Here is a 72,089-nt window from a genome sequence, read left to right on the forward strand (position 1 = left end):
TTACTTTTTTAGTTTTTCATGATTGTAAAGGAAATTATACCCTTTTTATTAACACATGAAGTTATTTATATAAATACATTGAAACTTTACGAAGATTTTTTAAAGCACGTGAACATTTCTAAAAATTACATGGGCATTTCTTCAAAACATATAAATGTCTGAACACTTTTTCACAACATGAACCTTTTTTTAAAATGTGTGAACACTTTTCAATTTCATTAACATTTTGTAAGATAAGAAAGCACTTTTTAAATAGTGTTTGCAATTTTTAAATTGCATGAACATTTGTTAAATTGTGTGAACTATTTTCTAAATATGTGAAACTTTTAAAAATGTCATGACTATTTTTTTAGATTCTTGAATACATTTTAAAATTACATGCATATTTTTTAAAATAAAACTGAAATAAAATAGTAATAGAAAATGAAAGAAAAACAATTGTCGTCCACCTGCATGCTTGGTTGGTCCGGAAAGTTGTGGCTGATCCTTGGTGCACCACACCCCCTTATCCAACCATCCATATGTTGCTTCGTGATCCATGCATGAATTATTTTTTGTTTCTCCCAAATGAAACAACTTATGAACTCCAAACTTTGTAAGTCAAGTAAATATTATAAGTACAGTGTGTCAAAAAATCAGATTTCTTTGAATGAATGAAATACTTCAAATAGTGTTTCTTAATAGAAAATTCAAATTTTGTATTTTATTTTGGGCCAAAAATCTGGAACTTTTTTCACATATTGTAGTTCTAAAGTTTTGTTGACCTACAAAGTTTGAAGTCCATATGTTTTTTTTTTACATTTTAGAGAGATAAAAAAGAGAAAAATATATGTTGAAAGTTAGTTGGTTAGCATGGATCTCAAAGCAGTATTGGACAACACAGATAATGGGTGCAGTGTTCCAGGTTTAGAAAAACGTGTATGTGGATACGGCTACGGCTATAGGAAAAGTCGTCTATAAACATGGTTATCAGTTTGCTAATCAAGCAGCTCATGTGCTAGTGAATCATACTTATTGTAATAAGATCTCTTCTTTTTGGTTGCTTGAGCCATCTGACATTTTGGTCAGCAAGCTCGTAGACGATATATCTTCATTATTTGATTGTAATAAAGCTAACCATGGTAGCCTTTCCACACACAAAAAAAAGGCTTAGAAAAATGAGTATCCTGGCTGGGATTCTACAAGCTAATATTTACTTGAAACTCCAAAGGCCCTGTCAATCGTCTATAGTTTCTTAATTGCAGATGGTTAGTTTGTTATGTAATGTTCGGTAATCATAATAAGTTGTGTGCATTTATTAAGCAAAGCTGTTATGATCAAGACCATTGACAACGGATGCTTGACATTTAGGCGAAAAAAGGGGAATTAAGAAAGAAACAAAATGCCATGTTTATATGCTTTTGCACATGGGCGGATGAATGCAGTAATCTTGGATGTGAAGCTATTTGTCAAAAGGTATTCAGTTTCATGTCAGTTACCTCGAGGCAGAAGTGGTGGAGACCTAACTTGACACTAGTAGAAAAAGGGGGCTTTGGTCCAGGCCGGGTAACCCCATTAGTCCTGGTTCAGTCCAGAACCGGGACCAATGGGTGCATTAGTCCCGGTTCGTGCGGCTAAGGCATTAGTCTCGGTTCACCTGGGCCCTTTAGTCCCGGTTCATGCCACGAACCGGGACTAAAGGATGCGATGCCCATTAGTCCCGGTTGGTGGCACCAACCGGGACTAAAGGTCTAACCTTTAGTACCGGTTGGTGCCACCAACCGGGACTAATGGCCTTTGAGGCATTAGTACCGGTTCATGGCACGATTTTCAAACTCCCCCCCCCCCTGGGGACCGCCTTTTCAGTTTTAGAAAAAACAAAAGAAAATGATGGAAATGTCAAAAAAATAAAATAAAATAAGTTTCCCATATGATATGTGGTCTAGTTGTTGGGAAAATTTACAAATATGAATTTTGACTTTATTTACAAAATCTCTCTGGAATTTGTAAAATGGGCATAACTTTTGCATACGAACTCGGATTAAAAAGTTTTTTATATGAAAAATCATCTACTCGAAAAGTTACATCCGACGGAGACCGCCTATGGCTTGTTTGCAAATTTTTAGAATCCTCAAATTCCAAAAGGAAAAAAAGTTATGCTCAAATTTCAGTTTTTTTAAAATTTTCATTAAATCTGGTCAAACTATGGTCAAACTACTTATTCAAGAAGTATTAGTGTTACTAAATAATTATTCAAGAATATTAGTGTTATTAAATAATTATTTTAGTTTTTTTGAATTTTGGTCAAATCTGGTCAAACTATGGTCAAACTGTGGTCAAACAATGGTCAAACTACTTATTCAATAAATATTAGTGTTACTAAATAATTATTATTTTTTAGAACAATAGTTTCAAACTCAAACAGTGAAATGTGTGACTTCATGCTCAAGCTAAAATCCTGAGGGTTAATAGGATTAACATCTTACTATTGTCAGGAAAACAACGAGTGCAGACTTGGAAACGAGGGAGAATAGACCTGGAAGTTAAGCGTGCTCAGGCTGGGGGAGTGGGAGGATGGGTGACCGTCCGGGAAGTTAGATGATTTGGAATGATATTAGTGTTACTAAATAATTATTATTTTTTAGAACAATAGTTTCAAACTCAAACAGTGAAATGTGTGACTTCATGCTCAAGCTAAAATCCTGAGGGTTAATAGGATTAACATCTTACTATTGTCAGGAAAACAACGAGTGCAGACTTGGAAACGAGGGAGAATAGAACCTGGAAGTTAAGCGTGCTCAGGCTGGGGGAGTGGGAGGATGGGTGACCGTCCGGGAAGTTAGATGATTTGGAATGATGAGGGGTGATTAAAGATTAAATTGAGCAGTGATGAGAGGGGTGATTAGAGATTAGAGGTTAAAATAAATCGGAAATTTGAAAATAAAAAAATTTCAAAAAAAAATCAGAAAATTACCTTTAGTACTGACCGGGACTGCAGGCCCTTTTTCTATTAGTGTGATGCGATCATGGATTGATCTCATCCTACATAAAGCTAGTCGATCAGGCACGTGGAAACTAATTTGAAAATAAAAAAATTTCAAAAAAAATCAGAAAATTACCTTTAGTACCGACCGGGACTGCAGGCCCTTTTTCTATTAGTGTGATGCGATCATGGATTGATCTCATCCTACATAAAGCTAGTCGATCAGGCACGTGGAAACTTATCAAGCTAAGGTAGAATTGGGTGAGCACTTTAACTTGTGTAAGGGAAACGAAAAGTAGACATGATGGGCATGTGCACATATAAATCTTGTGTGGTGCCATTCTCATGCATACGAAAAGAAGACCGTGTATTATTCTCCTTCCCTGGCTAGTGTATCAATGGGCCACAAGATTGATTTATGTCCACATCAAAACATCATATACGTCAGAGAGGAAAATGAGGCCTACCACCTGAATTAATTAACTCAACTGAAAAGAACCCTGCAGGTAAATGGTGATGCGGAGTAACGTCTGACTGCATCAGCACCAGTTGATCGAGGAGATGCATGATTAACGCATTGATTGCAGCGCACCTGAATCTCAAGGTTTTTCTGAAAAGATTATCTCGACGGAGAAACTGGTTAAGACTGACTTTGTTAGTATTTTATAGTGAAGCTCGTACGTGGAATAGTCGACTAATATAACCAAAACATCATTGCTTAGCTTGGAAATATTCTACTAATATTTGGTTGAAAGTCTAAACACAGTCAACGGAGTACAATTTCTTAATTGTCGTTGGTTAATCTGTGGTGCAATGTCACAGTAATCACAAACAAGCTGGTCGTATTGAATAATTAACCAAAGCTGCCATTGTCATGACCAATCCGTGGACAATGAGAGCTTGAAAGATAGACTAAGAAAGGGCTAAGTTGGCGTTTGCACTAATCTTGGAGGCAAACCAAGCTGTCAATTACTAGCAAGAGCTAGCCAAGCAGAAGTTAATTACCTAGAGGCTAAAAATGTGCCAGTGACCTAATTAACCTGACCATGCTTTTTTTAAATAAAAAAAACTTGCTGAACCTGACCATCATGGGCTCGTCACATCGTACAGGAAGCTAGTCGATGATCCACATGGAAGCCAGTTAGCCAGGCTTAGCTAGAATTAGGCCGGCACTTTCACTTTGGTAAAGCAAACTATAAGTGGCCAGCATGATGGGCACGCATGTTTGTGTGGCACCACACCATGCCCTGATCCAATCCTGATATACTAGTACGTATAAAATATACGCTTGGGATTTGTCTCTTGCTTGGTTTCATGTGGTGCTAATTAAGCTGGCCACAGATTGGCTAATCAAGCCTGCAACTAGCTGCATGCTTTGTTAAGTGTATTATCTTTGCTTAGTCCCCTGCAAATTATACCATTGGTCGGCTCAAAAAAGATTATACCACTGATGATTAGCCTGCCAAACTTGACCGTGCAGATCGATGCAGGCTAGGTCCAGGTGAAAAGAGGTGAAGCATCCCATCTGGATTCTGTCCAAGTGCAGCCCTGGAAGGTGCCGGCAGCTGCTGGTGGATGCACACACAGATCGATCGGCTAGCTCAGCTCGGCTCACCTAGGGGCGTGTTTGGTTGTCCGCATTGAGCCTAACCAGACCCGTACGGGATGCGTGTGGGCTGTTTGGTTGCCTAGTTTTACTATTGGGCCTGCATAGCACGATGTTTAAAGCAGCTCTGGGCCTGCCTCATTGGGAACGCACGAATCGGCAGTTTGTCCAGGGCCAGGCCCGAGCGGTGCACGTGGGCGGGCGCGGCTGCACGCGCGCGGCCAGCCTCGAGAAGCCTCGTTGCTTCCCGAAGCACCGGCAGTTATTAGCCTCACCGCCCCTCACCGCTCCCTCTCCCCATGCTTCCCCACTCTCCCAACTCTCACCGGCGGCGGCGGATCGGAGCAGAGGAAGAAGACCACCGGACTCCATCAATGGCGGTAAGCACTTCTTTCTCTTCGACATGCATGCTAGATTCGATCCACGGCGATAGGTTCGATCCACGGCGGAGGGGAATGGGGAATAGAGGTAGATAAGTATAGGGGTAGTTCATACTAGTTCATAGTAGTTCATACGAGTTCATACATGCAAGATCGGAATGCATAAGGTAGATTTCAGGATTGGGGGATAGGGGAATATGGGGAAAGGGGGTACACAATGGACACCGGCTGACCGCGGCGGCCGTCATCGGCGTGCGGAGCGGCTGGTCGAGCCGCTGGCCTTCGTCTTCTTCTTCATCGCCGTGCGGGCCCGCGGGTCGTCCTCGTCGTCCTCGGCGGAGTCGAGGTCGATCTGTCAGGTAGGACGGACTGGCTCCGGCGCCCTAGCTGGCATGTGCACCGCCTCTTCTTCCTCCTCCTTAGGCTCCCCGCCGATGACCGCCGGCAGGGCGATAGCCGTCTCCCAGTACACTATGCCACGGCGGTCATTAGGAGCCCAGTAGGTCTTGTACTTGCACCACTTCTTCCTCCGTTTAGGGTCGTCGGAGACGGCCTAATTCATGGCCCAACGAATGATGTCAACTGCCATTGCGCCCTTCGCTGGGTCAGGAATCAGCGTCTTCAGCTCTTCTTTAGTGGCCTTCATGACCACGGCATTAGATTCGTTCTGCATGTCCGCCATGGAGCCGAAATTCGAGCACACCTCCATGGTGTTCTCGAACTTAGTCCGGTCACCAGCCGTCCACCCGAGGAAGAAGGCCCTCCAGCCAATACCTCAAGGGAAGGGGTTGGCGTTGGAGCTGGAGCTAGAGCTCATGGCGATGGGGAGGAGGAAGGTTGACAGTGAGAGAAGAGAGGGGGTGGGTAAATAGTGGTGGGCAGGGTGAGTAAATATACAAGGGATGGAGAGGAGGAGAAGAGTGACAGTCATGCCGTTTGAACTACAAGCTCTTGAATTAGCCATGAACTCTGTGCAATGCCTGACTCCATGACTTGTGTGCAGATCGAGGATAACAATGAGATGGGCATGGAGGTGCTCCCGGCCGTTGACAGCAAGGGCAAGCAGCCCCTTCACCTAATGCCCGACGAGGTTGAGCTGCCGCCCACCGTCGAGGAAGACCCGAAGACGCCTGAGGATGGCGACGACGAGGGCATGGAGGAGCCCCCCAGCAACAAGCGCCGCAACTACGGCCACTACCATCAGGAGGATGGCCCAACTCACTTCTGCAAGGTCATCCTTGCACTGAAGCTTGAGTGCATCCCCATGCCCCTGGACTTCACCAAGCACTTCGTCGCGGTGCCGACGGAGTTCAAGCTCAAGAATAACACTGGCTGCTCCTGAAAGATGACGGCCAAGCTGATGAACGGCAGGGTGACCCTGGATCAGGGTTGGGCCACCTACGCAACCGTTCATCAGATCAAGATCGGATACATGGTAATGTTCAAGCTCCTCACTCCCGACACCCTCAAGGTCATCATCTTCGACGACGATGGCATTGAGGTAGTCAACAAGTGCGGGAAGCACGACGACGCCTTCGCTGCCAAGGTGTAGGGCCGGGCCACCTCTTTCGAGCGTACTATCGAATTATGCTAGTTGATGGTTTATGCGTTGAACTGTTATATCTGTGGTACTGCTTATATCTGAATTATGCTAGTTGATGCTCTGTTTATACTCTATTGTGCTTATGATGTGTGCTGCGGAAGTGTGGTGGTAACCTCACCAACTAGCCAAAGAGGTTACCACACATCAGGCCTTGCATACAACCAAACACCATGCCTTGGGTTTGTGAACTAACATGTAGGCAACCAAACACCAGGCAGTGTGGTTCAGCCCATGCAGGTAAGAGGGCATGTAGGCAACCAAACAACATGCATATGGTGCATTTGAGGCTACATTTGCATAACCAGGCTGAGTAGAGAAGTGTATGTGATGCAGAGCACACGGCAACCAAACACGTCCTAGGTGAATGGTGCTTCACTGGGAGGAGCTGTCCAAACCTGACGGTGCAGCCGACGGCGACCCCACCGTCCACTCTGCCGTGCCGTTGTCGGTATCTTGGTTCGTGCACCATGCACCTCGGTCGATTGTCTTCGATCGGTCTTTTATGCCGTGATGGCCAGGATTCATCATATGGCAAGTGAGAATCACATCACATTTAAGGTTCATTAAGGCATCTCGGTCCTTTTCACCCACTGACAGACAGATTGATGGTTTAATACTACAGTTGGCCTTGTTATGGTGCTACACGTAGCTTAGCTGGTGGATGCATACATCGGATCTGACGGGGCCAAAATATCCGGTCTGACGGGTTTAACAACGAGAGGTTATGTTAGGGGTGCCGTCCCTGTCAACACGGCACAAGTACTACAAGGAATAAATGTTTGTAATTACCTCCCTGACTTTGAATTGGTAAACAAGGCAACGGCTGATTTTTCAGGGCAACCGTCTCCACTTTAGTAGTAGATCTTTTTCTTCCGCCGTCTTTGAATTCGTATTCAATTAAACTGCATGCTGGCCTAGATATTTTCCTTGGCTGGGTTGGGAATTGGACATCGTCTTCGACCAGTCATGGTCATCTTCCTTCCTTCCTTGGCGGAGGCTTCTCTGCTTTGAGTGATGCATATTCCAATAATATCCAGGTGCGAAGATTCTATTCGCACATGTATCTTCTTTTGGAGCTTTTGAGCTTTCAGATAGCTGTTGGCATTGGGGCTCTGTCTGTCAACAGTTCAAGTGGAATGCAACACCACCATTAAAAATTGTACTATAGGCACATTAAATCAAAGAGGAAAAGGGGAGCTTTCGTCAACAAAAAGTTCAACTACTAATTATTTCTCTAGAGAAAGTTTCCTTTTCCTATTGTACATGTACATCAGACAATAAAGCGCAAAATTGCACCTAAATAACAGAACAGGGCACTTTACACAAAGTATGATGTCTAGCTAGACAGGATGGCATGATATAATTATATGATGCCTTACTAAATAGGTTGACATGACATAATTAACAAGCATGTTGTATAAGTAAATAAGATGACATGATATAATTCACATATATGATTTATAAACTAAGCAGATGGCATTCGCATATGATGTCTAAACTAAACAAATAGCGTTCACATTTATGATGTATAAACTAAGAAAATGAGTTGTACTTGTTGCAATAATTAACAAAACCCTACTAGTAAATGATGATCCGGGGGGAGGTTTGACTGCATCAGCATCAGTTGGTCGAGCCGATGCATGTTCAACGCATTGCATTAGGCCACCTAGTCCAAGAAACTGCCCTGTGCTTGCCTAGCTTCTGTATAGGCCCAATTAATTTAGCGGCTTAGAGAAGTGATGGTTGTTTATAATCCACCAAAAGAATTGAGTCATGATTAATTATATTATTATACTGTAGTGTTTGCTTGAATGTCCATGGCATCGTCAACCAAGTAAGGTACTCGTGAACCGCCCGGTGGTTTTTTGTGATGTAATATTACGGTAATCACAACAAGTTGCTGGCATTGACTAGTTAACCGAAGCCGCCATGGTCACCAATCCATGGACACGAAAGCTTAAAGCCAGACTATAAAAAGGGTTGGCTTTTGCGCTAGTCTTAGAGGCGAGGCTAGGTGTCAATCAGTGACGAGCTAACGTGAGGGATTAAAAGTATCGGTGACCTAAATAACCTAAATCGATCTGATCGTGCTGTCATCGATCACACTGTACAGAAAGCTAGTTGGCTAGTTGATCGATGAGCCAAATGGAAGCCAGTTAGCCAGGCTTAGCTAGAACTAGGCCAACACTTTCACTTGGGTAAAGGAAACTAAAAGTTGCCATGATGTATATGTGGCACCAAGTGATGATGCCCATGCTGGTCGATCCAGATCCAGTCCTGATAGAATAAAATATCCACTGGGATTTGTCTCTTCCTTCGCTTCATGTGGTGCCAGAGATTAGCTAATCAGGCCAGCAGCAAACTGTTGTGTTAAGTGGAGTTCCCTGTTTAAACTACGTAGTACAGTTGCCGGTGCCGCCAGGGCGCAACTTTCTCTAACCTGCCCCAGTTTTTTTCAGCAAAGGGTAAATTTTATTTATTCAATAGGAAGCATCAAGCGGATATAAACACAATAAGAACATACCTGACATTTGCATAACTATAATGCACACAGTGAACTCCAGCGCACATATAAAATCATATCGGCAAATAGCAAAGTCTTACAGACCAACGTATGTCTAAGCGAGAGAGGAAAAGTCGAAGCGATTAAAACGGCGCTCAACAAATTATAGCAACGATCATGTGCGCGCCAATCATCTCTTTACACCATAAGGACAACCTTTGCAAACTAAACCATTGGTGATTGGCCTGCCCAACTTGACCCTGCCCATTTGATTGGTCGCAGATCCCAAGTGCAGGTGCAGGCGCAGGCGTAGGTCCAGGTGTAAAAAAATGTGAAGGATGACATCTGGATTCTGTGTATCAAGTGCAGGCACAGGGAGCTCCTGGTGGATGGACAGATCGATTGGCTACCTAGCTAGCTGAGCTTGGCTGCGTGGTGCTCCACTGGGTAGATAGCCAGGAGCAGCTGTCTCCGAACCTGACGGTGCAGCCGACGGCGACCCCACCGTTCGTCCACTCCGGCGTGCCGCTGTCGGCATCTCGGTCGATTGTCTTGATCCGGTCTCGTATGCCGTGATGTCCAGGATTCATTGCAACTGAGAATCACATAACATGCAGGTTAATTAAGGTAGTAGCTCGGTCCCTTTCACCCGCTGATAGACAGATTGATGGTTTAATACTACAGTTGGCCTTGTTATGGAGATACACGTAGCTCGTGGTTAATCACCACTTTTGAACTAAAACCGCGACACTTCTTTGACGCGGAGGGAGTACATCGGAGCTGACGGGGCCAAAAATATCCGGTCTGACGGGTTTAACAATGAGAAGTTAGGGGCGCCGTGCTGTATCGATCATCTGCTGGTCGGCTTTGAAGTTTGAATTGGCAAACAAGGCAAGGGCTGATTTTTCAGAGCAACCGCCTCCACTACATCGTTTCTTTTTTCTAAAGCCGGCTCAGAATTCGTATACAATCCATCTTCCTGCCTAGATATTGTCCTTGGTTGGGTCATGATCATCTTTCTTCCTTCCTTTCTTCCTGGACGGACGCTCTCTCTTCTCTGCTTTTAGTTAGTGATGAAGATGCATGTTCCAATCCAGATGTAAGGATTTGATTCGCATCTATCTGCTTTTGGACCTTTTGCGCTTTCAGTTATCTGTTGGCATTGGTGCTCTGTCTTCACAAGTGCCCTTTAGCCTAAGCAAGAGTTCATCCGGAAAGCAACACCACCATTAACTGTACTATATGTACACATTCATTGAAGAGGAAAAGAGTGTTCTTCTTCAAAAAAATTCTACTTCTAATTATCTATCTTAAGAAAGCTTCCTTTTTCCTAGTGTACATGTAGAGGATGTACAAAGCAGAAGAGGGCACTTTACACTTGTGGTGTAGAGGCTGCTGGCGAGACAGACAGAGAGTGGTCAGATCAGATCGGGTCCTCTTCAGCTTGATTCAGCTTGAAACCTATTATGTAGTGTGACAAAATTATGACCTTTTGTCGTACTGACATCAGACTTGTCAATCCATTTGCTATTGTGTACACTATTTTAATTGAAGTTTAGAATTTTTAATGATATATTGTTCTCTATGATCTTATTATCTGGTCCAATAATTTTTTTAAACTAAAGTACCTTAACTAAGGAAATGTTCCTAGTGTAGGAAGGTGATGAAGATCTGATTCTAAAATGTTACACTGATGCAAGCTTCATGGCTAATATAGACAACATTAGATCTCAATTAGGATTTGTGTTTATGCTAAACGGAAGCATAGTTAGCTGGAAAATTCTAAGCAAATTATTGTGGTGGATTTTACAATGGAGGCAGAATATATGGCCACTTCAGAGACGATAAACGAGGGTTTTTGGATCAAGAATTTCAGCACCGAGCTTGGTGCAGTTCCAAGTGCACTGCACCCAATGGAGCTTTGTTGCGATGATTGCAACGTCATGGCTTAGGCTAAGGAACCAAGGTCTGACGAGAAGTCCAAACAAATTGAATGCCGATTCCACATAATTTGAGATTTAGTGGAACGTGGATCCGTGAAGATTTGTAAGATTCGTACGAATTGAATGTATCAATTCCGCTGACGAAGCCTTTACCACGAGCAAAGCAAGATCAACACAAGGAAGCCATTGGTGTTAGAAAACTTACGTAACTAGATTACTGACTCTAGTGCAAGTCGGAGATTATTGAAAATACAACCTACAGGCAATAATAAATGTATTATTGTATTTTCATGTTTGTAATTAAGTTTATATTTCTATGCTATAATTGCACTATTTCTTGAACATGAGATTTGGTGGAAAACTCAATTACATGTGTGGAAACATAAACACCAATATGATCCCTTGTCATACCTCTGAGACTAACTCATGTATTGACGATGATCTTGTTTTCCTGATCATGAGCATTGTTAGAATGCTATCAATAATGATAACACCTTGTTATCGGAATAATGGACTTGCAGAGCCAACTTATGAATTACTGCGAGATCACATTGTTATTATGTTATTGGTATTTTGATATAAAGTGTTAACGTTTACTTAGTTCCTTAGACCATAAGAATATCACATACGAGCAAACCGGATGGTTACTTTGTGTTTACTGAATGTCACTCCGTAACTAGATATGAATAAAAATAACCTATGGCTATACAGGAAACGTATATCTCAGTATCAATAGTTCAAGACTGGGAATTCCTCCTCAAAGGATAGAGAGATACTCTCGGGACCTACACATTGGACATCACTACTCAGACATTCGAGAATACTACACATAGATGAGCACACCCACGTATAATAAAAAAATCCTGCAAGTGGTGTTGTTCTTTATAGTTCTCACATTTAAGTTGTTCTGGGCCAAAAGATATTTTCAAGTCAAAATGTCTCAAAAAAACACATAATTTTCTTGTTACAAAATATTCTTTCATGTGGTTAATTATAATAACCAAATAATAAAAATAGCACACACTTTTTTTAAAACCCACCCATATATTGATCAAATAACAAGAGTCATACAATCGTTCATTACACGATTAGCCACGCAGGGCGGAAGAGTATTACAAAGCACACCATCGGACCTGCTACCAAAACTAAATTTAGCTATCTCATGCGCCGTCATATTAGCATGTCTGTCAATCTTAACAATCTTGAGATCCTTAAAAAACTTAGCAGCGCTGATTGCTTCCTTTTTTAGATCCACCAAAGGAGACATGTCAAAGGTTTCTTTTGCAAGAAAAGATGCAGCAAAAGAGCAGTCAGTTTCCAAAATAATTGTTTTGAGAAGAGTGATACCAATATATATCCCGGCTAGACACGCACGAAGTTCCACTTCGTCCACTCCGGAGCACACACGAATAAAGTCCCATGATAAAACTAGGACTTCTCCCAGATGATTCCGTGCGATAACCCCAACGCTAGCTGATCCTAAACTCTCCACGAAGCTAGCATCAACATTTATCTTAATATGCTTCGGATCCGGAGGCTCTCAAAGAGCACGATCATTTTTTTGCGGACTAATGAACTTCTCGGCACCAAACACCCCCTTACCCTTTTTGCTTAAATCCACTTGCACATAATTGTTGGCAGTCGTGAATGTTTTCCAATAATTTTCCACGAAGATTACAGAGGCGGTCACAGATTCTTTCCCTTTTCCAATATAACTACATACTAAAAAAATATAAAATTTAGTATAAATAATGATTGGATTGACCTTAATATTATATGTTTGGGCCATACCAATGGGTTAATGTAAGACCGATCGAAATAGATCTTGCACAATTTGAACAAAACATTAAATGGAGAAACAATGTTCGAATTTAGTATTACCAATTTTTTATTCTGAGAATAGTTCATAAAACGTTGATGACTACACGCAAATCGGTGGGCCTCACGAAGGAAAAAAGAAATATGATTAAACTCGGTTTATATTTCAATCGATGGTTGTGTCCACCTAATGATTTTCTTTGTCTATCACTTAATTAATTCTAAATTAAGTTTTGGTTGAAATATTTTGTCTTGTAAATGAGAGGCATATTATGGTAATGACAATAACATAAAATGTGACTTGTTATGTAGAATTTCCAATTGGTAACAGAATTATTGCTCTCAAATGGTTTTTGTCATTTCCCCCTTTTATGTTTTATTATTCTATTTTTTATTTTCCATTTTACCAAAAAAATTAATTAATATATACAGACTTGTAAGGAAATGAACTTGTTTTGATAAACACATTAACAATATTAAAATTATGTGAACATATTTTGTAAAATAAGTGACCATTTTTTAACACTGGTAGCAAAACCCTTATAAGTGTAGATAATTAGTGGAATTGTCCCAACTACGAATGCTGCTAGTAATTTGATAAAATACCAATGACGTGCAGACTTTCAAAGGTAGTACAGACAAGCACGTGTGTCACTAGTGTGCGAGTCCAAACAATCGGACCATCCATGTCTTATTAGTGGCGTCGGGACAACATCATAGCCACTAGTACTTCCTTTACTAACTGTGCGGGTTATTTTGCCAAGAACCACCAGTAATTTGAACCGGGATCACTGTCTTGCCGTACTTACTAGGGGCGTGGTAAAATTATCCTTCGCTGCTAGTATTTCTGACTTTAGTGGCCTGAGTCATAGACGGCACGTCACTAGAGACCGATCAGGACCATTTACAACTAAAGGGTACTTTGTTGTTGTTGCTCTGGTTTGTGATCTCGTTTTTCAGTTATATCTTGCGTGGGATCAGTTGTTGGTACCATATGGAGCACGGTTTTGTAGTGTAATTAGACTAGATTAAAATGACTCAGATTGGCCATCGAAACAGCATATAGGTCACACAGGAAAATGAATCCTACTATCTGCAAAACTGAACTGAACCCTGCCCATAAATGGTGACACGGAGTAAGATCTGATTGCATCATCCTCAGTTGATTCTGGAGATGCAACATTAACGTCCGTTAGGTTAAGGGCACATGAATAGTAGAGATCTAAGATTTTTCTATGAAAATACAATTCTGTAGAGAAACTTGTCAAGACCGATTTTGTTATTTTCCAGTCAAGCACGAATGTAGAACCACGGTCCAACTAATACAACTGCCACATGACATATTAGCCTGAAAATATTCTACTCTCTCCAATCCAAATTAATTGGCGCAGACTTAGTACTACTTTGTACCAAAGGGAGTAGTAGTATTTGCTTGAAACTCCAAACCTCTGTCGACAAAGTATGTTTTCTTAATTGCTGGTGGTTAATCTGTGATGCAATGTCACCGTAATCACAAACAAGTTGCCTGCATTGATTATTTAACCAAAGCTTCCATGGAAGTCCATGGACAGCGAAAGCTTGAAAGTTAAAATGAAAAAAGGTAAAGTTGACTTTTGCACCTACCTTGGAGGCGAAGCCAGCTGTCAAATACAGCAAGAGCTAGCCAAGCTGAAGTTAATTACGTCGAGGCAAAACAAAAGCATGGGTGGCCATCATGGTCTCCACGATCAAATCGTATGGACGGAAGGTTAGCCTAGCTAGAACTGAGGTAAAACTTTCATCACTTGGGTAAAGGGAACGAAAAGTGGCTATCATGATGGGCATGGCACATTGTCGCACACCATGCCCATGCTGGTCGAGAACGCGAGATCCAATCCTGGTAGTAAAATAAACACTCCGGATTTGTCTCTTCCTAGGTTTCTTGGGGTGTTACCGAAAAAAGCTTTCGCCTCGCTTTATATATAAAGCATCAAACCACAAGCATTCAGTACAAACACACGCTACGTCACCGCAACACAGGCACACACCCAAGACAGGATACATAGGCGCTGAGCACAGCAACACTACTCCTAGCACTACTGCCCCGAAGAGATGAAGCTACATATGACGAACCATGCGCTCCAAGGCGGCGCCTTCAGGAAGGGTACGACGTCGGAGCGCCGCCACCGCCCGATCCAAGTATCAGAGTTTCTCCCAGAACCGCATGACGGGCAATGAGAGCTGTGACGACGCCTTCAAGAAGGGAACGATCTTCGCTGCCACCGGTCCGTCCGAAGATAGAGCAGGTTTTCACCTCGGCCAACATTCACCGCCACCGAACGCCACACCCAGGCAACCATGCCGCCCACACGACCATGGTGACCGGGCAGCACCAAGGCACGGGCTCTGCCCAAGAGCACCGCGCAACCACCACCAGGGCCGCCGCCCCAGCATCCAAGACCTCGACACCACCTCAACCGAGACCCGCCGCACCCCAACGAAAGGAACGCGCGGAAAGGTCCCACCTTTCACGCCCCTGGGCAACCCCCAGCATCGAGACCCAATAGGTCGGCCAGAACTGGCATCCACCGACCCATCCTGCTGCCCCAAGCGCGAGATGAGGTCGGTCCTGCAGCATCGAGAGGGGGACAAGGTCAGTCCTGCTGCACCGTGCGCGAGACGAGCTCGGTCCTGCTGCATCGTGCGCGAGACGAGCTCGGTCTTGCGGCTCGGGCGCGAGACGAGCGGTGGACCGCGGCTGGGAGAGGACCAGACGATTGATGGGGGTAGCGCCCGGGCGACGAGGAGATGGGGTGAAGGTCGAGACGGCCCGAACGCAGACAAATCGACGCCAGATAAGCCGGCCGTTGCCGCGGGCAGATCCATCGAGTCACCGTGAAGCCGCCACGACACCGGTAGGCCACCACTGAGACCTACCCATGCCGCCGCCCACGGCCGGAGCAGCGGCCACGCCTGGCCGTTGCCCTACCCGCGTCGCCCGGCGAGCTCCAAGCGCCGGAGCCGCCAGGCACGCACCACCGGAGCCAGGCATCGCCGGCCGGCCCCCAAAGCCAGATCCGGCCGGATCCGGCAAGAGACCGGTCACGCGCCACATCCCGAGACGGGAGCACCGCAGCCGCCCCGCGCACAGAACAATGGTCGCCGGAGCGCCGCCACCAGCAGGCCACCCCGCCGCCCCGCAAAACCGCCACTGCGTCGCTGGATCCCGCGGACGTCCAGCGCCACCTCTCGAAGGAGCCGCCCCGTGCCGGTGCCCACAAGTGGATGGGGAAGGAGGGCCCCGCCGCCGCCGCGCCCCCCAGGCTTTGCCCGACGAAGCTCGGCGGCGACCGCGGGGGGAAGGGGAGGGAGGCGGGGCCGAGGGCCGCGGCCACAGGGAGCCCACCGGGTGCACGCAGGCGCGCCACGGGAGGGGAGGGGAGGAGAGGGGGGGGAGGGGGGAGCGGGGCGGGCCGGGAGGCGCGCGCCCGGCGGCCGGCGGCGGCGGGGAGGCTAGGTTATATTTAGGAACGGACATCACTGCGCACCTCGGTTTTCTCTTGGGGTGTTTAAGCTTGCACGAGATGGGCTAATCAAGCCTAAAATTAAGTATTAATCCCTCCGTCTCAAAATAAGTGCCTTAGTACGGTTTTGTACTAAAGTTAGTACAAACTTAAGATACTTATTTTGGGACAGAGAAAGTATTATCCTTGCTTAGTTCCCGGGTTATAATATGTACAGTTGTTGACATGCCCCCAGGTCCTGGCTTTCTCTAACCTTCGCAAATGATCTTCCCAAATTGACTTTGCCGTTGGGCGTACCCACAGACCAAAATTAAAAAGCGGACACGGGCGTCCGCGCGGCCAACCCAAACAGACAAAAGGCAGATAAAATACACGTCCATTTGGGTCGGCCGGTTGGAGTTGCTCTCAATGAAACCAATGATTGATCCAAAGTGCAGATGGATGCAGGCTGGGTTCAGGTGAAAAGAAGCCATAGATCACATCTGCATTCTGTCTGGAAGAACCAAGGGCGTGTTTGGTTGCAGTTTGCAATAGTAGTTGCATTGCATGTCCATCTCCGGGCAGCCTGGTTCTTTAAATGTAGCCTTATATGCAGTAGATGCAATCTGTTTGGTTACCTGTATCGCATGAAGGGGCACTTACCCCCCTATTGTTTGGTTGTCGTTTTTGTGCTTAGGGTGTGAGCAGATGCAAACTTTAGTTGTTTGGTTGCAAACAACGTTTGTGTTCTCCTCACCCCATTCAAATGTGGTGGCTTTACCACCACATGATCAGCACAACAGCAAAACAAAGCAAGCAAGCAAATGAAATCAAACAAAACAAGCAAGCAAATGACAGCAAACTACTTAACTACATAGTATAAGTCTAGATTAACAGCAGGGGCATTCTCCTTCCCTGTTCCACGCCAGGGTGCTCCTCCTGGCCAAAATATGAACAAGTTCCCAGCACAAGTACCAATAAGTCTCACCACACACCATAAAAGCTCAACACTAACACCTTACTTAACTAAACTACTCCCTCCGTTCCATAATACACGACTTCTATTTGTTAAAATATAAATGTATCTAGACATGTTTTAGTATATAGGTACATCCATTTTTGGACAAATGGGATACAAGTATTTTGAAATGGAGGGAGTACATAGCATGCTCGATGTCACCAACGTAGTTGTGCCTGCTGCAACGAAACCTGCACATGACTGAGGAGTCGTGGTTGTAGATCTGAACTTTCAGTCTGAGTCCTGAGATGCGCACAATGACGAGGTTGCCCGGACGATCCGGTGGCGGCGGCAGAAGTAGTTCCAGCCCCGGCCAAGCACCATGTGCCCCTCGAAGTTCTGGACCTGCACCCAGAACACGCCCCGCTTGTTCGCCGACAGTCTGACCACGCGCGGGAGCCGCTTGATGACTAGCCAAGTGTTCATCACCTCCACGAACTTGCGAGGAATGACGAACATGGCGAGGTCTCGTTGTCCTTGATCTGCTGGTAGAAGCGCAGCGGCTCCGGGCCCCCCTCCTCGTGGCCCTGCCTCGGAGAACATCCCCTTGAACGAGGCAGGCTCATGAAGGCGATCCTGCCAGGCAGGTCCACCGCCCCGAGCCACCTGTTCGTGGGGATGAAATCCTCAGTGCCCTCAGCTCCGGCCACCACGTGAGCTCCTCCACCCTTCACATCCCAGTCAGTCTTCAATATCTTGTCAGGTAAGATGACAAGTATTAGTGCACAAACTCTTTGCAAAATGGCACTGATCAGAGACATTTGCCCAAGAGCAAATGCTACTGATCAATGCACAAACTCTTTGAGCAAATGCCACTTATCAATGCCACTTGTTTTTAGGCAAGTGCCACTGATCAGTGGACTTGCCCAACAGCAAGTGCCAATGATCAGTGGCATCTGCTTTTCTTCAACTGTCACTCATCAGTTCACTATCCTAAGCATGAAAACATCTAGAAATAGCAACAACAAGTGCCAATAGCACCTATGTGCAGCCATGCACATTTGGCAGCATCCTAAAATGGTCCTACTACATGCACGTATAACAATCAACACAAACCCTAGCTTGAACATGCATGTTAGCAACATGAACAACAACATGAACATGATCCTAGCTTGAACATGAACATGGCATTTTGCATGAACACACATCCTAGCAAGACCCTACCATGACACAGATCCTAGCAAAGCACACTACCCTTGCGATTCTAGCCTGAACACAGCTACTAGCATGAACACAGATCCTAGGACACACTAGCAGTAGCAGTAGCAAATCCTAGGACACACACCGTATGAAACAAGAACAGATCGGTCCGATTGGATTTGATTGGGATCGCATCCAATTGGATCTACTCCAATCCTATCTAATCATATCGAATCCACTAACTACTAGCACATGCCTAAGAATTAAACCCCTACTCTAAATCTACGAGCAAGCATTGAGGGGGTTTGACTCACCGGAGCACGCGTAGTCGCAGCGAACCGCGGCTGGGGTGAAAACCCCGGCAGGAAGGAGAGAGGTGGCGGAGCAGATGAGGAGCCAGCCCTGGCGACGGCCTGCGGCATCGGCCCCGTGCTCATCGTTGTCGAAGGTCAAGGAGGACGGCCCGCCGACAGAAGAAAACCCTTGGACGGGGCTCAATAAAAATCCCCCTGCCCAATGGGGTCCCAACTAGCGGCGGCTCCGTCGACGGCGCCGGCGCCGAGCCCAGGACCACGAGGTCCGAAATCCGCGACGGAGCAGGAACGGCCGGAACGGCCGGCGCCGCATTGGCCGGCACTGGTGGTGGCCAGCAGCAGATGGGGGACGGCTCTCGCAGGACCGACGCCAGGTCCCACCCCGAGTTCTGGAGCCCGACCAGCCAGCGCTCCTGGATGCTGGTGATGTGCTGGTCGACGAGGGTCAGAGGGCGGTGCGGCGGTGGGCGAGGCGGAGCCATCGGAGGAGAGGGAGGGGCGTTGACGGAGAGAGGGAGCGATGGGAACAGTGAGACTGGACGGTGACAGAAGAGTGGGAGGCGAGTTATGAGACGTCCCTTCCGTCTCCCGTGCTGTCCGAGACGTGCAACTGTCTCACACGCGTGGCCGCGCCCAGCCAGGCTCGTGAGAAACGTTTTCGCCTGGCCAGGGTGCAAGCTGCTTTAAAATTCATGCGGGCCACAAACCGCATGCAGTCCAGACAACCAAACAGGCCGCACACATCCCGCACGGGCCTGGTTAGACTGTATGCGAGCAACCAAACACGTCCCAAGTGAAGTGCAGGCAGCTCCGGTGGATGGACAAATCGATTGGCTAGCTAGCTCAGCTAGGTGGTATAGCCAGAAGGAGCTGTCTCCGAAGGCAAAAATCATATATTTGACCTCAGGGCGAAATCAAATCACAAAATGATCTACTCTCGAAAAAATTTCACTCTGCTGACCCTTTCGTGTGGCGCCCGACAGCTAGGCGCCACACACCACTGTGCAGCGCCTCTGCCTTAGGCATCGCACCTCCTGCCAGCGTGGCAGCCCTGGTTGGGTTGCGGCCCCACAGACAGCAGTGCAGCGCCCATGGGATAGGCGCCACACTGTGTAATGTGCAGCGCCTATGGCTTGGGCGCTGCACATTGACTTAAGCCGCATCGGGCCAACCCCTCCCAGCAGTTCTTCCCCCTCTGAGCAGTTGCTCTGTTTACAGAGAGCGGCGGCAGCGGCGCTCCCTTCGGATCCCCCCCACACCCCTCTCAGATCTGAAGTTTTGAGGCCCGGATTCGATCTCCAATCCCTCCTACTAGGTAAACTCCTCTGTTCCCTTTCTTTTTCTCCGTAAATGCGTTGCAATTTTAGGGATTTGCCCAAGATTAGGTGGAACCTTTGATTTGCTTGGTTTGGATCTTTGTTTGCCCAAGATTAGGTGGAACCTTTGACCCCCCCCCCCCACACTATATGATTCTTGTTAGTGAAACCTATATTGTAATTTTTTTAGATATATATGAGATGCCTAGTTTTGTAGATAATTATGAGATGTTGAGTGTTGTAGCTATATGTGAGATGTTGAATTTTTTTAGATATATATTAAATGTTGAGTTTATTTGAAATATGAGATGTTGATTTACTTGAACACATATGACATACTAGATATATATGAGAATTTACAATCATTTATTCATTGTGTGAGAAGGAGATGTTGAGATTCTTGTAGATGAATACATATGAGATGTTTAGATGAACACATATGAAATGTTGAGTGTTTACCGATATTTGAGATGAACTCATATATGTTTATTGTTTGAACTTTGTAAGGATGGTTTGGCTTCTCGACGATGTCTACGACACGAAACACCGGGCCTACATGATGCGCGAGAAGGAGATGGTAATAACGAGTAATCTAAATATTTTGCCTTAAGTTGAAATTTACATGCCCTAAGATTTGTCATTACTTGTTTTTTGCAGAAGCTTGAACCTTTGAAGATTCGGTATCACGGGGTCTCTGGTCCTGCCATGCCTTACGATGAGCGGTACACACCGTACATCAAGCAGGCAGGACTACTCCCGTGGATTCAGTTGGTCAGCCGGTCCACGCCGAATCTGAACGCTCCACTGGTGTCCGCTCTTGCTGATCGGTGGAGGCCGGAGACGCATAGTTTCCATCTTCGGACTGGGGAGATGACCGTGACGCTCGAGGATGTCTCGTTGATCACCGGTCTTGCTATCGACGGGATGCCTCTCTGTATGAGCACCGATTCTGATGGGTGGCGCGAGCAGATGATTGCTCTTATCGGTATGGCTCCTACCGAGGCTGAGGCTGATGTAGAGGAGGGAGAAGAGAAGAAGAAGAAGGAAAGGAAAGCATCCGGAGCTGCTTTCACGTGGATTCAAACTCACTTTGCGACGTGCCCTCTGGATGCCACTGATGACGTGATCCAGACACATGCTCGTGTCTACATGTGGTATGTTGTGTCGAGGACTTTGTTTCCTGACTCCACTGGCAAGAACGCTCCATGGATGTGGCTGAAGGCATTGACCGTCTTCGATAGCAAATGGAGCAGGGGTTCAGCGACTCTTGCCTACTTATATCGACAGGTAGTTGGTCTGTTTTGTGATCAACTCATTTCTTCATTAGCAATGCAAGCTTGCTGTCAAGTTAACATTGTTTTTCTTTCATATGCAGCTGGACGATGCGTGTTGCAGGATCACAGATAGTGCAGGCATTGGTGGTAATATGCTTCTACTTTCTGTATGGAGCTGGGAGCGTCTGCCTGTTGGACGCCCGAAGAGCGTCAGGTTTAATCCTTGGTATGAAGATGAAGATGACGAATTACGGCGCCCCACTTGGTCTTACAAGTGGGATGTGGTTTCCGAGATGACGAACGATGTCAATCTCATGTACCAGAAGTACGTTGCCGAGTTGGACACGATTACGCCTGAGCAGGTAACGAGGTCATTACTTCAGTCATTTCTCATGTTTGCCTAAAAAAATTCACCAATTTTGCATTGTTGCCCTATTTCATTTGCCACATCGCGTGTCTCGTCAGTTTGGTCTGTTCCAGCCTCACCCGCCGGAATGGGTGGATACGGATAAGCACTTCATAGGTAAGACAGCATGAACTGTATTGACTAAGCATCGTCACTCCTTGATTTTGCTAATGTTTGGTTTTGTACCATGCAGGTTGGACAGGAGAAGGCAGCGGAAGATAAAGGACTGGGACAAACATCATGCTTCGTATGTTACCCGCTTCCAGCTTTGTGTGGAGGAAGCTCGTAGCAGTGCACGCGCCAAGCTTCGTGAGCATTGTCCACTTGCTTTTGATAACTACATACGATGGCTTCTTGAAAATACTCGAGTTGAGATATGCCCGCCGGCATATAATGAGGATATTCTTGAAGAACCCGTAAACTTTGAGGATCTATCAAAGGGGAAGTACAACAGAGATGTCAGGGTAGGGCACGGAGTCCCTGCTGTTCCGGTGATTAACTATGTGGTAAAGTGTTTCTTCTTTACTTTCCCGTTGGCCGTATTACACATGTTTGAATGGCTAACGTGTTCATTCTTTCTCATCCGCAGCGCACCGAGATCAAGAAAGCAGCTGATGAGAGCCAGTCTATTCTGGAGGAAACACCGGTTGGAAAAGGCAATGATGATGGTCCACTACGAGCATTCCTCAAGGTACAAATCGCATTCACTATGAGAGGTAGTCTATGTTGCGGAGTTTCATATCTTCCACACTTGTTCATGTTACAGCGTCAGGCCAGGAAGTTAAGGCGGTTATCGAATCTTCTCGATTGCCGTGATCCCGAAATTGATGAACCATCTGCCTCTAGGTCTGGTACACCATCAGACCCCTCATCTCACCATCAGAGGGACGATGTGAGTTCCTCATATGCTTATCAGGATGATGAGGGTGCGGTCACCCAAGAGGTATGACTAATCCTTTAGATGTGATTCTCACTTGATTACGACATCGGTCTTCACCATATTGTTTGATTGTGTGATAGGCGATGAGCTTGATGATGACATGACTTTGGCGGACGCTCAACTTCGGTCCCCATATGTGTTCAAGCCTAGGCAGCCCAGACGCCGGTACACGCCCAACGACTTTGACAACAGAGGCAACCCAAAGGTGGTCGTAGGGACCTCGCGGATGGCTAGCTTGGATCATGAGGCGGAGGCGGAGGCGGAGGAGGAAGTGCAGGAAGAGGAGGCTCGTCCATCCAGGAAGAAGAAGATTGCCTGCAGGCGTGGCACCAGGAACACACGCGGAAGGCATTAGTGTTTGTTACTATGGAAGTGCTCTCTTGTAGCCGTTTCGTTAGGTTGATGAACTTGTTTGGTTATGTTATATGTTGGTGAACTCTTACTATTGTGGTATTTGTGTTGTCCTAAAAGATGTGATGTTCAAATTATTATGGTATTATGGTATTTGTTCAGTTGAATTGTTCAGTATTTGTGGTATTGTGGTATTGTGGTATTTGTTCAGTTGAATTGTTCAATATTTGTATTTGCCAAAATGGAATCTGTTTCTGCAGTTTGGCAGTTAACAGCACTGCAGCGCCCAAAGCCTAGGCGCTGCACCTCACAGTGCAGTGCCCAAAGCCTAGGCGCTGCACCTTACTGCAAAAACAGAGTTGACAGCACATTCATTTCACCGGAACATCATAATACTTACAATGACTGCATCATCACAACAATTTGAACAAACAAAAATTTTATGCCGACGAGTTCATAACTTAAGACAATTCGAACTACGACATGGTTCACGACACATTCATTACAAATGACAAATGGTAGCTTGCCCTAGAAAATAGTTCACCAACATCTTACATGCCCTCACAAGTTCACGACTCGTGCACCGAACCGAAGTCCCTACTGAGTAGAGCGAGGCCATTTCCCCTTCTTGTCACGGGCCGAGTCCTCCTCTTGCGCCTCGCGAGCCTTTGCAAGCTTTCTTGCCCTCTCCTCCTCACGAGCAAGTTTCGCTTGGCGTGCCCTCTCCTCGTCTCGTTTCTTCCACTCCATCCTCTCCTTCTGATGACGCTCTTCCTCCAAGCCTCTTCGAAACGATTCATCAAACCACCGTTGCCGCCTAAGACAATCTTGGTATTGGTCCTTTTTGACATCTTCTGGCACTTCAAGATCTATCCACGTGAAGTACTTGCATAGAGGAGGCGGTGACTGCATACAAAAATTTTGTTAGTGTTGACACACATTTGATAGTAACATTTTACTTCTTGAGCTTACCGGTGATTGGTCATAGGCGTTAGTTGGAAGTGCACGATCATAAGCATAGTTCGGGCATACAAAATATCTCCGCCCTTCCGTCCATGATTTATTTCGGTTGGTGGATACCTTCACCTTGCAAACATCTCCACACCAACATGGCGGGATGTTGGCATCTTTCTCCTTCACCTTGTCCAAAGATGCGTCCTCCCACTTGTTCGGCATGTCTTCTTGGTTAGCACACGGTGGCCTCGTCATGGAACCGGATGAAGCCATGCCTACAAAACCGATAATTCTTGGTTAACCCTAACCCCCACTTAACAATAACACAATCCTAACCATAGCATAACCCTAACACCAACATCAAACACACATACCCCTAACCCTAGCATACCATGAAAGCCTAACCAACCCAAATTAGCAAAGAAACTTAACATCATTCGACAAATATTTGCAAATCCAATCCAATCCCCAAAGTAGCAAGATTTGAGCAAATGTGACAATTCCTATGGATGAAAACGAGGGGAACGGAGGAGATTACCTTAAGGGAGGGTTTGGCTTCGAAATCCACGGTCAAATACTCCGGATCTGAGGAGGATTTGAGAAGGGGAGAGAGGAGGGCAGAGGGGAGGCACTGAGCTTCGGGTTTGTGTGGGGGTGGGGATGTGTGGGGTGGGGATAGGTGGGAGGGGGGTGAGTGCAGCAAATAGATGTCCAGCCGTGCCGCGCCTAAGGGAGAGACGCCACACACCATAGTGCAGCGCCTACTCTTTAGGCGCTGCACTTCTGGACATCCCAGTCCAGAGAGCAACAGAAGCTTCCAGTACGTTTTCTGCCCAAAAAAATGCTAAGTGAGTGTGCAACGCCCAAGGGATAGGCGCTGCTCTGTAATGTGCAGCGCCCAGGCGTGAGGCGCTGCACATTACAGTGCAGCGCCCCTCCCTTAGGCGCTGCAGACTGACTTAGCAAATTTTCGGGTGCAAAAGCTCCTGGAACGCTTCTGTTGCTCTCTGGACTGGGATGTCCAGCAGTGCAACGCCTAAGGGAGGCAGTGCAGCACCCCTCCCTTAGGCGCTGCAGACTGACTTAGCAAATTTTCGGGTGCAAAAGCTCCTGGAATGCTTCTGTTGCTCTCTGGACTGGGATGTCCAGCCGTGCAGCGCCTTAGGAAGAGGCGCCTCTCCCTTAGGCGTTGCACTGCTGGACATCCCAGTCCAGAGAGCAACAGAAGCGTTCCAGGAGCTTTTGCACCCGAAAATTTGCTAAGTCAGTCTGCAGCGCCTAAGGGAGGGGCGCTGCACTGTAATGTGCAGCGCCTCGGCCTTAGGCGCTGCACTATCTGCTGTTTTCATATACAAAGTGATTTTTATATTTTGTGATTCACATAGATGGCACATAATCATATCCAAATCACATGTAGTAGTCCAAATCACATACTCATACACACATAGCAATAGAGTTGTCCAATCAGATAGTCATACACAAACATTTAGCCAAAAAGACATAGTCATTTACGTCTCATATCACATAGTAGCACACATTTTGGTTCATAGAAAAGGTCATGGTCCTTGTCCCTTCTTCTTCCTCTCTTCTTCTTCTTCTTCTTCTTCTCCCTCCTCCGACCACCAAGGGAGCTCACCTTTCGCCTCCGTGTCCTCCACCCCCTTCATTGTTTCCATACCTATGAAAATGTCAATATAATAGTTAGTCACACAATGCAAAATGACAACACAAGCATTGAGCCAAAAGAACAAGATCATAGTAAGTGACATACGGCAATGGTCCATTGAGCCAAGTGAACATTCCTCCACCACGGCCGCCGCCAAGGCCAAGATCACCACCACTGCCTCTACCACCACCACGGCCTAGACCACCACCACGGCCTCTACCGCCACCATGGCCTCTACCGCCACCATGGCCTAGACCACCACCACGGCCTCTGCCACCACCACGGCCAAGACCATCACCACGACCTAGGCCTTCACCACGGCCAAGACCATCACCATGGCCTAGGCCTTCACCACGGCCTCTACCACCACCACCACGGCCTAGACCATCACCACGGCCTAGGCCTTCACCACGGCCAAGACCATCCCCACGGCCTAGGCCATCACCACGGCCTCTACCACCACCACGGCCTCTACCACCACCACGACCTCTTTGTTGCCTAGTGCCTCGTTGGCTTGTTTGACTTGGTTGGTACTCCTTGGTTGACTTGGTTGGCTATCATTTGCTTGGCTTGTGCTTGCATCATTTTTCTTTGATCTTTTTCTTGATTTGGGACAAGTTCTTGTGTTGTGTCCCCCATGACTGCAGTCCCCACAACGGGATTGCTCACGAGGCTCTTGGAATTGGCCGGTGCCGTATTCTCCACCGCCACCACGGCCCCATCCGTCCATGTCACCTCTAAGACGCTTTGTCTTACGTCTTCCCCGTCTAACGACCTTCAATTCCGGGTCCGGCCATAGTTGAACTCCATGATACTCCGGCCATTGTGATTGGTCCAAGTATGGCTGAAACCGGGGAGCCCATGTATTCTTTACCGTCATGATTGAGAACTCGGACTCCCTCACGGTAAGAGGGTGATTGACGTCCACATTCCTAACACGGGCTGCATTTAACAAGTGCGAGCATGGGAGATGAAGCAACGATGGCCTCATGCAGCTGCAATCACACCGTGTTAGGGAGACCTTGAAAGCGCGGCCTCCGTGTTGGTGGCCATCATTTCTGGTTCCTCCAGGCTCTTTCACCTCATACTTCCACTCGTTGTCGTCATATAGTACAGCTTCTTGGGAGTCTGCCTTTCGTGATTGAAAGTCCAACCATTCTTCAACCTTTGGTGGGAAATAGTACTTGTGCTTATCCTTGTTCTCACCAGCAATCTGCTTATCCGTCTTCATTGAATACTTCAAAAAGTATCCATTCATCTTGTCAAATGTGTATTGAACTATTGCCGTCACAGGTAATGCACGTACACCCTTGAGCACCTTATTGAAGCATTCTGCCATATTGCTTGTCATTTGACCGTACCTCCGGCCATCTTCATCGAAAGCACATGCCCACATATTCCTTTCGACAATGTTCTTACTGAGAAATTCATGACCACCGGGGCAAGTTTCTTGTGTCTGAGCAATGCATTGAACAATGTGGCAAACCGCTTGTTGGTGAAAGCGAGACAACAATCTTCAAGATCATCGGCCAACTCCTTGATACCACATGCCCTATAGAAGTTTGCACAAAAGTGCCTCATGCACCATCGATGGTGCAACTTTCTATGTCCGGGAATGTCAACCACCACCGCATTGAGAATTCCTGGATGGCGATCCGATATGACACAAATTTCCCTTTCAGCCGGTAATACCCTTGTTCTCAATTGACGCAAGAACCACTCCCGGTTATCATTGTTCTCCACCTCAACCAAAGCGAAAGCCAAAGGCAACACCCGGTTATTGGCATCACTTGCTATTGCAACCAATAAAGTACCCTTGTATTGTACGGTCAAGAGCGTGCCATCAATGGCGATGACGGGCCGACAATGCTCAAAAGCCCTCATGCATTGCTCAAAGGCCCAAAATGCACGGCCAAATACTCGGACGGTCCTCCCGTTGTGAATCAATGTTTGGTGCCCATGAGGCTCAACCACGTGAACCATGCCTGGGTTTGTAGTGGCCATAGCTAACAACAACCTAGGGAGTCGGTTGTATGCTTCCTCCCAATTGCCATACAACATCTTGAATGCGGCTTGCTTTGCCTTCCATGCCTTGCCGTACTTCACCTTGTAATGAAAGATGGCTTTCACAAGGTCAATGACACTCTTGATGCTCATTGTTGGAAGTGTGGATATTTGGTTGGAAAGCCTATAAGCGATGAACTCGGACGTGAGTTGTCTGTGTTGTTGGTACACAAGCTTGCCATCCGCATTCTTGTGCCGGCACATGTGATTTGGTAGACAACTCACTATGCGCCAAGTGGGACCTCCTTTCCATGGCCTTGCACGCACAATCCATGGACAACTTGGCACTTCACATTTGACCGTGTAACGCACATTGACATCCGAGTTGGCCACTTTATGTGGACGATAATGCGTAACCGAGTAGTTGTCGAGCCACATCTTCAATTCCAAGAAGGATTGAAACTCACAACCGGGATATATCCCGTTCTTGCCGTCTTCCAAATCACGGTGAGAACTTGGCCTAGCTCCAAGAGATATGCATTTGCCACCATCCACAACGGCTTCATCCGCGAGACTAAGATCCTTGAACAATGGTGTCTTGTGATCCCGCCCGAATACCTTCTTGAATGTTTGGGCCTCCTTCGGTGTGAACCCCTCCTCATCAACTTCTTCATCGGGACCATCGTCATCCAAGTCCGATGCATATGCACGGGAAAAAGGGATGGATTGGTCCATTGTCTCTTGCACATGATATTGGTCAAGATCACCCACATTGTTGTCATGGAGATCAACTTCGTTGTCATCCTCCTCGTACTCATCATTCTCCTCTTCAAAACCTTCATTTTGGTTGTTTGGAGTCGGGCTCAATGTTGGCCAATCTTGTTGCGTGAAATGAGGTTCACTCATTTGATCTCGGTTCATGGGTGGTGGAGTGCTAGCAACCAACGGGGAGGGGTTCCGGTTCAAGTCCAAATTCAAAGTAGACTCAACCTTCTTGGAGGCAAATAACTCAAGAGCCTTGTCTAGAGATTCGGCAACCGTCTCCTTGTATGCAACCCAACGTTGCTCGGAGTTCACACGCATTGTCTTCCAACGGATGTGCATTCCAAAACCAACATTATGCCTTCCCACGAACTCAACAACGTCACTTGGGTCCATCCAATTCAAATCTTTCCTCACTTGGTCCAAGAGCTCCGCATAGCTTGGACTACTCTCAAACACCATGTCAAGCTCATCCGGGTCCGGCTCAACATTGCCTTTCAAAAAGGCCTCTTTATCCACATGATGAACATAAACACATGTTCTCCCCATCCCTAAAATAATAAAAAACACACATATATCAAGTAAGTACTTAACAAAAAATATTTGCACAAAATACATACGCCATAACATATATATGAATTAATAACCCTAACCCCCACTTAACAATAACCACAACCCTAACCATAGCATAACCCTAACACCAACATGAAACACACATAACTCTAACCCTAGCATACTATGAAAGCCTAACCAACCCAAATTAGCAAAGAAACATAACATGATTCAATACAAATTTGCAAATCCAAGCCAAAACTAGGGTTTCCCCAAAGTAGCAATAGCAAATGTGACAATTCCTATGGATGAAAACGAGGGGATCGAAGGAGATTACCTTAAGGGGGGGGGGGGGGGGGGTTGGCTTCGAAATCCACGGTCAAATACTTTGGATTTGCAAGATTTGAGAAGGATTTGAGAGGGGGAGAGGGGAAGAGAGGAGAGGCGCAAGGCTAAGGGTTTGTGTGGGGTGGGGTGTGTGGGGTGGGGGTGGGATGGGAGAGAGGGTGGGGCCAGCCTAAGTGAAACACAGACTGTGCAGCGCCCAAGAGCTAGGCGCTGCACATTACAAGTATGGCGCCTAAGTATGAGGCGCTGCAGTGCTGTCTGTGGGGCCGCAACTGGACTAGGGCTGCCACGCTGGCAGAAGGTGCGACGCCTAAGGCAGAGGCGCTGCATAGTGGTGTGTGGCGCCTAGCTGTCGGACGCCACACAAAAGGGTCAGCGGAGTGAAATTTTTTCAGAACGAGGTCAGTTTGTGATTTGATTTGGACCTCAGGTCAAATATGTGATTTCTGCCGTCTTCGAACCTGACGGTGCAGCCGACGGCGATCCCACCATCCACTCCGCCGTGCAGCCGTCGGCATCTTGGTTCCTGTACCATGCATCTTGGTCGCAGTAGCTTGATTGTCTTCATCCGTTCATGCCGTGATGACCAGGATACAGCTGAGAATCACATCACATGCATGTTAATTAAGGCAGCTCGGTCCTTTTCACTCATTGATAGACAGATTGATTGGTTACTACAGTTGGCCCTGTTATGGAGCTGCACGTATCTTAGCTGGTGGATACATATTTCCTCCATTCCCTTCTATAACCCTTCTATAAGACCTCAAACTCAAATTACAGGTATCAAAATAAAATTTAATGATCATTTTACAAGATAATTTTTTTTTTCGTCAACCAGAATCATTAATACGCCCGCATGCATGTAAAAAAAGGAATAAGAAGGAAGTAACACAGTGTCGTTATGACTACATGCATGCAAATATTTAAAATGTTGCTTGTACGAGGAAACATTATTAATTTTTGCCTCGATTACTGTTATGGCCTTGTATAGATGCAAAACGTATTTTTTCATAATGGCCTTGTATAAGGAATGGAGGGAGTACATCGGATCTGACGGGGCCAAAAATATCCGGCTTGACTGGCGGGTTTAACAATGAGGCTGGTCATAGTGGGGAGTAACTTATATGACACTAGTCTAAGTTACTACCTTCATAATGCAAATTAACATAATAGTAGTGTCATAGATGGCTTCATTTATTAGCTTGTAGACTCATTTTGTCTTGGGAAGCGCTATGTTATAGTAACATATTATGTTACTACCTCATATTAAATACTTGCCACATACTCCCTCCATTCCATAATGTAGTGCTTCCTCTATCCCCGTGCTTCAACTTTAACCGTAAATTTAACTACCAAGACCGATTGCGGCGGGAGCAAAAATTATATCAGTGAATTCGTATTCGAAAGAAGTTTTCAATTATATAATTTTTTCTCCCGCCGCAGTTGGTCCCGTTGGTTAAATTTATGGTCAAAGTTGGACCTCGGGAAGCGCGGGCGCACTATATTTTGGATTGGAGGGAGTAAGTAAAAATTTCTTAGAGTGTGCTATGTTACTAGCTAAGTTACTTCCACTATGGCTAACCTGAGAGGTCATGTTAGAGGCGCCGTTCCTGTCAGAACGGCGCAAGTACAAAGAATAAAATGTTTGTAATTACCGTGTTGTATCAGTCATCTGCTAGACGGCTTTGAAGTTTGAATTGGCAAACAAGGCAAGGGCTGATTTTTCAGAGCAACCGCCTCCACTACATCTTTTCTTTTCTACAGCCGGCTATTCAAATCATCTTCCAGCCTACTGTAGATATTTTCCTTGGTTGGGTTGGGAATTGGGACGGCTTCCTGAACCAATCATGATCATTTGATCATCTTCCTTCCTTTCTTTTTGGACGGACGCTCTCTCTTTCTTCTCTGCTTTTAGTTAGTGATGTTGATCATGATGATGATGCATATTCCAATCCAGATGTAGGGATTTGATTCGCATCTATATGCTTTTGGACCTTTTGAGCTTTCAGGTATCTGTTGGCATTGGTGCTATGTCAGCAGTGTCCTTTAGCCTAAGCAACAGTTCATCCGGAAAGCAACACCACCATTAATTGTACTATATATGCACATTCATTCGAAGTGGAAAAGAGACCTTTCTTCAACAAAATTTTCTAGTACTCCTGCCGCCCGAGAGCCTGGCGGTAGGGTGTGTTCGGCTACCACTAGGTCGGGTGGCGGTAGAAAAAAAGTCAAATCCTGTTTTTCTTTTTAAGAGGGGGGGGGGGGGGCAGATATTTCAAAAGGGTCAAAACACTAAATTTGGCCCCTGGTGGATGGATAGATTGATTGACTAGCTAGCTATTATTTTTCTGAAATGGAGGCAAAAAATTTGCCTCATATATTAAATAAGGAGAGAATAGAATTTTACACGTGAACCACAATCACGATGTGACAAATTACTCACGTGATAAAATTACTCCAAGTTTCTTGGCACCTACAACAACCTAAAGTTTGGCCTCTCCGAGGAAGGATCGGTGGCGGTGCACTCTTGTGATTGAAGACCCGAGAATTTCTCCCGTTCGAAATGGTACAAGTAACTAGCATGGTGAGGGAGGCCAAAGCTCGCCGATCAGGATTTTTTTTCACAGATAGTAATGACGCTCCAAATGTGCGTCATTAGTATTTGTTACTAGTAGTGTGATAATAGTGGCCATTAGCATGCGTAGAAGTGCGCCATTACTATCTGACTTAGTAATGGCGCACCACATAGAAGTGCGCCATTACTAACAATTTTTTTTCAAATTCTTTTTCGGAAAACAAAATTTCAAATTTTTTTTCTCTCAAGTCAAATCGCACTAAGTGGTCAAACTTCCCAAAAGGTCACCCATCCTCACACAACTCCAGCCCGAGCACGCTTAACTTTGCAATTCTATCCAACCCCAACACCACCTCACTTAACAGACACTTGCTGATATATTTATCATATCAATCCTATTAAATCTTGTTGATGTCTAGGACTTTGTTCATGTTCATGAGTGTGATTAAATTTTGAAAAATATTTCAAACTTTCCGGTCATATTACGCATCATATTTTGAAAAAAAATCCAAAAAAATTGAAACCAATTTTTTTTTCTGTTACTAGTGGCGCACCACCACTAGTAAGTTTGAATTTTTTTTCCATTTCCCCCTCTAGATCTTAAAAGCCTCGTATCTTTTATTCTGTTAGGTTTTTGGGGATTCTGAAAATCTTGAACTAGTTTCCCTCAGTCCAATTCGGATGTAACTTTTCGAGTAGATGATTTTTCATATAAAAAACTTTTTTTAATCCGAGTTCGTATGCAAAAGTTATGCCCATTTTACTAAATTCTAGAGAGATTTTGTAAATAAAGTCAAAATTCATATTTGTAAATTTTCCCAACAACTAGACCACATATCACGTGGGAAACTTATTTTTTTTATTTTTTTTACATTTCCATCATTTTCTTTTTTTTTACACTGAAAAGGTGGTCCGGGGGGGGGGGGGGGCATTTGTTTATTAGTGGCGCACCAGGGGATAGTGTGCCATTACTAGTTGACATAGTAATGACGCACCTTCACAAAGTACGTCATTACTATGTGTATGACTTGGTCAAAGTTAGTAATGGCGCACTTTGTGTAGGTGCGCCATTACTAAGTTTGACATAGTAATGGCGCACCTATGCAAAGTGCGCCATTACTAAGTTTGACCAAGGTTTGACCTAGTCATACACATAGTAATGGCGCACTTTGTACAGGTGCGCCATTATTATGTCAACTAGTAATGGCGCACTATCCCATGGTGCGTCACAGCTAACAAATTTTTTTTTTAATTTTTTTTTCAAAACTAGTAATGGCGCACCACACACCAGGTGCGCCATTAGTAATATGTCAATAATGGCGCACATGTATCTGGTGCGCCATGGCGCACCACATACAAGGTGCGCCATTAATGTTCATATTAGCTATAGCCCTTTTCCTAGTAGTGCCCCCTCCTCTCCTCTTGATTGGATCTCACAGTGATGCCAAATGTGCGCGGCGGACCGGCCTAGCATGCGACGTCTCTACTAACGGAGGACACGAGATGGCCTGGCTCGTGGCGGGCATCGACGACGTGTTCTTGCCGCTCTGGTACCATTGTCACGGCGGTGAGGCCATTTCACAGGGCAGCAAGTACACAAAGAACCAAGTTAGATATAATTTATAGGCCGAAGGACCAAGGGTGATTGAAAACCTTAGGTAAAGAATAAGTGTCTGCTCAGTAAATGGCTATGCAGGCTATTTGTGGAGAGGAATGGTGTGTGGATACAGTTATTGTATAACAAATATTTGCAATCCAAAACCCTTGCACAAGTGACCATGCAGCTGAATGGTTCCCCTTTTTGGAGGGGGTTGATGAGGACAAATGTTGCCTTCTTTAATAAGACCAAATTCATTGTAGGAAACAATAATAGTACTACTATATTTTGGGAAGATACATGGCTAGAGGGGCAATCAAGTCTCATCTCAAGGAAATTCATGGCACTTGAAGACATCAAAGATTAAAAGCATTATAATAAAAGGAACTTGTTAATATCGACGTTGCTATTTTACACTGGAGCACCGGCCCAAGTAATAAAACTGCCACAGGCTAGCTTTGCATGGAAATATTCTACTAGTGTTTGCTGGAAAGCTGAGACCACTGTCGATGAAGTGTTATTTCTTAATTGCCGGCGGTTAATCTGTGATGCAATGTTAGTATGTCACGGCAATCACAAACAAGTTCTCTGCACTTGATTACATAACCAAGGTGACATGGCCATGACGAATCCATGGACAGCGAGAGCATGAAAGTTAGACTAAAATAGTGTTAAGATGGTTTTGCACTAATCTTAGAGGAGAGCCTAGCTGTCAATTACTCCCTCTGTTTCTAAATATTTGTCTTTCTAGAGATTTCAACAAGTGACTACATACAGAGTAAAATGAGTGAATCTACACTCTAAAATATGTTTATATACATCCGTATGTGATAGTTCATTTGAAATCCCTAAAAAACAAATATTTAGGAACGGAGTGAGTACTAGCAATAGCTAGCCAAGTTGAAGTCCATTAACCTAGCCCGATCTAACCATCATGGGCTTCACGATCAAATCGTACATAGGAGGCACATCTAAGCTTAGGTTAGCTAGAATAGGGTTTAGCACTTTCACTTTGGTAAAGGAAACGGGAAGTGGCTATCATGGTAGGCATGTCACATTGTCACACACCATGCTCTTGCTGACATCCAATCCTGTTAGTAAAATAAACACCCCGGATTTGTCTCTTCCTTGGTTTCTTGGGGTGTTAAGCTGGCCCGAGATTGGCTAATCAAACCTGGAATTAAGTGTACTATATTATCCTTGCTCAGCTCCCCGGTTAAACTAGTACAACTTCTGTAACCTGCCCAAATCACCCCCTGCAAATTGGCCATTAATCTACCCAAACTGGTCCAGCCAATAAAACCACTGATTGATCCAAAGTGCAGATGGATGCAGGCTGGGTCCAGGTGAAAAGAGGTGATAGATCCCATCTGGATTCGGTCTGGAGGAACCAAGTCAAGTGCAGGCAGCTCCTGGTGGATGGACAAATCGATTGCCTAGCTTAGCTCAGCTCAGCTAGGTAGATACTGACGATGACCCCACCGTCCACTCTGCCGTGCCGCTGTCGGCATCTCGGTTCCTGCACCATGCGTCCTGGTCGCGCCAGCATCTCGATTGTCTTCATCCGGTCTTTTATGCCGTGATGGCCAGGATTCATCATATGGCAAGTGAGAATCACATCACATTTAAGGTTCATTAAGGCATCTCGGTCCTTTTCACCCACTGACAGACAGATTGATGGTTTAATACTACAGTTGGCCTTGTTATGGTGCTACACGTAGCTTAGCTGGTGGATGCATACATCGGATCTGACGGGGCCAAAAATATCCGGTCTGACGGGTTTAACAACGAGAGGTTATGTTAGGGGTGCCGTCCCTGTCAACACGGCACAAGTACTACAAGGAATAAATGTTTGTAATTACCTCCCTGACTTTGAATTGGTAAACAAGGCAACGGCTGATTTTTCAGGGCAACCGTCTCCACTTTAGTAGTAGATCTTTTTCTTCCGCCGTCTTTGAATTCGTATTCAATTAAACTGCATGCTGGCCTAGATATTTTCCTTGGCTGGGTTGGGAATTGGACATCGTCTTCGACCAGTCATGGTCATCTTCCTTCCTTCCTTGGCGGAGGCTTCTCTGCTTTGAGTGATGCATATTCCAATAATATCCAGGTGCGAAGATTCTATTCGCACATGTATCTTCTTTTGGAGCTTTTGAGCTTTCAGATAGCTGTTGGCATTGGGGCTCTGTCTGTCAACAGTTCAAGTGGAATGCAACACCACCATTAAAAATTGTACTATAGGCACATTAAATCAAAGAGGAAAAGGGGAGCTTTCGTCAACAAAAAGTTCAACTACTAATTATTTCTCTAGAGAAAGTTTCCTTTTTCTATTGTACATGTACATCAGACAATAAAGCGCAAAATTGCACCTAAATAACAGAACAGGGCACTTTACACAAAGTATGATGTCTAGCTAGACAGGATGGCATGATATAATTATATGATGCCTTACTAAATAGGTTGACATGACATAATTAACAAGCATGTTGTATAAGTAAATAAGATGACATGATATAATTCACATATATGATTTATAAACTAAGAAGATGGCATTCGCATATGATGTCTAAACTAAACAAATAGCGTTCACATTTATGATGTATAAACTAAGAAAATGAGTTGTACTTGTTGCAATAATTAACAAAACCCTACTAGTAAATGATGATCCGGGGGGAGGTTTGACTGCATCAGCATCAGTTGGTCGAGCCGATGCATGTTCAACGCATTGCATTAGGCCACCTAGTCCAAGAAACTGCCCTGTGCTTGCCTAGCTTCTGTATAGGCCCAATTAATTTAGCGGCTTAGAGAAGTGATGGTTGTTTATAATCCACCAAAAGAATTGAGTCATGATTAATTATATTATTATACTGTAGTGTTTGCTTGAACGTCCATGGCATCGTCAACCAAGTAAGGTACTCGTGAACCGCCCGGTGGTTTTTTGTGATGTAATATTAGGGTAATCACAACAAGTTGCCGGCATTGACTAGTTAACGGAAGCCGCCATGGTCACCAATCCATGGACACGAAAGCTTAAAGCCAGACTATAAAAAGGGTTGGCTTTTGCGCTAGTCTTAGAGGCGAGGCTAGGTGTCAATCAGTGACGAGCTAACGTGAGGGATTAAAAGTATCGGTGACCTAAATAACCTAAATCGATCTGATCGTGCTGTCATCGATCACACTGTACAGAAAGCTAGTTGGCTAGTTGATCGATGAGCCAAATGGAAGCCAGTTAGCCAGGCTTAGCTAGAACTAGGCCAACACTTTCACTTGGGTAAAGGAAACTAAAAGTTGCCATGATGTATATGTGGCACCAAGTGATGATGCCCATGCTGGTCGATCCAGATCCAGTCCTGATAGAATAAAATATCCACTGGGATTTGTCTCTTCCTTCGCTTCATGTGGTGCCAGAGATTAGCTAATCAGGCCAGCAGCAAACTGTTGTGTTAAGTGGAGTTCCCTGTTTAAACTACGTAGTACAGTTGCCGGTGCCGCCAGGGCGCAACTTTCTCTAACCTGCCCCAGTTTTTTTCAGCAAAGGGTAAATTTTATTTATTCAATAGGAAGCATCAAGCGGATATAAATACAATAAGAACATACCTGACATTTGCATAACTATAATGCACACAGTGAACTCCAGCGCACATATAAAATCATATCGGCAAATAGCAAAGTCTTACAGACCAACGTATGTCTAAGCGAGAGAGGAAAAGTCGAAGCGATTAAAACGGCGCTCAACAAATTATAGCAACGATCATGTGCGCGCCAATCATCTCTTTACACCATAAGGACAACCTTTGCAAACTAAACCATTGGTGATTGGCCTGCCCAACTTGACCCTGCCCATTTGATTGGTCGCAGATCCCAAGTGCAGGTGCAGGCGCAGGCGTAGGTCCAGGTGTAAAAAAATGTGAAGGATGACATCTGGATTCTGTGTATCAAGTGCAGGCACAGGGAGCTCCTGGTGGATGGACAGATCGATTGGCTACCTAGCTAGCTGAGCTTGGCTGCGTGGTGCTCCACTGGGTAGATAGCCAGGAGCAGCTGTCTCCGAACCTGACGGTGCAGCCGACGGCGACCCCACCGTTCGTCCACTCCGGCGTGCCGCTGTCGGCATCTCGGTCGATTGTCTTGATCCGGTCTCGTATGCCGTGATGTCCAGGATTCATTGCAACTGAGAATCACATAACATGCAGGTTAATTAAGGTAGTAGCTCGGTCCCTTTCACCCGCTGATAGACAGATTGATGGTTTAATACTACAGTTGGCCTTGTTATGGAGATACACGTAGCTCGTGGTTAATCACCACTTTTGAACTAAAACCGCGACACTTCTTTGACGCGGAGGGAGTACATCGGAGCTGACGGGGCCAAAAATATCCGGTCTGACGGGTTTAACAATGAGAAGTTAGGGGCGCCGTGCTGTATCGATCATCTGCTGGTCGGCTTTGAAGTTTGAATTGGCAAACAAGGCAAGGGCTGATTTTTCAGAGCAACCGCCTCCACTACATCTTTTCTTTTTTCTAAAGCCGGCTCAGAATTCGTATACAATCCATCTTCCTGCCTAGATATTGTCCTTGGTTGGGTCATGATCATCTTTCTTCCTTCCTTTCTTCCTGGACGGACGCTCTCTCTTCTCTGCTTTTAGTTAGTGATGAAGATGCATGTTCCAATCCAGATGTAAGGATTTGATTCGCATCTATCTGCTTTTGGACCTTTTGCGCTTTCAGTTATCTGTTGGCATTGGTGCTCTGTCTTCACAAGTGCCCTTTAGCCTAAGCAAGAGTTCATCCGGAAAGCAACACCACCATTAACTGTACTATATGTACACATTCATTGAAGAGGAAAAGAGTGTTCTTCTTCAAAAAAATTCTACTTCTAATTATCTATCTTAAGAAAGCTTCCTTTTTCCTAGTGTACATGTAGAGGATGTACAAAGCAGAAGAGGGCACTTTACACTTGTGGTGTAGAGGCTGCTGGCGAGACAGACAGAGAGTGGTCAGATCAGATCGGGTCCTCTTCAGCTTGATTCAGCTTGAAACCTATTATGTAGTGTGACAAAATTATGACCTTTTGTCGTACTGACATCAGACTTGTCAATCCATTTGCTATTGTGTACACTATTTTAATTGAAGTTTAGAATTTTTAATGATATATTGTTCTCTATGATCTTATTATCTGGTCCAATAATTTTTTTAAACTAAAGTACCTTAACTAAGGAAATGTTCCTAGTGTAGGAAGGTGATGAAGATCTGATTCTAAAATGTTACACTGATGCAAGCTTCATGGCTAATATAGACAACATTAGATCTCAATTAGGATTTGTGTTTATGCTAAACGGAAGCATAGTTAGCTGGAAAATTCTAAGCAAATTATTGTGGTGGATTTTACAATGGAGGCAGAATATATGGCCACTTCAGAGACGATAAACGAGGGTTTTTGGATCAAGAATTTCAGCACCGAGCTTGGTGCAGTTCCAAGTGCACTGCACCCAATGGAGCTTTGTTGCGATGATTGCAACGTCATGGCTTAGGCTAAGGAACCAAGGTCTGACGAGAAGTCCAAACAAATTGAATGCCGATTCCACATAATTTGAGATTTAGTGGAACGTGGATCCGTGAAGATTTGTAAGATTCGTACGAATTGAATGTATCAATTCCGCTGACGAAGCCTTTACCACGAGCAAAGCAAGATCAACACAAGGAAGCCATTGGTGTTAGAAAACTTACGTAACTAGATTACTGACTCTAGTGCAAGTCGGAGATTATTGAAAATACAACCTACAGGCAATAATAAATGTATTATTGTATTTTCATGTTTGTAATTAAGTTTATATTTCTATGCTATAATTGCACTATTTCTTGAACATGAGATTTGGTGGAAAACTCAATTACATGTGTGGAAACATAAACACCAATATGATCCCTTGTCATACCTCTGAGACTAACTCATGTATTGACGATGATCTTGTTTTCCTGATCATGAGCATTGTTAGAATGCTATCAATAATGATAACACCTTGTTATCGGAATAATGGACTTGCAGAGCCAACTTATGAATTACTGCGAGATCACATTGTTATTATGTTATTGGTATTTTGATATAAAGTGTTAACGTTTACTTAGTTCCTTAGACCATAAGAATATCACATACGAGCAAACCGGATGGTTACTTTGTGTTTACTGAATGTCACTCCGTAACTAGATATGAATAAAAATAACCTATGGCTATACAGGAAACGTATATCTCAGTATCAATAGTTCAAGACTGGGAATTCCTCCTCAAAGGATAGAGAGATACTCTCGGGACCTACACATTGGACATCACTACTCAGACATTCGAGAATACTACACATAGATGAGCACACCCACGTATAATAAAAAAATCCTGCAAGTGGTGTTGTTCTTTATAGTTCTCACATTTAAGTTGTTCTGGGCCAAAAGATATTTTCAAGTCAAAATGTCTCAAAAAAACACATAATTTTCTTGTTACAAAATATTCTTTCATGTGGTTAATTATAATAACCAAATAATAAAAATAGCACACACTTTTTTTAAAACCCACCCATATATTGATCAAATAACAAGAGTCATACAATCGTTCATTACACGATTAGCCACGCAGGGCGGAAGAGTATTACAAAGCACACCATCGGACCTGCTACCAAAACTAAATTTAGCTATCTCATGCGCCGTCATATTAGCATGTCTGTCAATCTTAACAATCTTGAGATCCTTAAAAAACTTAGCAGCGCTGATTGCTTCCTTTTTTAGATCCACCAAAGGAGACATGTCAAAGGTTTCTTTTGCAAGAAAAGATGCAGCAAAAGAGCAGTCAGTTTCCAAAATAATTGTTTTGAGAAGAGTGATACCAATATATATCCCGGCTAGACACGCACGAAGTTCCACTTCGTCCACTCCGGAGCACACACGAATAAAGTCCCATGATAAAACCAGGACTTCTCCCAGATGATTCCGTGCGATAACCCCAACGCTAGCTGATCCTAAACTCTCCACGAAGCTAGCATCAACATTTATCTTAATATGCTTCGGATCCGGAGGCTCTCAAAGAGCACGATCATTTTTTTGCGGACTAATGAACTTCTCGGCACCAAACACCCCCTTACCCTTTTTGCCTAAATCCACTTGCACATAATTGTTGGCAGTCGTGAATGTTTTCCAATAATTTTCCACGAAGATTACAGAGGCGGTCACAGATTCTTTCCCTTTTCCAATATAACTACATACTAAAAAAATATAAAATTTAGTATAAATAATGATTGGATTGACCTTAATATTATATGTTTGGGCCATACCAATGGGTTAATGTAAGACCGATCGAAATAGATCTTGCACAATTTGAACAAAACATTAAATGGAGAAACAATGTTCGAATTTAGTATTACCAATTTTTTATTCTGAGAATAGTTCATAAAACGTTGATGACTACACGCAAATCGGTGGGCCTCACGAAGGAAAAAAGAAATATGATTAAACTCGGTTTATATTTCAATCGATGGTTGTGTCCACCTAATGATTTTCTTTGTCTATCACTTAATTAATTCTAAATTAAGTTTTGGTTGAAATATTTTGTCTTGTAAAAGAGAGGCATATTATGGTAATGACAATAACATAAAATGTGACTTGTTATGTAGAATTTCCAATTGGTAACAGAATTATTGCTCTCAAATGGTTTTTGTCATTTCCCCCTTTTATGTTTTATTATTCTATTTTTTATTTTCCATTTTACCAAAAAAATTAATTAATATATACAGACTTGTAAGGAAATGAACTTGTTTTGATAAACACATTAACAATATTAAAATTATGTGAACATATTTTGTAAAATAAGTGACCATTTTTTAACACTGGTAGCAAAACCCTTATAAGTGTAGATAATTAGTGGAATTGTCCCAACTACGAATGCTGCTAGTAATTTGATAAAATACCAATGACGTGCAGACTTTCAAAGGTAGTACAGACAAGCACGTGTGTCACTAGTGTGCGAGTCCAAACAATCGGACCATCCATGTCTTATTAGTGGCGTCGGGACAACATCATAGCCACTAGTACTTCCTTTACTAACTGTGCGGGTTATTTTGCCAAGAACCACCAGTAATTTGAACCGGGATCACTGTCTTGCCGTACTTACTAGGGGCGTGGTAAAATTATCCTTCGCTGCTAGTATTTCTGACTTTAGTGGCCTGAGTCATAGACGGCACGTCACTAGAGACCGATCAGGACCATTTACAACTAAAGGGTACTCTGTTGTTGTTGCTCTGGTTTGTGATCTCGTTTTTCAGTTATATCTTGCGTGGGATCAGTTGTTGGTACCATATGGAGCACGGTTTTGTAGTGTAATTAGACTAGATTAAAATGACTCAGATTGGCCATCGAAACAGCATATAGGTCACACAGGAAAATGAATCCTACTATCTGCAAAACTGAACTGAACCCTGCCCATAAATGGTGACACGGAGTAAGATCTGATTGCATCATCCTCAGTTGATTCTGGAGATGCAACATTAACGTCCGTTAGGTTAAGGGCACATGAATAGTAGAGATCTAAGATTTTTCTATGAAAATACAATTCTGTAGAGAAACTTGTCAAGACCGATTTTGTTATTTTCCAGTCAAGCACGAATGTAGAACCACGGTCCAACTAATACAACTGCCACATGACATATTAGCCTGAAAATATTCTACTCTCTCCAATCCAAATTAATTGGCGCAGACTTAGTACTACTTTGTACCAAAGGGAGTAGTAGTATTTGCTTGAAACTCCAAACCTCTGTCGACAAAGTATGTTTTCTTAATTGCTGGTGGTTAATCTGTGATGCAATGTCACCGTAATCACAAACAAGTTGCCTGCATTGATTATTTAACCAAAGCTTCCATGGAAGTCCATGGACAGCGAAAGCTTGAAAGTTAAAATGAAAAAAGGTAAAGTTGACTTTTGCACCTACCTTGGAGGCGAAGCCAGCTGTCAAATACAGCAAGAGCTAGCCAAGCTGAAGTTAATTACGTCGAGGCAAAACAAAAGCATGGGTGGCCATCATGGTCTCCACGATCAAATCGTATGGACGGAAGGTTAGCCTAGCTAGAACTGAGGTAAAACTTTCATCACTTGGGTAAAGGGAACGAAAAGTGGCTATCATGATGGGCATGGCACATTGTCGCACACCATGCCCATGCTGGTCGAGAACGCGAGATCCAATCCTGGTAGTAAAATAAACACTCCGGATTTGTCTCTTCCTAGGTTTCTTGGGGTGTTACCGAAAAAAGCTTTCGCCTCGCTTTATATATAAAGTATCAAACCACAAGCATTCAGTACAAACACACGCTACGTCACCGCAACACAGGCACACACCCAAGACAGGATACATAGGCGCTGAGCACAGCAACACTACTCCTAGCACTACTGCCCCGAAGAGATGAAGCTACATATGACGAACCATGCGCTCCAAGGCGGCGCCTTCAGGAAGGGTACGACGTCGGAGCGCCGCCACCGCCCGATCCAAGTATCAGAGTTTCTCCCAGAACCGCATGACGGGCAATGAGAGCTGTGACGACGTCTTCAAGAAGGGAACGATCTTCGCTGCCACCGGTCCGTCCGAAGATAGAGCAGGTTTTCATCTCGGCCAACATTCACCGCCACCGAACGCCACACCCCGGCAACCATGCCGCCCACACGACCATGGTGACCGGGCAGCACCAAGGCACGGGCTCTGCCCAAGAGCACCGCGCAACCACCACCAGGGCCGCCGCCCCAGCATCCAAGACCTCGACACCACCTCAACCGAGACCCGCCGCACCCCAACGAAAGGAACGCGCGGAAAGGTCCCACCTTTCACGCCCCTGGGCAACCCCCAGCATCGAGACCCAATAGGTCGGCCAGAACTGGCATCCACCGACCCATCCTGCTGCCCCAAGCGCGAGATGAGGTCGGTCCTGCAGCATCGAGAGGGGGACGAGGTCAGTCCTGCTGCACCGTGCGCGAGACGAGCTCGGTCCTGCTGCATCGTGCGCGAGACGAGCTCGGTCCTGCGGCTCGGGCGCGAGACGAGCGGTGGATCGCGGCTGGGAGAGGACCAGACGATTGATGGGGGTAGCGCCCGGGCGACGAGGAGATGGGGTGAAGGTCGAGACGGCCCGAACGCAGACAAATCGACGCCAGATAAGCCAGCCGTTGCCGCGGGCAGATCCATCGAGTCACCGTGAAGCCGCCACGACACCGGTAGGCCACCACCGAGACCTACCCATGCCGCCGCCCAAGGCCGGAGCAGCGGCCACGCCCGGCCGTTGCCCTACCCGCGTCGCCCGGCGAGCTCCAAGCGCCGGAGCCGCCAGGCACGCACCACCGGAGCCAGGCATCGCCGGCCGGCCCCCAAAGCCAGATCCGGCCGGATCCGGCAAGAGACCGGTCACGCGCCACATCCCGAGACGGGAGCACCGCAGCCGCCCCGCGCACAGAACGATGGTCGCCGGAGCGCCGCCACCAGCAGGCCACCCCGCCGCCCCGCAAAACCGCCACTGCGTCGCTGGATCCCGCGGACGTCCAGCGCCACCTCTCGAAGGAGCCGCCCCGTGCCGGCGCCCACAAGTGGATGGGGAAGGAGGGCCCCGCCGCCGCCGCGCCCCCCAGGCTTTGCCCGACGAAGCTCGGCGGCGACCGCGGGGGGAAGGGGAGGGAGGCGGGGCCGAGGGCCGCGGCCACAGGGAGCCCACCGGGTGCACGCAGGCGCGCCACGGGAGGGGAGGGGAGGAGAGGGGGGAGAGGGGGGAGCGGGGCGGGCCGGGAGGCGCGCGCCCGGCGGCCGGCGGCGGCGGGGAGGCTAGGTTATATTTAGGAACGGACATCACTGCGCACCTCGGTTTTCTCTTGGGGTGTTTAAGCTTGCACGAGATGGGCTAATCAAGCCTAAAATTAAGTATTAATCCCTCCGTCTCAAAATAAGTGCCTTAGTACGGTTTTGTACTAAAGTTAGTACAAACTTAAGATACTTATTTTGGGACAGAGAAAGTATTATCCTTGCTTAGTTCCCGGTTTATAATATGTACAGTTGTTGACATGCCCCCAGGTCCTGGCTTTCTCTAACCTTCGCAAATGATCTTCCCAAATTGACTTTGCTGTTGGGCGTACCCACAGACCAAAATGAAAAAGCGGACACGGGCGTCCGCGCGGCCAACCCAAACAGACAAAAGGCAGATAAAATACACGTCCATTTGGGTCGGCCGGTTGGAGTTGCTCTCAATGAAACCAATGATTGATCCAAAGTGCAGATGGATGCAGGCTGGGTTCAGGTGAAAAGAAGCCATAGATCACATCTGCATTCTGTCTGGAAGAACCAAGGGCGTGTTTGGTTGCAGTTTGCAATAGTAGTTGCATTGCATGTCCATCTCCAGGCAGCCTGGTTCTTTAAATGTAGCCTTATATGCAGTAGATGCAATCTGTTTGGTTACCTGTATCGCATGAAGGGGCACTTACCCCCCTATTGTTTGGTTGTCGTTTTTGTGCTTAGGGTGTGAGCAGATGCAAACTTTAGTTGTTTGGTTGCAAACAACATTTGTGTTCTCCTCACCCCATTCAAATGTGGTGGCTTTACCACCACATGATCAGCACAACAGCAAAACAAAGCAAGCAAGCAAATGAAATCAAACAAAACAAGCAAGCAAATGACAGCAAACTACTTAACTACATAGTATAAGTCTAGATTAACAGCAGGGGCATTCTCCTTCCCTGTTCAACGCCAGGGTGCTCCTCCTGGCCAAAATATGAACAAGTTCCCAGCACAAGTACCGATAAGTCTCACCACACACCATAAAAGTTCAACACTAACACCTTACTTAACTTAACTACTCTCTCCGTTCCATAATACATGACTTCCATTTGTTAAAATATAAATGTATCTAGACATGTTTTAGTATATAGGTACATCCATTTTTGGACAAATGGGATACAAGTATTTTGAAATGGAGGGAGTACATAGCATGCTCGATGTCACCAACGTAGTTGTGCCTGCTGCAACGAAACCTGCACATGACTGAGGAGTCGTGGTTGTAGATCTGAACTTTCAGTCTGAGTCCTGAGATGCGCACAATGACGAGGTTGCCCGGACGATCCGGTGGCGGCGGCAGAAGTAGTTCCAGCCCCGGCCAAGCACCATGTGCCCCTCGAAGTTCTGGACCTGCACCCAGAACACGCCCCGCTTGTTCGCCGACAGTCTGACCACGCGCGGGAGCCGCTTGATGACTAGCCAAGTGTTCATCACCTCCACGAACTTGCGAGCAATGACGAACATGGCGAGGTCTCGTTGTCCTTGATCTGCTGGTAGAAGCGCAGTGGCTCCGGGCCCCCCTCCTCGTGGCCCTGCCTCGGAGAACATCCCCTTGAACGAGGCAGGCTCATGAAGGCGATCCTGCCAGGCAGGTCCACCACCCCGAGCCACCTGTTCGTGGGGATGAAATCCTCAGTGCCCTCAGCTCCGGCCACCACGTGAGCTCCTCCACCCTTCACATCCCAGTCAGTCTTCAATATCTTGTCAGGTAAGATGACAAGTATTAGTGCACAAACTCTTTGCAAAATGGCACTGATCAGAGACATTTGCCCAAGAGCAAATGCTACTGATCAATGCACAAACTCTGAGCAAATGCCACTTATCAATGCCACTTGTTTTTAGGCAAGTGCCACTGATCAGTGGACTTGCCCAACAGCAAGTGCCAATGATCAGTGGCATCTGCTTTTCTTCAACTGTCACTCATCAGTTCACTATCCTAAGCATGAAAACATCTAAAAATAGCAACAACAAGTGCCAATAGCACCTATGTGCAGCCATGCACATTTGGCAGCATCCTAAAATGGTCCTACTACATGCACGTATAACAATCAACACAAACCCTAGCTTGAACATGCATGTTAGCAACATGAACAACAACATGAACATGATCCTAGCTTGAACATGAACATGGCATTTTGCATGAACACACATCCTAGCAAGACCCTACCATGACACAGATCCTAGCAAAGCACACTACCCTTGGGATTCTAGCCTGAACACAGCTACTAGCATGAACACAGATCCTAGGACACACTAGCAGTAGCAGTAGCAAATCCTAGGACACACACCGTATGAAACAAGAACAGATCGGTCCGATTGGATTTGATTGGGATCGCATCCAATTGGATCTACTCCAATCCTATCTAATCATATCGAATCCACTAACTACTAGCACATGCCTAAGAATTAAACCCCTACTCTAAATCTACGAGCAAGCATCGAGGGGGTTTGACTCACCGGAGCACGCGTAGTCGCAGCGAACCGCGGCTGGGGTGAAAACCCCGGCGGGAAGGAGAGAGGTGGCGGAGCAGATGAGGAGCCGGCCCTGGCGACGGCCTGCGGCATCGGCCCCGTGCTCATCGTTGTCGAAGGTCAAGGAGGACGGCCCGCCGACAGAAGAAAACCCTTGGACGGGGCTCAAGAAAAATCCCCCTGCCCAATGGGGTCCCAACTAGCGGCGGCTCCGTCGACGGCGCCGGCGCCGAGCCCAGGACCACGAGGTCCGAAATCCGCGACGGAGCAGGAACGGCCGGAACGGCCGGCGCCGCATTGGCCGGCACTGGTGGTGGCCAGCAGCAGATGGGGGACGGCTCTCGCAGGACCGACGCCAGGTCCCACCCCGAGTTCTGGAGCCCGACCAGCCAGCGCTCCTGGATGCTGGTGATGTGCTGGTCGACGAGGGTCAGAGGGCGGCGCGGCGGTGGGCGAGGCGGAGCCATCGGAGGAGAGGGAGGGGCGTTGACGGTGAGAGGGAGCGATGGGAACAGTGAGACTGGACGGTGACAGAAGAGTGGGAGGCGAGTTATGAGACGTCCCTTCCGTCTCCCGTGCTGTCCGAGACGTGCAACTGTCTCACACGCGTGGCCGCGCCCAGCCAGGCTCGCGAGAAACGTTTTCGCCTGGCCAGGGTGCAAGCTGCTTTAAAATTCATGCGGGCCACAAACCGCATGCAGTCCAGACAACCAAACAGGCTGCACACATCCCGCACAGGCCTGGTTAGACTGTATGCGAGCAACCAAACACGTCCCAAGTGAAGTGCAGGCAGCTCCGGTGGATGGACAAATCGATTGGCTAGCTAGCTCAGCTAGGTGGTATAGCCAGAAGGAGCTGTCTCTGAAGGCAAAAATCATATATTTGACCTCAGGGCGAAATCAAATCACAAAATGATCTACTCTCGAAAAAATTTCACTCTGCTGACCCTTTCGTGTGGCGCCCGACAGCTAGGCGCCACACACCACTGTGCAGCGCCTCTGCCTTAGGCGTCGCACCTCCTGCCAGCGTGGCAGCCCTGGTTGGGTTGCGGCCCCACAGACAGCAGTGCAGCGCCCATGGGATAGCCGCCACACTGTGTAATGTGCAGCGCCTATGGCTTGGGCGCTGCACATTGACTTAAGCCGCATCGGGCCAACCCCTCCCAGCAGTTCTTCCCCCTCTGAGCAGTTGCTCTGTTTACAGAGAGCGGCGGCAGCGGTGCTCCCTTCGGATCCCCCCCACACCCCTCTCAGATCTGAAGTTTTGAGGCCCGGATTCGATCTCCAATCCCTCCTACTAGGTAAACTCCTCTGTTCCCTTTCTTTTTCTCCGTAAATGCGTTGCAATTTTAGGGATTTGCCCAAGATTAGGTGGAACCTTTGATTTGCTTGGTTTGGATCTTTGTTTGCCCAAGATTAGGTGGAACCTTTGACCCCCCCCCCCCCCCCACACACACACTATATGATTCTTGTTAGTGAAACCTATATTGTAATTTTTTTAGATATATATGAGATGCCTAGTTTTGTAGATAATTATGAGATGTTGAGTGTTGTAGCTATATGTGAGATGTTGAATTTTTTTAGATATATATTAAATGTTGAGTTTATTTGAAATATGAGATGTTGATTTACTTGAACACATATGACATACTAGATATATATGAGAATTTACAATCATTTATTCATTGTGTGAGAAGGAGATGTTGAGATTCTTGTAGATGAATACATATGAGATGTTTAGATGAACACATATGAAATGTTGAATGTTTACCGATATTTGAGATGAACTCATATATGTTTATTGTTTGAACTTTGTAAGGATGGTTTGGCTTCTCGACGATGTCTACGACACGAAACACCGGGCCTACATGATGCGCGAGAAGGAGATGGTAATAACGAGTAATCTAAATATTTTGCCTTAAGTTGAAATTTACATGCCCTAAGATTTGTCATTACTTGTTTTTTGCAGAAGCTTGAACCTTTGAAGATTCGGTATCACGGGGTCTCTGGTCCTGCCATGCCTTACGATGAGCGGTACACACCGTACATCAAGCAGGCAGGACTACTCCCGTGGATTCAGTTGGTCAGCCGGTCCACACCGAATCTGAACGCTCCACTGGTGTCCGCTCTTGCTGATCGGTGGAGGCCGGAGACGCATAGTTTCCATCTTCGGACTGGGGAGATGACCGTGACGCTCGAGGATGTCTCGTTGATCACCGGTCTTGCTATCGACGGGATGCCTCTCTGTATGAGCACCGATTCTGATGGGTGGCGCGAGCAGATGATTGCTCTTATCGGTATGGCTCCTACCGAGGCTGAGGCTGATGTAGAGGAGGGAGAAGAGAAGAAGAAGAAGGAAAGGAAAGCATCCGGAGCTGCTTTCACGTGGATTCAAACTCACTTTGCGACGTGCCCTCTGGATGCCACTGATGACGTGATCCAGACACATGCTCGTGTCTACATGTGGTATGTTATGTCGAGGACTTTGTTTCCTGACTCCACTGGCAAGAACGCTCCATGGATGTGGCTGAAGGCATTGACCGTCTTCGATAGCAAATGGAGCTGGGGTTCAGCGACTCTTGCCTACTTGTATCGACAGGTAGTTGGTCTGTTTTGTGATCAACTCATTTCTTCATTAGCAATGCAAGCTTGCTGTCAAGTTAACATTGTTTTTCTTTCATATGCAGCTGGACGATGCGTGTTGCAGGATCACAGATAGTGCAGGCATTGGTGGTAATATGCTTCTACTTTCTGTATGGAGCTGGGAGCGTCTGCCTGTTGGACGCCCGAAGAGCGTCAGGTTTAATCCTTGGTATGAAGATGAAGATGACGAATTACGGCGCCCCACTTGGGCTTACAAGTGGGATGTGGTTTCCGAGATGACGAACGATGTCAATCTCATGTACCAGAAGTACGTTGCCGAGTTGGACACGATTACGCCTGAGCAGGTAACGAGGTCATTACTTCAGTCATTTCTCATGTTTGCCTAAAAAAAATTCACCAATTTTGCATTGTTGCCCTATTTCATTTGCCACATCGCGTGTCTCGTCAGTTTGATCTGTTCCAGCCTCACCCGCCGGAATGGGTGGATACGGATAAGCACTTCATAGGTAAGACAGCATGAACCGTATTGACTAAGCATCGTCACTCCTTGATTTTGCTAATGTTTGGTTTTGTACCATGCAGGTTGGACAGGAGAAGGCAGCGGAAGATAAAGGACTGGGACAAGCATCATGCTTCGTATGTTACCCGCTTCCAGCTTTGTGTGGAGGAAGCTCGTAGCAGTGCACGCGCCAAGCTTCGTGAGCATTGTCCACTTGCTTTTGATAACTACATACGATGGCTTCTTGAAAATACTCGAGTTGAGATATGCCCGCCGGCGTATAATGAGGATATTCTTGAAGAACCCGTAAACTTTGAGGATCTATCAAAGGGGAAGTACAACAGAGATGTCAGGGTAGGGCACGGAGTCCCTGCTGTTCCGGTGATTAACTATGTGGTAAAGTGTTTCTTCTTTACTTTCCCGTTGGCCGTATTACACATGTTTGAATGGCTAACGTGTTCATTCTTTCTCATCCGCAGCGCACCGAGATCAAGAAAGCAGCTGATGAGAGCCAGTCTATTCTGGAGGAAACACCGGTTGGAAAAGGCAATGATGATGGTCCACTACGAGCATTCCTCAAGGTACAAATCGCATTCACTATGAGAGGTAGTCTATGTTGCGGAGTTTCATATCTTCCACACTTGTTCATGTTACAGCGTCAGGCCAGGAAGTTAAGGCGGTTATCGAATCTTCTCGGTTGCCGTGATCCCGAAATTGATGAACCATCTGCCTCTAGGTCTGGTACACCATCAGACCCCTCATCTCACCATCAGAGGGACGATGTGAGTTCCTCATATGCTTATCAGGATGATGAGGGTGCGGTCACCCAAGAGGTATGACTAATCCTTTAGATGTGATTCTCACTTGATTACGACGTCGGTCTTCACCATATTGTTTGATTGTGTGATAGGCGATGAGCTTGATGATGACATGACTTTGGCGGACGCTCAACTTCGGTCCCCATATGTGTTCAAGCCTAGGCATCCCAGACGCCGGTACATGCCCAACGACTTTGACAACAGAGGCAACCCAAAGGTGGTCGTAGGGACCTCGCGGATGGCTAGCTTGGATCATGAGGCGGAGGCGGAGGCGGAGGCGGAGGCGGAGGAGGAAGTGCAGGAAGAGGAGGCTCGTCCATCCAGGAAGAAGAAGATTGCCTGCAGGCGTGGCACCAGGAACACGCGCGGAAGGCATTAGTGTTTGTTACTATGGAAGTGCTCTCTTGTAGCCGTTTCGTTAGGTTGATGAACTTGTTTGGTTATGTTATATGTTGGTGAACTCTTACTATTGTGGTATTTGTGTTGTCCTAAAAGATGTGATGTTCAAATTATTATGGTATTATGGTATTTGTTCAGTTGAATTGTTCAGTATTTGTGGTATTGTGGTATTGTGGTATTTGTTCAGTTGAATTGTTCAATATTTGTATTTGCCAAAATGGAATCTGTTTCTGCAGTTTGGCAGTTAACAGCACTGCAGTGCCCAAAGCCTAGGCGCTGCACCTCACAGTGTAGCGCCCAAAGCCTAGGCGCTGCACCTTACTGCAAAAACAGAGTTGACAGCACATTCATTTCACCGGAACATCATAATACTTACAATGACTGCATCATCACAACAATTTGAACAAACAAAAATTTTATGCCGACGAGTTCATAACTTAAGACAATTCGAACTACGACATGGTTCACGACACATTCATTACAAATGACAAATGGTAGCTTGCCCTAGAAAATAGTTCACCAACATCTTACATGCCCTCACAAGTTCACGACTCGTGCACCGAACCGAAGTCCCTACTGAGTAGAGCGAGGCCATTTCCCCTTCTTGTCATGGGCCGAGTCCTCCTCTTGCGCCTCGCGAGCCTTTGCAAGCTTTCTTGCCCTCTCCTCCTCACGAGCAAGTTTCGCTTGGCGTGCCCTCTCCTCGTCTCGTTTCTTCCACTCCATCCTCTCCTTCTGATGACGCTCTTCCTCCAAGCCTCTTCGAAACGATTCTTCAAACCACCGTTGCCGCCTAAGACAATCTTGGTATTGGTCCTTTTTGACATCTTCTGGCACTTCAAGATCTATCCACGTGAAGTACTTGCATAGAGGAGGCGGTGACTGCATACAAAAATTTTGTTAGTGTTGACACACATTTGATAGTAACATTTTACTTCTTGAGCTTACCGGTGATTGGTCATAGGCGTTAGTTGGAAGTGCACGATCATAAGCATAGTTCGGGCATACAAAATATCTCCGCCCTTCCGTCCATGATTTATTTCGGTTGGTGGATACCTTCACCTTGCAAACATCTCCACACCAACATGGCGGGATGTTGGCATCTTTCTCCTTCACCTTGTCCAAAGATGCGTCCTCCCACTTGTTCGGCATGTCTTCTTGGTTAGCACACGGTGGCCTCGTCATGGAACCGGATGAAGCCATGCCTACAAAACCGATAATTCTTGGTTAACCCTAACCCCCACTTAACAATAACACAATCCTAACCATAGCATAACCCTAACACCAACATCAAACACACATACCCCTAACCCTAGCATACCATGAAAGCCTAACCAACCCAAATTAGCAAAGAAACTTAACATCATTCAACAAATATTTGCAAATCCAATCCAATCCCCAAAGTAGCAAGATTTGAGCAAATGTGACAATTCCTATGGATGAAAACGAGGGGAACGGAGGAGATTACCTTAAGGGAGGGTTTGGCTTCGAAATCCACGGTCAAATACTCCGGATCTGAGGAGGATTTGAGAAGGGGAGAGAGGAGGGCAGAGGGGAGGCACTGAGCTTCAGGTCTGTGTGGGGGTGGGGATGTGTGGGGTGGGGATGGGTGGGAGGGGGGTGAGTGCAGCAAATAGATGTCCAGCCGTGCCGCGCCTAAGGGAGAGACGCCACACACCATAGTGCAGCGCCTACTCTTTAGGCGCTGCACTTCTGGACATCCCAGTCCAGAGAGCAACAGAAGCTTCCAGTACGTTTTCTGCCCAAAAAAATGCTAAGTGAGTGTGCAACGCCCAAGGGATAGGCGCTGCTCTGTAATGTGCAGCGCCCAGGCGTGAGGCGCTGCACATTACAGTGCAGCACCCCTCCCTTAGGCGCTGCAGACTGACTTAGCAAATTTTCGGGTGCAAAAGCTCCTGGAATGCTTCTGTTGCTCTCTGGACTGGGATGTCCAGCCGTGCAGCGCCTTAGGAAGAGGCGCCTCTCCCTTAGGCGTTGCACTGCTGGACATCCCAGTCCAGAGAGCAACAGAAGCGTTCCAGGAGCTTTTGCACCCGAAAATTTGCTAAGTCAGTCTGCAGCGCCTAAGGGAGGGGCGCTGCACTGTAATGTGCAGCGCCTCGGCCTTAGGCGCTGCACTATCTGCTGTTTTCATATACAAAGTGATTTTTATGTTTTGTGATTCACATAGATGGCACATAATCATATCCAAATCACATGTAGTAGTCCAAATCACATACTCATACACACATAGCAATAGAGTTGTCCAATCAGATAGTCATACACAAACATTTAGCCAAAAAGACATAGTCATTTACGTCTCATATCACATAGTAGCACACATTTTGGTTCATAGAAAAGGTCATGGTCCTTGTCCCTTCTTCTTCCTCTCTTCTTCTTCTTCTTCTTCTTCTCCCTCCTCCGACCACCAAGGGAGCTCACCTTTCGCCTCCGTGTCCTCCACCCCCTTCATTGTTTCCATACCTATGAAAATGTCAATATAATAGTTAGTCACACAATGCAAAATGACAACACAAGCATTGAGCCAAAAGAACAAGATCATAGTAAGTGACATACGACAATGGTCCATTGAGCCAAGTGAACATTCCTCCACCACGGCCGCCGCCAAGGCCAAGATCACCACCACTGCCTCTACCACCACCACGGCCTCTACCGCCACCATGGCCTCTACCGCCACCATGGCCTAGACCACCACCACGGCCTCTGCCACCACCACGGCCAAGACCATCACCACGACCTAGGCCTTCACCACGGCCAAGACCATCACCATGGCCTAGGCCTTCACCACGGCCTCTACCACCACCACCACGGCCTAGACCATCACCACGGCCTAGGCCTTCACCACGGCCAAGACCATCCCCACGGCCTAGGCCATCACCACGGCCTCTACCACCACCACGGCCTCTACCACCACCACGACCTCTTTGTTGCCTAGTGCCTCGTTGGCTTGTTTGACTTGGTTGGCTACTCCTTGGTTGACTTGGTTGGCTATCATTTGCTTGGCTTGTGCTTGCATCATTTTTCTTTGATCTTTTTCTTGATTTGGGACAAGTTCTTGTGTTGTGTCCCCCATGACTGCAGTCCCCACAACGGGATTGCTCACGAGGCTCTTGGAATTGGCCGGTGCCGTATTCTCCACCGCCACCACGGCCCCATCCGTCCATGTCACCTCTAAGACGCTTTGTCTTACGTCTTCCCCGTCTAACGACCTTCAATTCCGGGTCCGGCCATAGTTGAACTCCATGATACTCCGGCCATTGTGATTGGTCCAAGTATGGCTGAAACCGGGGAGCCCATGTATTCTTTACCGTCATGATTGAGAACTCGGACTCCCTCACGGTAAGAGGGTGATTGACGTCCACATTCCTAACACGGGCTGCATTTAACAAGTGCGAGCATGGGAGATGAAGCAACGATGGCCTCATGCAGCTGCAATCACACCGTGTTAGGGAGACCTTGAAAGCGCGGCCTCCGTGTTGGTGGCCATCATTTCTGGTTCCTCCAGTCTCTTTCACCTCATACTTCCACTCGTTGTCGTCATATAGTACAGCTTCTTGGGAGTCTGCCTTTCGTGATTGAAAGTCCAACCATTCTTCAACCTTTGGTGGGAAATAGTACTTGTGCTTATCCTTGTTCTCACCAGCAATCTGCTTATCCGTCTCCATTGAATACTTCAAAAAGTATCCATTCATCTTGTCAAATGTGTATTGAACTATTGCCGTCACAGGTAATGCACGTACACCCTTGAGCACCTTATTGAAGCATTCTGCCATATTGCTTGTCATTTGACCGTACCTCCGGCCATCTTCATCGAAAGCACGTGCCCACATATTCCTTTCGACAATGTTCTTACTGAGAAATGCATGACCACCGGGGTCAAGTTTCTTGTGTCTGAGCAATGCATTGAACAATGTGGCAAACCGCTTGTTGGTGAAAGCGAGACAACAATCTTCAAGATCATCGGCCAACTCCTTGATACCACATGCCCTATAGAAGTTTGCACAAAAGTGCCTCATGCACCATCGATGGTGCAACTTTCTATGTCCGGGAATGTCAACCACCACCGCATTGAGAATTCCTGGATGGCGATCCGATATGACACAAATTTCCCTTTCAGCCGGTAATACCCTTGTTCTCAATTGACGCAAGAACCACTCCCAGTTATCATTGTTCTCCACCTCAACCAAAGCGAAAGCCAAAGGCAACACCCGGTTATTTGCATCACTTGCTATTGCAACCAATAAAGTGCCCTTGTATTGTACGGTCAAGAGCGTGCCATCAATGGCGATGACGAGCCGACAATGCTCAAAAGCCCTCATGCATTGCTCAAAGGTCCAAAATGCACGGCCAAATACTCGGACGGTCCTCCCGTTGTGAATCAATGTTTGGTGCCCATGAGGCTCAACCACGTGAACCATGCCTGGGTTTGTAGTGGCCATAGCTAACAACAACCTAGGGAGTCGGTTGTATGCTTCCTCCCAATTGCCATACAACATCTTGAATGTGGCTTGCTTTGCCTTCCATGCCTTGCCGTACTTCACCTTGTAATGAAAGATGGCTTTCACAAGGTCAATGACACTCTTGATGCTCATTGTTGGAAGTGTGGATATTTGGTTGGAAAGCCTATAAGCGATGAACTCGGACGTGAGTTGTCTGTGTTGTTGGTACACAAGCTTGCCATCCGCATTCTTGTGCCGGCACATGTGATTTGGTAGACAACTCACTATGCGCCAAGTGGGACCTCCTTTCCATGGCCTTGCACGCACAATCCATGGACAACTTGGCACTTCACATTTGACCGTGTAACGCACATTGACATCCGAGTTGGCCACTTTATGTGGACGATAATGCGTAACCGAGTAGTTGTCGAGCCACATCTTCAATTCCAAGAAGGATTGAAACTCACAACCGGGATATATCCCGTTCTTGCCGTCTTCCAAATCACGGTGAGAACTTGGCCTAGCTCCAAGAGATATGCATTTGCCACCATCCACAACGGCTTCATCCGCGAGACTAAGATCCTTGAACAATGGTGTCTTGTGATCCCGCCCGAATACCTTCTTGAATGCTTGGGCCTCCTTCGGTGTGAACCCCTCCTCATCAACTTCTTCATCTGGACCATCGTCATCCAAGTCCGATGCATATGCACGGGAAAAAGGGATGGATTGGTCCATTGTCTCTTGCACATGATATTGGTCGAGATCACCCACATTGTTGTCATGGAGATCAACTTCGTTGTCATCCTCCTCGTACTCATCATTCTCCTCTTCAAAACCTTCATTTTGGTTGTTTGGAGTCGGGCTCAATGTTGGCCAATCTTGTTGCGTGAAATGAGGTTCACTCATTTGATCTCGGTTCATGGGTGGTGGAGTGCTAGCAACCAACGGGGAGGGGTTCCGGTTCAAGTCCAAATTCAAAGTAGACTCAACCTTCTTGGAGGCAAATAACTCAAGAGCCTTGTCTAGAGATTCGGCAACCGTCTCCTTGTATGCAACCCAACGTTGCTCGGAGTTCACACGCATTGTCTTCCAACGGATGTGCATTCCAAAACCAACATTATGCCTTCCCACGAACTCAACAACGTCACTTGGGTCCATCCAATTCAAATCTTTCCTCACTTGGTCCAAGAGCTCCGCATAGCTTGGACTACTCTCAAACACCATGTCAAGCTCATCCGGGTCCGGCTCAACATTGCCTTTCAAAAAGGCCTCTTTATCCACATGATGAACATAAACACATGTTCTCCCCATCCCTAAAATAATAAAAAACACACATATATCAAGTAAGTACTTAACAAAAAATATTTGCACAAAATACATATGCCATAACATATATATGAATTAATAACCCTAACCCCCACTTAACAATAACCACAACCCTAACCATAGCATAACCCTAACACCAACATGAAACACACATAACTCTAACCCTAGCATACTATGAAAGCCTAACCAACCCAAATTAGCAAAGAAACATAACATGATTCAATACAAATTTGCAAATCCAAGCCAAAACTAGGGTTTCCCCAAAGTAGCAATAGCAAATGTGACAATTCCTATGGATGAAAACGAGGGGATCGAAGGAGATTACCTTAAGGGGGGGGGGGGGGGTTGGCTTCGAAATCCACGGTCAAATACTTCGGATTTGCAAGATTTGAGAAGGATTTGAGAGGGGGAGAGGGGAAGAGAGAAGAGGCGCAAGGCTAAGGGTTTGTGTGGGGTGGGGTGTGTGGGGTGGGGGTGGGATGGGAGAGAGGGTGGGGCCAGCCTAAGTGAAACACAGACTGTGCAGCGCCCAAGAGCTAGGCGTTGCACATTACAAGTGTAGCGCCTAAGTATGAGGCGCTGCAGTGCTGTCTGTGGGGCCGCAACTGGACCAGTGCTGCCACGCTGGCAGAAGGTGCGACGCCTAAGGCAGAGGCGCTGCATAGTGGTGTGTGGCGCCTAGCTGTCGGGCGCCACACAAAAGGGTCAGCGGAGTGAAATTTTTTCAGAACGAGGTCAGTTTGTGATTTGATTTGGACCTCAGGTCAAATATGTGATTTCTGCCGTCTTCGAACCTGACGGTGCAGCCGACGGCGACCCCACCATCCACTCCGCCGTGCAGCCGTCGGCATCTTGGTTCCTGTACCATGCATCTTGGTCGCAGTAGCTTGATTGTCTTCATCCGTTCATGCCGTGATGACCAGGATACAGCTGAGAATCACATCACATGCATGTTAATTAAGGCAGCTCGGTCCTTTTCACTCATTGATAGACAGATTGATTGGTTACTACAGTTGGCCCTGTTATGGAGCTGCACGTATCTTAGCTGGTGGATACATATTTCCTCCATTCCCTTCTATAACCTTTCTATAAAACCTCAAACTCAAATTACAGGTATCAAGATAAAATTTAATGATCATTTTACAAGATAATTTTTTTTTCGTCAACCAGAATCATTAATACGCCCGCATGCATGCAAAAAAAGGAATAAGAAGGAAGTAACACAGTGTCGTTATGACTACATGCATGCAAATATTTAAAATGTTGCTTGTACGAGGAAACATTATTAATTTTTGCCTCGATTACTGTTATGGCCTTGTATAGATGCAAAACGTATTTTTTCATAATGGCCTTGTATAAAGGAATGGAGGGAGTACATCGGATCTGACGGGGCCAAAAATATCCGGCTTGACTGGCGGGTTTAACAATGAGGCTGGTCATAGTGGGGAGTAACTTATATGACACTAGTCTAAGTTACTACCTTCATAATGCAAATTAACATAATAGTAGTGTCATAGATGGCTTCATTTATTAGCTTGTAGACTCATTTTGTCTTGGGAAGCGCTATGTTATAGTAACATATTATGTTACTACCTCATATTAAATACTTGCCACATACTCCCTCCATTCCATAATGTAGTGCTTTCTCTATCCCCGTGCTTCAACTTTAACCGTAAATTTAACTACCAAGACCGATTGCGGCGGGAGCAAAAATTATATCAGTGAATTCGTATTCGAAAGAAGTTTTCAATTATATAATTTTTTCTCCCGCCGCAGTTGGTCCCGTTGGTTAAATTTATGGTCAAAGTTGAACCTCGGGAAGCGCGGGCGCACTATATTTTGGATTGGAGGGAGTAAGTAAAAATTTCTTAGAGTGTGCTATGTTACTAGCTAAGTTACTCCCATTATGGCTAACCTGAGAGGTCATGTTAGAGGCGCCGTTCCTGTCAGAACGGCGCAAGTACAAAGAATAAAATGTTTGTAATTACCGTGTTGTATCAGTCATCTGCTAGACGGCTTTGAAGTTTGAATTGGCAAACAAGGCAAGGGCTGATTTTTCAGAGCAACCGCCTCCACTACATCTTTTCTTTTCTACAGCCGGCTATTCAAATCATCTTCCAGCCTACTGTAGATATTTTCCTTGGTTGGGTTGGGAATTGGGACGTCTTCCTGAACCAATCATGATCATTTGATCATCTTCCTTCCTTTCTTTTTGGACGGACGCTCTCTCTTTCTTCTCTGCTTTTAGTTAGTGATGTTGATCATGATGATGATGCATATTCCAATCCAGATGTAGGGATTTGATTCGCATCTATATGCTTTTGGACCTTTTGAGCTTTCAGGTATCTGTTGGCATTGGTGCTATGTCAGCAGTGTCCTTTAGCCTAAGCAACAGTTCATCCGGAAAGCAACACCACCATTAATTGTACTATATATGCACATTCATTCGAAGTGGAAAAGAGACCTTTCTTCAACAAAATTTTCTAGTACTCCTGCCGCCCGAGAGCCTGGCGGTAGGGTGTGTTCGGCTACCACTAGGTCGGGTGGCGGTAGAAAAAAAGTCAAATCCTGTTTTTCTTTTTAAGAGGGGGGGAGGAGGGGGGGGGCAGATATTTCAAAAGGGTCAAAACACTAAATTTGGCCCCTGGTGGATGGATAGATTGATTGACTAGCTAGCTATTATTTTTCTGAAATGGAGGCAAAAAATTTGCCTCATATATTAAATAAGGAGAGAATAGAATTTTACACGTGAACCACAATCACGATGTGACAAATTACTCATGTGATAAAATTACTCCAAGTTTCTTGGCACCTACAACAACCTAAAGTTTGGCCTCTCCGAGGAAGGATCGGTGGCGGTGCACTCTTGTGATTGAAGACCCGAGAATTTCTCCCGTTCGAAATGGTACAAGTAACTAGCATGGTGAGGGAGGCCAAAGCTCGCCGATCAGGATTTTTTTTCACAGATAGTAATGACGCTCCAAATGTGCGTCATTAGTATTTGTTACTAGTAGTGTGATAATAGTGGCCATTAGCATGCGTAGAAGTGCGCCATTACTATCTGACTTAGTAATGGCGCACCACATAGAAGTGCGCCATTACTAACAATTTTTTTTCAAATTCTTTTTCGGAAAACAAAATTTCAAAAAAAAATTCTCTCAAGTCAAATCGCACTAAGTGGTCAAACTTTCCAAAAGGTCACCCATCCTCACACAACTCCAGCCCGAGCACGCTTAACTTTGCAATTCTATCCAACCCCAACACCACCTCACTTAACAGACACTTGCTGATATATTTATCATATCAATCCTATTAAATCTTGTTGATGTCTAGGACTTTGTTCATGTTCATGAGTGTGATTAAATTTTGAAAAATATTTCAAACTTTCCGGTCATATTACGCATCATATTTTGAAAAAAAATCCAAAAAAATCGAAACCAATTTTTTTTCTGTTACTAGTGGCGCACCACCACTAGTAAGTTTGAATTTTTTTTCCATTTCCCTCTCTAGATCTTAAAAGCCTCGTATCTTTTATTCTGTTAGGTTTTTGGGGATTCTGAAAATCTTGAACTAGTTTCCCTCGGTCCAATTCAGATGTAACTTTTCGAGTAGATGATTTTTCATATAAAAAACTTTTTTTAATCCGAGTTCGTATGCAAAAGTTATGCCCATTTTACTAAATTCTAGAGAGATTTTGTAAATAAAGTCAAAATTCATATTTGTAAATTTTCCCAACAACTAGACCACATATCACGTGGGAAACTTATTTTTTTTACATTTCCATCATTTTCTTTTTTTTTACACTGAAAAGGTGGTCCGGGGGGGGGGGGGGGGGGCATTTGTTTATTAGTGGCGCACCAGGGGATAGTGTGCCATTACTAGTTGACATAGTAATGACGCACCTTCACAAAGTACGTCATTACTATGTGTATGACTTGGTCAAAGTTAGTAATGGCACACTTTGTGTAGGTGCGCCATTACTAAGTTTGACATAGTAATGGCGCACCTATGCAAAGTGCGCCATTACTAAGTTTGACCAAGGTTTGACCTAGTCATACACATAGTAATGGCGCACTTTGTACAGGTGCGCCATTATTATGTCAACTAGTAATGGCGCACTATCCCATGGTGCGTCACAGCTAACAAATTTTTTTTTATTTTTTTTTTCAAAACTAGTAATGACGCACCACACACCAGGTGCGCCATTAGTAATATGTCAATAATGGCGCACATGTATCTGGTGCGCCATGGCGCACCACATACAAGGTGCGCCATTAATGTCCATATTAGCTATAGCCCTTTTCCTAGTAGTGCCCCCTCCTCTCCTCTTGATTGGATCTCACAGTGATGCCAGATGTGCGCGGCGGACCGGCCTAGCATGCGACGTCTCTACTAACGGAGGACACGAGATGGCCTGGCTCGTGGCGGGCATCGACGACGTGTTCTTGCCGCTCTGGTACCATTGTCACGGCGGTGAGGCCATTTCACAGGGCAGCAAGTACACAAAGAACCAAGTTAGATATAATTTATAGGCCGAAGGACCAAGGGTGATTGAAAACCTTAGGTAAAGAATAAGTGTCTGCTCAGTAAATGGCTATGCAGGCTATTTGTGGAGAGGAATGGTGTGTGGATACAGTTATTGTATAACAAATATTTGCAATCCAAAACCCTTGCACAAGTGACCATGCAGCTGAATGGTTCCCCTTTTTGGAGGGGGTTGATGAGGACAAATGTTGCCTTCTTTAATAAGACCAAATTCATTGTAGGAAACAATAATAGTACTACTATATTTTGGGAAGATACATGGCTAGAGGGGCAATCAAGTCTCATCTCAAGGAAATTCATGGCACTTGAAGACATCAAAGATTAAAAGCATTATAATAAAAGGAACTTGTTAATATCGACGTTGCTATTTTACACTGGAGCACCGGCCCAAGTAATAAAACTGCCACAGGCTAGCTTTGCATGGAAATATTCTACTAGTGTTTGCTGGAAAGCTGAGACCACTGTCGATGAAGTGTTATTTCTTAATTGCCGGCGGTTAATCTGTGATGCAATGTTAGTATGTCACGGCAATCACAAACAAGTTCTCTGCACTTGATTACATAACCAAGGTGACATGGCCATGACGAATCCATGGACAGCGAGAGCATGAAAGTTAGACTAAAATAGTGTTAAGATGGTTTTGCACTAATCTTAGAGGAGAGCCTAGCTGTCAATTACTCCCTCTGTTTCTAAATATTTGTCTTTCTAGAGATTTCAACAAGTGACTACATACAGAGTAAAATGAGTGAATCTACACTCTAAAATATGTTTATATACATCCGTATGTGATAGTTCATTTGAAATCCCTAAAAAATAAATATTTAGGAACGGAGTGAGTACTAGCAATAGCTAGCCAAGTTGAAGTCCATTAACCTAGCCCGATCTAACCATCATGGGCTTCACGATCAAATCGTACATAGGAGGCACATCTAAGCTTAGGTTAGCTAGAATAGGGTTTAGCACTTTCACTTTGGTAAAGGAAACGGGAAGTGGCTATCATGGTAGGCATGTCACATTGTCACACACCATGCTCTTGCTGACATCCAATCCTGTTAGTAAAATAAACACCCCGGATTTGTCTCTTCCTTGGTTTCTTGGGGTGTTAAGCTGGCCCGAGATTGGCTAATCAAACCTGGAATTAAGTGTACTATATTATCCTTGCTCAGCTCCCCGGTTAAACTAGTACAACTTCTGTAACCTGCCCAAATCACCCCCTGCAAATTGGCCATTAATCTACCCAAACTGGTCCAGCCAATAAAACCACTGATTGATCCAAAGTGCAGATGGATGCAGGCTGGGTCCAGGTGAAAAGAGGTGATAGATCCCATCTGGATTCGGTCTGGAGGAACCAAGTCAAGTGCAGGCAGCTCCTGGTGGATGGACAAATCGATTGCCTAGCTTAGCTCAGCTCAGCTAGGTAGATACTGACGATGACCCCACCGTCCACTCTGCCGTGCCGTTGTCGGTATCTTGGTTCGTGCACCATGCACCTCGGTCGATTGTCTTCATCCGGTCTTTTATGCCGTGATGGCCAGGATTCATCATATGGCAAGTGAGAATCACATCACATTTAAGGTTCATTAAGGCATCTCGGTCCTTTTCACCCACTGACAGACAGATTGATGGTTTAATACTACTACAGTTGGCCTTGTTATGGTGCTACACGTAGCTTAGCTGGTGGATGCATACATCGGATCTGACGGGGCCAAAAATATCCGGTCTGACGGGTTTAACAACGAGAGGTTATGTTAGGGGTGCCGTCCCTGTCAACACGGCACAAGTACTACAAGGAATAAATGTTTGTAATTACCTCCCTGACTTTGAATTGGTAAACAAGGCAACGGCTGATTTTTCAGGGCAACCGTCTCCACTTTAGTAGTAGATCTTTTTCTTCCGCCGTCTTTGAATTCGTATTCAATTAAACTGCATGCTGGCCTAGATATTTTCCTTGGCTGGGTTGGGAATTGGACATCGTCTTCGACCAGTCATGGTCATCTTCCTTCCTTCCTTGGCGGAGGCTTCTCTGCTTTGAGTGATGCATATTCCAATAATATCCAGGTGCGAAGATTCTATTCGCACATGTATCTTCTTTTGGAGCTTTTGAGCTTTCAGGAATCTGCTGGCATTGGTGCTCTGTCAGCACAAGTGCCCTTTAGCCTAAGCAGCAGCTCATCCCGAAAGCAACATCACCATTAATTGTACTATATATATGCACATTCATTCAGAGAGGAAAGGAGAGTTGTCCTTCATACATTTCTACTACTAATTATCTCTCTGAAGAAAGTTTCCCTTTTCCTAGTGTACATGCATGTAGATGTACATTAGACAGCAAAGCAGAGCATGCACCTAGATAACAGAACAGAGCACTTTACTCTTGTGGTCTACATGTATGCTGCCTCAGACATACAGAGGTCAGGTCCCCATCAGCTTGATTCCAAGCAGTGCAACGTACTATACTATCATTAGTAGTAGGGCCACCGGCCACGAGATTAGTCGCCCAATGTCCATGGGGGTTATCAACGCACTGTGTTGAGAGCACCTGATCCTAGAAATCTCACAGTTTGTCTAGCATTTCAGCGGGAAAACTTGTCGAGATTTTAACGTAGAGTATGTTCGTGGGACAATCAGACTAATATGTCAACTACATGATTAGAGCATCTACAGTCAGACTTTACAAATTTGACTCCCTAGACACGTTGATGGACAGTGATAGGTGACCCCTTAGATGAACTCAACGTATGTACGCATTTCATCCGTTTGGGTCCACGTGGACAACAAAGATGACCTAACATGCTGACACAAACGGACAAGTGTCATTTTTTTTGTTCATGGTGACCCATTTTCAGTCCAAAATTTTAGCTGTGTTTGCGTCTGCGTTGACACGTCATGGATGCCCGCGCCATCCTCCTTTGTCCTACTCCTGGCCCGCCCGTATGTGGCACGGCCACCCCATTTCCATTCACTCTCTCAGTCGGGCCATTTCGCCGCGCACTGCAGCGGCAAGCACTGGCTCACCGGCGGCCCGCCAGCCGCTTCCGGAGTCCCCACACATGATGGTGCAATGTTGTATGCCGACATGGCATATGGTACTACGCAAAACTACTAGATATTTTTTGCTATCTACTTTGCTATGTTTGATTATCAAAAGTTGAAATTTGGAAATGAATGGCCAAGGGCCAAATGGATGGCGTGCTGTCCAAGCAGACCAAATGCGTCGGCAGATTGGGCGCACTGCCATGTTTGGTGTGGACATGGGCGAATATGGTGAGGGTGTCCTGCTTTAGGGGCTGCTTACCACGTCATCTCTCAACCACATGGGCCGGGCCAAGGACCCCCCCCCCCCTCCCCCCAGGACTATCAACCAGTGGGCTACGTTCGTCAGGCCCACGAGCGCCAAGATGGATAACTCCGAAGACTTGGCGCATACTCCAAGACTTAGAGGTCGTCCTCGTGATGATTACCCTTATATGTAACCGACCTATGTAAACCCTAGGCATCGCCGATATCTATATAAGCGAGGGGTAAGGACCGTAGACACCAAATCTCATACACACACACACACGATCTCGTGGCAGATCAACTTGTACTTTATACCCCATCGATATTAATACAATCAAAGAAGGATTAGGGTAGTATCTCTTCGAGAGAGCCCGAACCTGGGTAAATCATATGTTCCTGCTACCATCGTGCCACGGCTGCCAGCTCGGGACCCCCTATCCAAGATCTACTAGATTTGATTTTATCACATGGGGCAAAATGGCAACCCATATGGACGAAAAACAAACAAAAAGCATGTATGTTGACGTTTCTATGCGGAAGTTGGCCTTATATCTTAGCTTTAGCAGTTGTCCTCCTCATATCCCCCTCACCCCCCCCCCCCCCACACCCACTACGGAGATCATCAACATAGCAATCATAGGAAGAAATGGACATAGATAAATCGTGGACATAGGTACATTGTGAGATAAACTACGGAGATCATCAACATAACAATCATTGAAAGAAACGGACATAGCTATAGAAGTTCATCACAGGACATGTACAACTAGATGAAAAGAGACAGTTCATAACCAGACCCTAGATAGCTAAACTAGATACATAATACAGATAAATGGAGGGGCGCTAGACATCACCATTTCCTCATCGAGGCCTTGCCCTTGTGGTAACAGAGCGGTGGTAGTCGTCCTCCGTGTAGGCATCCACAGTGTCGTCCATGCTTGTTGTGCCGCTGTCATCGAAGGAGGACGAGATGAAGCCCGTGAGACACCGTGCAGCGCAGTTCTACTTCTTAGCAAGTTGGGCCGCTTTCTCCGCCCCTTCGCGCTTTGACTACTTGATCCAAGCTAGAATGCCTTCGCATACTTGCACAGGAGGCGCCTCACATTCGTCTCCACCGTGATCAGAAATTGGTGGAGGACCTCACATAGAAGCTTTTCCCACCGGCGCAGGCGGCGCCGGCACGCGCGACCCGCAGGATAAAGTTACCTCTGTCGCTGCCCTCTCCCTCACCTGCTGCCTAAGTGGCAAGCGGAGCGCACTTTTGATTCTGACATCCTCCGACGTGGGATATAAGCCGGCGCGGGCATGAGCACGCACCGCTGTCTAGGAGGAGCAACGCCGGAGGGGTGGGAGTTGGGCAACAGATACGCTTCGGCATGGAGTGGGCTGAGCCCACAACAGAGCGCAAGGAGTTAGCACCATCATCCGCATTGCAGCGCCGAGCAATAGAGGACGTTGCGGAGCTCAATCACCCACTCCTGTCCACTCACGAACATGCTAATTTCCACATGCGAGCTCCCCATCGTCACTCGATGGCCCCGTGTCACTGCCAAATCCGCCGCTGGCCTCGCTGCCAGACATTTGACATGACGGAGGGGACGAGAGCGAGACATGAGGAGACTGGCAGTGGTGTCTGAACTATTCGAGAGGGTTGACCGGCAGCCTAGAATTCGTCCGGGTGAGGTATATGTGGGGACGCGGTGGGCCAGGATGGGTCAGTCCGACGCGGCAGGCATGTGCAGGTCTCCTCATATCCACCTATATATATAGGTTGAATATGGGGGTGCCCGTCAGTCCGGATGTATAGGGCCAGTATATTGAGCCTGACTAAGTCACTATTTTATGACCGGTCAATGATCGGCCATTTGCCCCGATTATAGGTGCCACTTGAGTGTAGATGCTCTTAATTAGCTGGTATTCTACTACTCCCTCCATTCCACAATGTAGTGCTTCCTCTATCCACGTGCTTCAACTTTGACCGTAAATTTAACTATCAAGACCGATTGCGGCGGGAGCAAAAATTATATTAGTGAATTCGTATTCGAAAGAAGTTTTCAATTATATAATTTTTTCTCCTGCCACAGTTGGTCTCGTTGGTTAAATTTACGGTCAAAGTTGGACCTCAGGAAGCGCGGGCATATTATATTTTGGAATGGAGGGAGTACTATTATTTACTTCAAAGTAGTCCCGTGTACAATATTTCTTAATTCCGGGTGGTTAATATTTGATGTAATGTAATGATAATCATTCGTAACAAGTTAGCTGCATTCGTATTTTAGAGTATATATTCACTTATTTTGCTTCGTATGCAATCTATATTTAAATCTTTAAAATACGTCTATATACATTCATATGTAGTCCCTAATAAAATCATAAGTACTCCCTCCGTTTCTATATATAAGTCATTTTAGAGATTTTAATATAAACTACGTACAGACGTATATAGATGTATTTAAAATGTAAACTCACTCATTTTACTCCCGTATGTAGTTTATATGGAAATCTTTTTAAAAGTGTATATTTAAAGGGTGTTCCTACACGTTGGTCGTCGGATCTTTTAAAAGATCCGCCGCCTCGCGAGCTGTCGGATCTGGTGGATCGAGCGACCGAGCGTGACCTTTTATTATTGCAACACAGGTCGTATTGCATGAAATTTCTGCAACACCAACACGGGTCATGTTGCAGAATATTTGCAAGATATTTCTTTTGCAACAGAGATCTTATTGTAGTTTTTTTTGCAACAGGGGTCTTGTTGCAATTTAGTTTTTTTTGCAATAGAGGTCTCATTGCAAATTTAGTTTTTCTGCAACAGAGGTCTTGTTGCAATTTTTGCAACACAGACCTTATTGCAGAAACTCATCATACTGGATAGGGAGCAACAAGCAACGACGATGTTTACCGAAAGAAAGAAAAGAAGGAACCACTCCGACAGGACACACGTCGTACGGACGAGCCGGCGGATGCTCGCGTGGGGCCCGCTGGTTGAAGCCAGGCGTTTTTTTTAAATGACCACCTTTATTAGTTAGAAATAATGGTTACATCATCTATTAGAGGTTGTACAATTTCGACCAAAGGCTCCTCAAACCGTCCCCTTGTCTCAGAAAATCTAGCTAACCTGGCAAGTTCATGAGCTACCTTGTTTGCTTCCCTGTTACAATACTCAAAACTAGTGAGATGGAAATCACAGGCTAAAAAATAACAGTCATCAAAAACTGATATCGCTGCTCCTGCTGAACGTCCTCCATTCTTCATGGTATCAATGACTTTCATATTGTCAGAACTAATGACAAGGCGATTGCAACCCGCCTTATGTGCGAGAGATAGTCTGAATGTTAGAGCCAAAGCTTCTCCCATCGAGACATCAGCACACCAATCAATCTTCCATTTTCTGCCAACAATGAATTTTCATTTATCATCTCTGAGAGCAGCATGAGATGTGCGTGTAAGAAGGTCATGCTCAAAAGATGCATCCACATTAAGCTTCATAAAATCCATTGGAGGTCTAGTCCATCCTCCTCTTTTACTTATTGCATTAGGTAAGAAAGCGTTAACAAAGTTTGCCGCTATAGCATGAATTTCCATAGAAGTTTGTTCAGCATCTTGAAACTTTCCTTCATGGACTAGCTTGCGTCAATCCCACCATAAGTACCAAGCGGTAATAGCGATTAGTTCGCGGGTGTTTTGGAAGCCTAATAAAACTAATTCATATTCTAGCATAAGAAGTAAAAAATCAAGAACTGCCTCTCTTGCACGATCAATAACACAAGCTTTGTTAATCACCTCATCCAACCCCAACTTATGCCAAACCTCCTTAGCTTTCTGACAAAGAAACAACATATGCTTTGTATCCTCTGGCGCTTTAGAACAGGATGGGAAGATGCGCATGACTTTCAGTTGTCTGTTCGCAAGCGTAGCCCGACAAGGTTGAGTGCCATGCAATGTGCGCCACATGGAAATTTTGACCTTTGTTGGACAAGATAATTTCCAAATCTTACCCTAAATAGGATTAACATTGATTCTTCCCACAGCATTAGTAAATTAAAGTTTGGGTGAATAGCTCATGTCCGACGTTTTTAATGTGAATTGGAAAGGACACAGCGTAGTTGATGATAATAGCTTGGGTACAATGTTTTACATGGCAATAATAGTCGGCACGCAACACGGGCCTTAAGCACAAGACATATCGTTATCCATTTGGATTATGGGAGTCAGCGGGACCCACAAATTATCCATGTTAGCGATGGAATGGTCAACTTGTCCACTAACTGCGGGACCCACAACTTATGCACGTCGGCGCTGGAACCACAACTTACCCACTGACCGCGGGACCCACTACATATCACATGAGCCTGAGTCATCGCCGTGCCCATGCTAGCCCATCGTCCCCATTCCCTTTAGTTCCCTTGCCCCCGCCGCCCCCCATTCTTCTTCTCCGGCGACGGAGCATGCCAACGCCGGTGGCTGACGAGAGACAAGAGATGTCGATGTCCAGTTCGGCCTCTCGCCCCTCATGGCCGCGGTATGGTCTAGTGCCGATGACCAGGTGCCCGGACTGCCCACGCATCACGCCACTGAAGCGTTTGACAACCAAGTTGGGGGACAATGGAAACTATGGGCACGAATTTGTGAAATGCGGGAGCAAACCAGAGGCGGCCAAGGTTTGATCTATGTTCTCCCGCAACCTTTTTATTTGATTTCTGCCCCCAGATTTGTTGTTTTTCCTCAGATTCGGGGTTTATAGTTTTGCTTCCATTTCCAGAATCTAAAGAAATGCAAGCATTTTGAGTGGCTGGATAAATACATTGAGAGGTTTCAACTGGAGGGCTCAACTAATTTGAGGCAGGGCGCAACCCAAGAGCTTGATCTGCCGTCGGCAGTGGAGAAATTTGGCTCAGACAGTGTCGCTCCGACGATGGGGGATGCAGAACTGAAGGTGGAATTGAAGAAGGTGAACAATAACCTAAGGAAGTTGCTCAATCTAAAGAAGCAGGCAAATCTACTGGCTGTAGGATTTTATTTATGTATAATTTCTTTGGGATTTGTTTACTTGCTGATCATTAGTCATTACAAACTATTATTAGTGTTTGAGTTAGCTTGTATGTACGCAATGTCATGTAAGCTTAACTCCAAGGATAATTTCCTCTCTAGCTTTCCCTAATGAATCAAAGGAGGCAGCAATTCGAATGAATTTCTCTCTGCAGCTTCAGTTTGACAGAGTGCAGAATAGAGTGCAAGCAGAGTTCTTCGGGTTTTTTAAGAATCATTTATGTGGTTGTTGGGCCGTGATGTGGAGATTAGTGTGAGAAAGGCCCGGAGAGAAACTAAGCCTACAATTAGAATGGATGTGATTCGTCGAGAAAAACACAAGATATTAGGCCCAAAGTAAAATACAAGCCCACATATTTTGGGTCCAAAGTAAAAACAAGCCCACATACTAAACGACTTCTGCTCTAAAAAAACTAAACAGCTTCTGCACCCGTTTTTCTGCGACAAAAAAATATTGCAAAATATTTTCTTTTTCTTTGTGGCTGCATGAACTAGGTGGCTCCATATGTTGATTCTTTGTGGCTTGTGCAAATACAGTGTATTGTTTGCAAAAAAAAGTTTCAAATATAGAGTATTGTTTGCAAAAAAAATTCATTAAAAAGAAATTTTTTATGGCTTTTGTAAAAAGAGAAAATTCATTGCTACAAAATGACTTTTCGCAAGTCATTTTTTGTCTTTTTACACAGTCCATAAAAATGTCCTTTTTCACGTTTTGAAATGCATTTAATTTTTTTATAATGGGTGTATCTAGACCTACAAGCCAAAACACTGTGTCCAAATAGTAGCACAATATTGCACGAACAAAGTGGGTAGCTCTACCAAAAAACAATAAACAACTAAAAAAAGTTCAAATATAGTAGCAAGAACTTAATAATAGAAAGACACATAATAAATATAGATAGTTCGGGCCAACCAAGCCCACAGCGCAAGACCTATAGTACGCTTACAACTTAAATAACAGACAAATATAGATAGATAGATTTAGCTAAAAGAAATAGATAGATAGATGGGTAGATCTAAACCCTAGTCGCCGCCTTCTCCACCTTGCTCCTCCTACCTCCTCCTCCACCTTGCTCCTCCATCGGGCGTCCTTCACTGCTCCTCCGGGGTGTTGTTGATGGGGTACGGCAGAGTGTGCATGCGCTCCATTGTGGGGAAGATGTTGATGTAGTCCGTGAAGATGTTGTGGGTGGTGAAAGCGATGAACTCGCAGCCACACCAAAACACGCGGCCGAGGCGGTAGAATGCGTCGAAGGGGTTGGTGAGGTGGGCAAGGATAGAAACCACAACCCCGTTCTGAATGACCTCCTCAACTCGGTACATCCTTGGAGATCCCTGGGGGAGGTAGCGGTAGTCGGCCCAAGGAAGAAGTCGGTGAACTCCCTTGCACCCCTCCACCTTGACATCGCCCACACACGGAGGTTATTCTCGATGTACACCCCGGCGGGGTAGAGCATCTCCGGCATGGTGGGGGGCATGCGGTAGATTGGCCCGGTGTACTGCATGGCTGCGGCTGGCTGGTTCTTGGGGCTGTTTGTGGTGAAGAAGAAGCAGGGCGAATGCAAATGGGAGAGAATGGGAGATGGATGAAGGGTGTGAGAGGAAGAGGAAGATGATAGGTGGCATAAATAGCCGTAGTGCGGCGTGTTATTTCACCGTGGCAGTAATGGGGTCAATGTGAACGAGTTTCCCACCCACCGCAGCATTAGGGGTGTACACACGTGGAAAACCGTAGTCTGAATCAATAGCTATAATGTGACATTTCAGTGTTGCACTCTATGCCATCAGTCGGGTCAGGCGGGGATGGGTCTACGGTGCGTGCATGTTCGCGACTGTGCACGCATGCAACTTAGGCTGAAGTGGGCGCATGCATGCAACGTAGGCTGGCTCGGGGTAGCGAACAATGGTGGACATCACTCAATCCAACGGGTGGGCTTCTTTACCACAGCCCAACCACGCGGACGCATGGCAGCCCACCCTCGAGCGCAGAACAAACCAAGCGAAAAAAATGAAACCAGACATTTTCAAATCCAGCCAATCACAATGCAGAACTACCATCATGTGGATCGCTGACATAGCACTGCATGTTGATCCACACCATTTGACGCAAAGTGATCCAACGGTCAAGAATGGTTGGGGGAGTTATTCAGCGTTCTCGAATACGGCCAATCGGAGCGCCTCATGTGGATCGCTGATGTTGCCCTAGCGCCTGATCCACATCGTCGACTCGCAGATATCCAGCGGCCTGGAAGGGTGTAGGGTTTTGATTAGGGTTTGAGGGGGTTTGAAGGGGTTA

At 45.9% G+C, this 72,089-nt stretch overlaps 2 protein-coding genes and 3 pseudogenes across 2 annotated transcripts; 3 read left to right on the forward strand and 2 right to left on the reverse strand.

Moving 5' to 3' along the window:
* Positions 1 to 5,628: 5,628 nt before the first annotated feature.
* On the forward strand, positions 5,629 to 6,500 carry LOC147987996 (uncharacterized; annotated as a pseudogene).
* Positions 6,501 to 15,448: 8,948 nt separating this feature from the next.
* On the reverse strand, positions 15,449 to 16,332 carry LOC147987997 (uncharacterized; annotated as a pseudogene).
* Positions 16,333 to 19,827: 3,495 nt separating this feature from the next.
* LOC125534604 (uncharacterized) lies at positions 19,828 to 23,244 on the forward strand. The gene is made up of 8 exons (XM_087542577.1): positions 19,828 to 20,084; positions 20,593 to 20,662; positions 20,743 to 21,372; positions 21,461 to 21,684; positions 21,959 to 22,271; positions 22,355 to 22,456; positions 22,532 to 22,707; positions 22,784 to 23,244. The coding sequence occupies exons 2-8, from the start codon at positions 20,594 to 20,596 to the stop codon at positions 23,058 to 23,060; spliced, it is 1,791 nt and encodes a 596-aa protein (XP_087398703.1). The 5' UTR covers positions 19,828 to 20,084; position 20,593; the 3' UTR covers positions 23,061 to 23,244.
* A 20,240-nt stretch (positions 23,245 to 43,484) lies between these two features.
* LOC147987998 (uncharacterized) lies at positions 43,485 to 44,368 on the reverse strand (annotated as a pseudogene).
* Positions 44,369 to 47,691: 3,323 nt separating this feature from the next.
* On the forward strand, positions 47,692 to 51,253 carry LOC125538510 (uncharacterized). Its single transcript, XM_087540486.1, has 8 exons — positions 47,692 to 48,118; positions 48,637 to 48,706; positions 48,787 to 48,900; positions 49,132 to 49,416; positions 49,505 to 49,765; positions 49,885 to 49,915; positions 50,132 to 50,316; positions 50,839 to 51,253. The coding sequence occupies exons 2-8, from the start codon at positions 48,638 to 48,640 to the stop codon at positions 51,115 to 51,117; spliced, it is 1,224 nt and encodes a 407-aa protein (XP_087396612.1). The 5' UTR covers positions 47,692 to 48,118; position 48,637; the 3' UTR covers positions 51,118 to 51,253.
* Positions 51,254 to 72,089: the final 20,836 nt, after the last annotated feature.

This window comes from Triticum urartu, chromosome 2A (genome assembly GCF_056163025.1).
Source record: "Triticum urartu cultivar PI428250 chromosome 2A, HENAU_Tu73, whole genome shotgun sequence".
NCBI lineage: Eukaryota > Viridiplantae > Streptophyta > Magnoliopsida > Poales > Poaceae > Triticum > Triticum urartu.

What these genes read in the sequence shown, in the direction of transcription:
- LOC125538510 (XM_087540486.1), top strand. Translation starts at nt 48,638, where the DNA reads ATGGTTTGGCTTCTCGACGATGTCTACGACACGAAACACCGGGCCTAC. An exon ending in TACTCCCGTGGATTCAGTTG is followed by an intron (nt 48,901 to 49,131) that starts GTCAGCCGGTCC and finishes GCTCCTACCGAG; the next exon opens with GCTGAGGCTGATGTAGAGGA. An exon ending in TTCCGGTGATTAACTATGTG is followed by an intron (nt 50,317 to 50,838) that starts GTAAAGTGTTTC and finishes ATAGGCGATGAG; the next exon opens with CTTGATGATGACATGACTTT.
- LOC125534604 (XM_087542577.1), top strand. Translation starts at nt 20,594, where the DNA reads ATGGTTTGGCTTCTCGACGATGTCTACGACACGAAACACCGGGCCTAC. An exon ending in TGATGCGCGAGAAGGAGATG is followed by an intron (nt 20,663 to 20,742) that starts GTAATAACGAGT and finishes TGTTTTTTGCAG; the next exon opens with AAGCTTGAACCTTTGAAGAT. An exon ending in TTCCGGTGATTAACTATGTG is followed by an intron (nt 22,272 to 22,354) that starts GTAAAGTGTTTC and finishes TCTCATCCGCAG; the next exon opens with CGCACCGAGATCAAGAAAGC.